The sequence below is a fragment of the Zea mays genome, chromosome 1, assembly GCF_902167145.1.
Source record: "Zea mays cultivar B73 chromosome 1, Zm-B73-REFERENCE-NAM-5.0, whole genome shotgun sequence".
In the NCBI taxonomy this organism is placed as follows: domain Eukaryota; kingdom Viridiplantae; phylum Streptophyta; class Magnoliopsida; order Poales; family Poaceae; genus Zea; species Zea mays.
Window position 1 is genome coordinate 114,227,062 of NC_050096.1, and position 71,769 is coordinate 114,298,830.

Consider the following 71,769-nt stretch of genomic DNA (forward strand, 5'->3'; position numbering starts at 1 on the left):
TCCTTAGATCGGCTTGGAACCTTGCACACATGCATACGGAAAGCATAATATTCGGTCGAGATGCACATAAATAGAGTAAAGATCCTATCATCGACCAGTATACCTTTTGATCTACGGATTTACCTCACGTGTCGAGGTCGAGATACCCATTGGTTCCCATGGGTGTCTTGATGGGCTTTGCATCCTTCATTCCAAACTTGGTAAGAATGTCTTGAATGTACTTGGTTTGGATGATGAAGGTGCCCTCTTGGAGTTGCTTGACTTGAAATCCTAGAAAATACTTCAACTCCCCCATCATAGACATCTCGAATTTCTGAATCATGATCCTACTAAACTCTTCACAAGTTGATTTGTTAGTAGACCCAAATATGATATCATCAACATAGATTTGGCATACAAACAAATATTTTGCAATAGTTTTAGTAAAGAGAGTAGGATCGGCTTTTCCGACTTTGAAGCCATTAGTGATAAGAAAATCTCTTAGGCATTCATACCATGCTCTTGGGGCTTGCTTTAGCCCATAAAGCACCTTTGAGAGTTTATACACATGGTTAGGGTACTCACTATTTTCAAAGCCGGGAGGTTGCTCAACATAGACCTCTTCTTTGATTGGTCCATTGAGGAAGGCACTTTTCACGTCCATTTGGTAAAGATTAAAGCCATGGTAAGTAGCAGAGGCAAGTAATATACGAATTGACTCAAGCCTAGCTACGGGTGCATAGGTTTCACCAAAGTCCAAACCTTCGACTTGTGAATAACCTTTGGCCACAAGTCGGGCTTTGTTCCTTGTCACCACACCATGCTCATCTTGCTTGTTGCGGAATACCCACTTAGTTCCTACAACATTTTGATTAGGACGTGGAGCTAAATTCCATACCTCATTCCTCGTGAAGTTGTTGAGCTCCTCTTGCATTGCCAACACCCAATCTGAATCTCTTAATGCATCTTCCACCCTGTATGGCTCAATAGAAGACACAAAAGAGTACTTTTCACAAAAATGAGTGACTCGAGATCTAGTTGTTACCCCCTTATGAATGTCACCGAGAAAGGAGTTCACGGGGTGATCTCTTTGAATCGCTTGATGGACTCTTAGGTGTGGCGGTCTTTGACCCTGAATTTCTTGCTCATCTTCCTTGTCTTTGTCATGGTCATCTCCCCCTTGATCATTGTCCTCCTCTTGAGGTGGCTCATCCTCTTGATCTTCATCTTCATTGTTTTGAGCCCGATCCTCATCTTGAGTTGGTGGAGATGCTTGCATGGAAGATGACAGTTGATCTTGTGCTTGTATAGGCTCTTCGGATTCCTTAGGACACACATCCCTAATGGACATGTTCCTTAGCACGACGCATGGAGCCTCTTCATCATCTAGCTCATCAATATCAACTTACTCCACTTGGGAGCCATTAGTCTCATCAAACACAATGTCACAAGAAACTTCAACTAACCCAGTGGATTTGTTAAAGACTCTATATGGCCTTGTGTTTGAGTCATAACCAAGTAAAAAGCCTTAGGAGCAAATTTAGATTTTCTACCTCTTTTAATAAGAATAAAACATTTGCTACCAAAGACTCTAAAATATGAAACATTGGGCTTTTTACAGGTGAGGAGTTCGTATGATATCTTCTTGAGGATTCGATGAAGATATAACCGGTTGATGGAGTAGCAAGTAGTGTTGATTGCTTTCGCCCAAAACCGGTCCGGTGTCTTGTACTCATCAAGCATGGTTCTTGCCATATCCAGTAGAGTTCTATTCTTCCTCTCCACTACACCATTTTGATGATGTGTGTAGGGAGAAGAGAACTCATGCTTGATGCACTCATCCTCAAGAAAGCCTTCAATTTGAGAGTTCTTGAACTCCGTCCCATTATCGCTTCTTATCTTTTTGATTCTCAATCCAAACTCATTTTGAGCCCGTCTCAAGAATCCCTTTAACGTCTCTTGGGTCTAAGATTTTTCCTGTAAAAAGAATACCCAAGTGAAGCGAGAATAATCATCCACAATTACGAGACAGTACTTACTCCCGCCGATGCTTGTGTAAGCAATCGGGCCGAATAAATCCATGTGGAGTAACTCTAGTGGCATATTTGTTGTCATGATATTTTTGTGTGGATGGTGGACACCAACTTGCTTTTCTGCTTGACATGCGCTACAAACCGTGTCTTTCTCAAAATGAACATTAGTTAGTCCCAAAATATGCTCTCCCTTAAGAACCTTGTGAAGATTCTTCAACCCAACATGGGCTAGTCGGCGATGCCAGAGCCAACCCATATTAGTCTTAGCAATTAAGCAAGTATCGAGTTCAGCTCTATTAAAATCAACTAAGTATAGCTGACCCTCTAATACTCCCTTAAATGCTACTGAATCATCACTTCTTCTAAAGACAGTAACACCTATATCCGTAAAAAGACAGTTGTAGCCCATTTTGCATAATTGAGAAACTGAAAGCAAATTGTAATCTAAAGAATCTACAAGAAAAACATTGGAAATGGAATGGTCAGGTGATATAGCAATTTTACCAAGTCCTTTGACCAAACTATGATTTCCATCCCCGAATGTGATAGCTCTTTGGGGATCTTTGTTTTTCTCGTAGGAGGAGAACATCCTTTTCTCCCCTGTCATGTGGTTTGTGCATCCGCTATCAATAATCCAACTTGAGCCCCCGGATGCATAAACCTGCAAAACAATTTAGGCCTTGTTCTTAGGTACCCAAACGGTCTTGGGTCCTTTCACATTAGAAACAAGCACCTTGGGTACCCAAACACAAGTCTTAGAGCCCTTGTGTTTGCCCCCAACATATTTGACAACTACTTTGCCTGATTTGTTAGTTAAAATATATGAAGCATCAAAAGTATTAAATGAAACATTAGGCTCATTTGATGCAGTAGGAGTTTTCTTTTTAGGCATTTTAACATGTGTAGAATGCCTAGAGCTAGATGCCTCATTCTTATACATAAAAGCATGATGGGAAACAGAATGAGACTTCCTAGCATGAATTCCCATAATCTTGTGCTCAAGATAACCAACAGGATATAAAATGTAACCCTCGTTATCCTGAGCCATGGGAGCCTTGCCCTTTACAAAATTAGACAATCTTTTAGGGGCATTAAGTTTGACATTGCTTCCCTGTTGGAAACCAATGCCATCCTTGATGCCAGGGCATCTCCCATTATAGAGCATGCTTCTAGCAAATTTAAATTTTTTATTTTCAATTTCATGCTCATTAATTTTAGCAGTTAGTTGAGCTATGTGATCATTTTGTTGTTTAATTAAAGCTAGGTGATCATGAATAGCATCAACATTAATATCTCTACATCTAGTACAAATAGAGACATGATCAACACTAGATGTAGACGGTTTGCAAACATTTAATTCAACTCTCTTAGATTTTAGTATGGCATTTTCATCTCTAAGATAGGAAATAGAATCATTGCAAGCACTTAAATCTCTAGCCTTGGAAATCAATCTAGCATTCACAGTTTTAAGGCTAGAAATTGATTCATTCAATTTATCAATCTTAGTAATCAAACAAGCATTTTTATTTCTAAGATTGGCAATTGAATCATGGCAAATATTTGATTTCTCAACCTTAGCAATTAAATTAACATTCTCAGTTCTAAGGTTGGAAATGGTGTCATGGCAAATGCTAAGCTCTCTAGTCAAGTTTTCACATTTTTCTATCTCCTGAGCATAAGCATTTTTTACCTTAACATGCTTTTTGTTTTCCTTAATAAGAAATTCCTCTTTGCTATCCAAGAGTTCATCCTTCTCATGAATAGAACCAATTAATTCATTTAATTTTTCCTTTTGTTGCATGTTAAGGTTGGCAAAAAAGGCTAAGCAAGTTATCTTCATCATCACTAGAACTACCCTCATCACTAGATGTAGTATACTTGGGGTTGGTTCTAGCTTGTACCTTCTTTTTCTTGTCGTCCTTTGCCATGAGGCACTTGTGGCCGACGTTTGGCAAGAGGAGGCCCTTGTTGACGGTGATGTTGGCGGTGTCCTCGTCGGAGGAGGAGTCGGTGGTGCTTTCGTCGGAGTCCCATTCCCGACACACATGGGCATCGCCGCCCTTCTTCTTGTAGTATCTCTTCTTCTCCTTCTTCTTCCCTCTCTTGTCATTGTCCCTGTCACTATCACTAGATATAGGGCATTTAGCAATAAAGTGACCGGGCTTACCACATTTGTAGCACACCTTCTTGGAGCGGAGTTTGTAATCCTTCCCCCTCCTTTGTTTGAGGATTTGGTGGAAGCTCTTGATGATGAGCGCCATTTCCTCGTTGTCGAGCTTGGAGGCATCGATGGGGAGCCTACATGATGTAGACTCTTCTTTCTTTTCCTCCGTCGCTTTGAATGCGACGGGTTGCACCTCGGGTGTGGAGGTTCAGCCTTGCTCGACGATTTGTTTGGAGCCTTTGATCATCAACTCAAAGATCACAAACTATCATATCACTTCCTCGAGAGACATTAGCTTATATCTAGGATCACCACGTATTAATTGAACTTGAGTAGGATTACGAAATACGAGTGATCTAAGAATAACCTTGACCATTTCATGGTCATCCCATTTGGTGCTCCCGATGTTGCGCACTTGGTTGACTAAGGTCTTGAGTCGGTTGTACATCGCTTGTGGCTCCTCTCCTTGGTTGAGGATGAATCGACCGAGCTCCCCCTCGATCGTCTCCCGCTTGGTGATCTTGGTCATCTCATCCCCTTCGTGCACGGTCTTAAGCACGTCCCAAATCTCCTTGGTGCTCTTCAACCCTTGCACTTTATTATACTCCTCTCGACATAGAGAGGCGAGGAGTATAGTAGTGGCTTGGGAGTTGAAGTGCTGGATTTGGGCAACCTTGTCCGAGTCATATCCTTCATCCCCCTCGGATGGTGCCTACACTCCAAACTCAACAATATCCCATATGCTTGCATGGAGTGAGGTTAGATGATGCCTCATTTTATCACTCTACATACAATAATCTTCACCATCAAAAACCGGTGGTTTGCCTAATGGGACGGAAAGTAAAGGAGTGTGTTTAGAAATGCGGGGATAGCGTAGGGGGATCTTACTAAACTTCTTGCGCTCATGGCGCTTAGAAGTGACGGACGGCGCGTCGGAGCCGGAGGTGGCTGGTGGAGGTGGAGGGCGACGAAGAGTCGGTCTCGTAGTAGACAAATTTCTTCATCTTTTTCTTCTTGTCGCCACTCCGATGAGACTTGACTTGGGGAGGTGATTCCTCCCTTCCTTTGGCGATGGACACCCTTGGTGGAGCCTTCCCGTGGCTTGTGGCTGTTTCCATCTCCCTCTTGGCGTGATCTCCCGACATCACTTCAAGTGGTTAGACTCTAATGAAGTACCGGGCTCTGATACCAATTGAAAGTCACCAAGAGGGGGGTGGATAGGCGGAAACTTAAATTTACAACTTTAAACACACTACAAGCCGGGGTTAGCGTTAGAATAAATTCTAAGTTCGGGAGAGAGGGGAAAATAAATCAATCAAGAAAATAAAGCAGATGACACGGTGATTTGTTTTACCGAGGTTCGGTTCCAAAGAACCTAGTCCCCGTTGAGGTGGTCACAAAGACAGGGTCTCTTTCAACCCTTTCCCTCTCTCAAACGGTCACCTAGACCGAGTGAGCTTTCTCCTTAATCAAACGGGTCACTTAGACCCCGCAAGGACCACTACAAACTTAGTGTCTCTTGCTTTGATTACAAGTCACTTGAGAATAAGAAGAAAGCACGATTGCGAAAACCAAGCAACAAGAGCGACAAATAACACATGGATCACTCTCTCTCTCTCAAGTCGCTAATCACTAATGATCACTTGTCTCAATTGTGGAACTTGGAGAGATTGGAAGCTTTGATTGTGTCTTGGAATGGATTGCTAGCTCTTGTATTGAATGTGAAAGATTGGAGTGCTTGGGTGACGTGAATGGAGGTGGTTGGGGTTGTATTTATAGCCCCCAACCACTTCCTAGCCGTTGCACCTTTTCTGCCGACCGTGGACGGTCCACGACCCTGGTCAGGACGGTCCGTCCCTGTACATCAATGGTTGAAATCGCAACGGTCAGCAGTAATAGCTATATCAACGGCTACTATGCATTAAATGTGTCGTCAGATGTCAGGTACGGCAATCACAAACGGTCCAGTCGTGCACCCCGGACGGTCCGCGGGCACGCTTATAATTCATTTTACCGAACCTGTCACCTTCGGGGTTTTCTGGTTTTCACCGACTGGACGGTCCACGCCTGAGGCCGGACGGTCCACGCTTGGTCTCGGACGGTGCTTGCTTCTCCATCGGACGGTCCGTAGTATAGACTTGCGTCTATGCAGTGTTCCTATCCGAGAGTCACCTTGGTGCCGCGGACGGTCCGCCGCAAGGGCCTGGACGGTCCGCACTTAGGTGTTTTTTCTAAAAAGCTTCTCCTGTCAGGAATAATCTACGGTATTTCGGATAGTCGATTTAGAATAGTTGTAGATGAACTTATGCACCTGTGAAATGATCAACTGGGCAAACTGGTTAGTCCACAAGGTTTGTGATGGTCGTCAAACACCAAAATTGATTATAGGAAATATTGAGACTATTTCCCTTTTAGTCTTCATCATCGTCACCAGAGTCGTCTGGGTCGTCGCCTCCGGGAGTAGGGGCTTGGACTGCTGGTGTTGGTGGTGCTGAAGCTGATGATCCAGCTGCAAAGGCTAGTGATTCTGCCAACAGGGTGGGCGTAGGCAGAAACTCCTCCGAGCTGTCCTCCAGAATGACTCCGTGCTCCACCCGAATGCGAGGGAGATCCACAGGAATTTCCTCGACTACCACTGGGTAGACAGGAACTTGTCGTGGCAGAGGGATGAAGTTGGTGTTGATCCGAGTGGTTTGAATGGTACGGACCATCTATAAGAGAAAATGTCAATTTAGTTGATGTTTAAATAGGTAAGGTTAATAAAATAATTTTGTAAGAACAAAATTAGCATGTTTTGAACAGTCTAGGCTTTCCATTTCTAACTAATCTAACGACCTAGAGTCAACATTGCTTTGATACCACTTCTGTCACACCCGGTTCTGGGGGCAAAACTGAATGCATAGCATAAGTGGGCCAGGATTCATTTCCCACACATATGTTGACGTCACAAGTGTAATATATCAAAAGACAATGCAATAAAGGCGTAAAGAGAGTAGAGTACTTTATTACATCATCTGAATCATTGTATCTTTAACAAGTATCAACATCAAAGTAGGGCGGAATTAAATATGGGCACTTTTCCACATGAAGGTGACTGGCGCATTGTTAGACTTAAAACTCATCGTCGTCGTCAGCGAAGTCTTCAGCATCACCCTCTGATCAAAATATTACCAAGGGTGAGCTCATTTATGGTCGGGGCTCAGCAAGTGGGGGAAAACTAATGCAGGTTAACAAGGTAGGCGATGGATAAGCGGTAAGCATTTTAGTTGGTCAACATTATTATATGCATTACTTGGGTACAAATAGAATATGCAGAGGGAGAATCCACTTACCTTGCTCGAAAGTGTCATGTGAGTCGTCCTCGAACGAGTTTGGTTCGTCTACCTCACAGTCAACTTCTAGCATCGATTAGTGTATCGTACATACAAAAAGAATACGTATGCCAAATAAATAAACATACACCATTGCAGGAGTAATCATTCACCATTACATATACATTCATACATCACACAATTTATACTCATAAATATGTCTTAAAGCGTAAATACTTATTAATCATTATGACTATTACCGCGAGTCATTATTGGTGAAAATATGAGTAAGTGACTATAACACTAGTTTTATCTAGTATAATACAGATAAACATTTATTAACAATCTTTATGGAAAATAATTGCTATATATTTTCTTTATTACTAATAATAGACTTTTGAGTTTTATCCCTTGTATTTCTACATATAAATTATACGAATAGCTAACAATTGTTTATTTATAATTCCTATAACATTAATATTCTAAGAATTAATGTAAATTACTAATTGGACTTTTAATAAAATATTCATGATTATTATAACATAAATAAGTGTTTTACTAATTCTAAGTAATTAAGTGCTATACTTATGAATACATTTATTCTGACTACTAAAAATCTATTTTTCATCTGATCGAAAATATGTGGCCTAGTTGTTTCTTCTACTTTCTTATTTCAATAAAATTATACTTAAAAAACTACTAACAATTATTGTTCATGTGCTAAAGTGAAAACTAATCGTAAACGTCTCTAGTATAAAAATCACCAAGTTAGTGACCAGTGACGTAATTTATTTTTGAAATATAAATTCATACACCTGTCAAAATATCGTTACGAGGCTTGTTTGCGATTACACGTATACATCGGAGTCTCATTTCAGTAATTTCTAAACTGAAAATCTCAGAATTAATTTAATTTACAAAACCAGGGACTAAAATGTAAAATGTGCTTCTTCTACCTTGAGCTAGAGCTCACGAGTGGGAATGGGGATCGACGGGGAAGGGAGTTCGGCCGGGCAGGGAGCGGATGGGGCAAGCAAGGTGCGGACGGTCCGGCCGGGGCACTGCGCGGGCGTGGACGACGGCGGACGGTCCGGGCATGGCAAGGGCGCGGCCGAGCGGAGCTCCGGCGGACGGCGTGGACACGGTCGACGGCGAGCTCGGGAGCGAGGAGAGCGAGAGGGAGAGCGTGAGTTCAAGGAGGGAGAGAAGCAGCTCGAACCGGTCCTATTTATAGAGAGAGGAGGAGAGGGAGAGAGAGAGGGAGGGAGTAACGGCGCCGGTGACTTCAAGCGCCATCAATGGCGGCTTCAAGCGCCATCAATGTCGGCTTCAATGGGGAGAGGACGTGGGGGAGTGGGGGAGGGGAGAAGATGGCAGTTTTCAGCGCGAGGAGAGAAGGGGTCGCAGGGTCGGGCGCGGCGTGGGCGCGAGCAGTCCTGGCGGCGGCGGCGAAGGAGAGGAGGTAGGTGTCACACCCGGTTTTAGAAGGCAAACCGAATGCGAACCATGTACGTGTCAGGATCAGCAATTCACGTACACAGCAGTTACATAACATGGACATCATCACACAGTGCTCGAATAGTATTAAAAAGGGGAAAATAGTCGATTACATCATATTTCTGAGACATCCACATAGTCTTTACAATAATCAAAGTGCGAAAACGAAACGTAGATAAACGCGGCCTTCACAGGCAGCCGACTGGGGGTTGCCGCTAACCCACACCTAGAACTCCTCGTAGTCTTGGAACTCCTGGAAGTCTCCTTCCACGGCTTCATCTTCTCCTGAGCAGTGGTTGCAATGCTGACAACCTGGGGATGGGGGGTTTGGTGTGTAGAGCAAGGGTGAGTACACATCAACATACTCAGCAAGTATCCTGTTTGGCTGTAGTGGACTAGCTTTATGTGGGGGTAAGTCAAGCAGTTGCTTTTAGTTGGTCAGATTATTATTACTAGTAGAGAAAGCCAAGTTTTACAATTAACCCATGTTATTAACCCAAGCGTACTCCTTTCCAAACGGAAAGAGTACCACTTACCATTACCAGAGCCAATACCAAGAACCATCAATCTTATTGCCACCTGTAAATTTGGATATCTCTGATCAAGTACCACTAATCACTGGAGCTCTCTTGGCCGCTCATAACCACGAGCACGGCTGATATATCAGTTTTCATAACACTCTGCAGAGGTTGTGCACTTTACCCACAAGTCGTGATTCCCTTTCTGCCCAGAGATCATGACTCTCCATTGATCACTACCAAGGTGACCCAGCAGGGCATCACTACTTAGCCTTTACAAAGATTCCCCGGGGCTGTAGCCGCCCGTTAGGTTTCCTAAATGCACCGCACTCCTCTCCAAGGGGCGAACCCAAACTTGGCAGAGCGAGCCACATACACCGAGCCCCATTGACGGCACGATGGCTAAGCGAACTACACCCCGGTTCCTCTAATTATTCAGCTAAGGGCATCCCATTCCACCCTCATGGTTGCACTGTTTTCCCGGGCGGTCATCCAACAAATAGGTCCTTACGGAGAGGCACTCGAGAAACCGCTTGAGCCCCCTTGAATGCCACAAGTATAACATCATAATAAAGGAGGGGAAAACAACGTATCATTGATAATTCTCATCATGTTCATTGATTAGAGTTGAGCAATAGCATAAAGCTAAACAATAATAATCCAACCCAAATAGGTAAACAAGGACATGGATAACAAAAGCTAGACAATCCTTAGGTATAATTGTGAAATGTGGGAGGTGAATTAAAGAATGTATAGGACAAAGATAGGTCAAGGGACACTTGCTTCCACCAACCGACTGCTGCTCAGGGGCTTCTCCTGCGAGTTCTTCGGGTTCCTCAACCAGATCGTTCTCTATACGAGTTCAAACATGCATTCACATCTCAAATCAGAAAGTAAACAGTACACCATACAAAGAGATGAATCCAATAGTCATACACCCGACATAAGGCTAGCGTTTACGACCATAGAAGTAATAAGAACAACGTAACCATTATTACGATTGACAGTCATTATACTCGTGCTAAGTGAAAGAATGAACTTAACTACTCCATAACATGTAGATATACTAGCCGATATTTTAATGTGGGTGTATAGATAGTTTTTATCTAAGCATAAGTAATTCCACGCTTGGTTAACATGTCGTTTTTCTGACATAAATCGAGTAGTGCTAAGCAATTTTAAGTGGCGCAGGTGGGGGGTCGTCGCGCGACGCTACGCATAAAAGAACTAACACATGTGTATCGTCACGCGAGCAACGCTACCAGCCTCTGCGCATGGGTTGCCGCGACCTGGGTCATGTTGGCTAACCAAGTCGCGCCATGCCGAGCTGCGCGCACAGACAAACAGGCCGCGCAAGCGAGCTGGCCGAGGCAGCGGGCCGCTGCTGCGCACGCGAGCGAGCCGCTGCTGCGAGCACGCCGCGGACGGGCTGCCACGCGCTGCGCAGGCCACCACGAGCAAGCCGCGCGGGCTGCCACAGGCGAGCTGCGGGCGAGCTAGGACGCCAGGGGGCGCCCCACACCGCGCAGGGGCCGCGTCGCGCGCCGAGCGCCATGGACGCGCGCTGGGCCGGGTCTGACGCGCCGCGTCGTGCCATCGCGGGTAGGCTGCGCGGGTCGCCACGGCCGCGCCAGCCGAGCTCCGGCCGCGCACCGGAGGCACGCCGGCCGAGCTCCAGGCCACGGGCCGCGGGGACGGGATGGGGGGACGGGCGAGCCGGGGCCGACCGCGAGCAGGCCACGGCGAGTGCCCGGGCTGCGGACCGCGCCGAGGCCGTCGAGCTGGGCGGGTTAGCGCGCGCAGGGGGAGGGTGCGAGGGGGAGGGTCGCGTCAAGGTCGCTGGCCGGGACGCCGAGGCCACGCCGGGACACCGGCGGACGCCCTGGCCGCGAGCCGCGCCGAGGCCGCGGACGCGAGCAGGCTGCGCCGGACGAGCCGCGGGCCGCGCGAAGGGGCGCCTGCGCCGGGACCACGGGCGGGCACACCACGCCGGGCGAGCCGCGGACCGCGCTGGGCGCGCGCACGCCGGCCATGGCAGGTGGGTGTCGCGCCGAGGTCGGGAACGGAGAGGAAAGGGACGGGGGAAAGGGGAGCGGGACGGGCTCACCTCGAGGAGCGACGGCGGCGTGGCCAGGTGCAGGGGCGGCGGTTCTCCCGTGGCTGGGCGATGGGGGAAGAGAGAGGCGTCGGGGGAGCGATTTGCGCGAGGGAAAGAGAAGAATGCGCGTTCGTGGGAGAGAGAAGATGAACAGGGGGCGACTCCCCTGAGGCTTACAGGTGGGCCCCACCGGGGGGCGGCGGTGGCTGGGCAACTGCCCAGCGCGTGCGCAGGCGGTAGGAGCGGGCGAGCCATTGGGGCGGCTGGGCCGCGCGCCAGCCGGACGGCCCAAGTCGAGGGGGGGGGGCTTTCGCGGGCCGCACGGGGGGAAAGAAAGCGGCTGGGCCGCGGGGAGGGGGAGAGGGGAGAGCTGGGCCGCAGGCGCTCGTCCGCCATGGGCCGAGGCCAGGTGGGCCACGAGCAGGCCGCCGAGCGAGCCCAGGACGCAGGAAGGGTTTTCCTTTTTCTATTTTTTCTCTGTTTTAGCTCTAATTCATCACTAGACCGCATGATTCACAAACCCCCCTCAATCAATCAGCAAAAATGCATGATCCAACATGATGCAACAACCAAATAAAATACTTCTAGGGTTTATTATTATTATACGACCTAGAGTTTTGGAAATGGGTAGGGTTTTAGCGAAAAGAAATGGGGAAAGAGAGGTAACGCCTGAATTTAGCGAGTGACAGAGAAAGAAAAAATTCAACTCAAAATTCGGGACGTTACAGTAGGGAGAAAGGGAGAGGGGCCACGGGTGGGCCCCACTGGTCAGTGTGAGAGAGGAGGGGGGATGGGGGCGCGGCGGCTTGGGCCTAATGGGCCAAATCGGTCGACTAGGGTTTCTAGGATTTTCGTTTCTTTTCTTTTGTATTTAAAAATATAAATAAATATATTTTAAAAAATTCTAAAAATCATAATAATTATACCAAAATTATTTATAACTAAAATATTTATTTTTGGACCAATATTTCTATATTATTTAATTGGATTTTCAATATAAAAGAATTCCACTAAACATCCAAAAATAAAAAATGAGAAAACAAAATTATTCTAAATGTAAACAAAAATCAAACTCTTGAAAGAAAATTCATTACCATAATTACCACTAATAAACTAAATGCATTATTTTTAGTTGATGGTTTTTATAGTGTTACACATAGCTAGAAGCCTTTGCAAAAAATAGGATAAGGGAAATGTGCCCTTGGGCCATTTATATAAATGTTTTGGTGATTAGATGTCCAACACATTGTTTTAAGTTCATATGTGCCAAGTGATTTAGAAGTGCACATCAAGAACCAAGGTATGTTTCTAGCCCTAGTTAATTGTTTTTGGGTACTAACATGTTTATCTAAGTACTAGAGACATTGCCAAGAAAAGAGGAAAAGAAGTGGAGAAGAATTGGTATGTTCAGCCAAACCAACACCAGCATGCTGACCCAGCGACGAACTCGACGCTCTCGGGAAAAGCGAAGGCGCAGTGGCAATAATTCACCGGACTGTCTGGTGTGCACCGGACTATACGATGAGCCAACGGCGCCCGCAGCCAACGATCGTCTGCACGATCAACGGGCGACACGTGGCCGAGCCAACAGTCGGATGGTCACACCGGACTGTCCAATGGGACCAAAGACCCAACGGTCGGCTTCGCCAGAAAAGGAAGGAGGTCATGCACCGGACTGTCTGGTGCACCACTCGACAGAAGGCAAGAATTGCCTTCCAATTGGATCTCCAACGGCTCCTAGCTGCCTTAGGGCTATAAAAGGGACCCCTAGGCGCATGGAGCATACCACCAAGCATTCTCTAAACAATCTAAGACACCTAGATTCCACCGCTGCGCATTTGGATCGCTATGTTAGAGATTTGAGCACCTCTCGAGTCAGGAACTCATGCGCCGTGTTTTTGTGCTCAAGTCTTGGATTGTGTGTGTGTGATTGCTGTGTATTGAGTCTTGCGTGTGTTGTTTTCCCTCTCTTACTCTTGTGTTTATCTTGTGATCAACATTGTAAGGGCGAGAGGCCCCAACTTGTGAAAATTTCTCGCAAACGGGAAAAGAACTCTAAAGAAAAAGACCGTGGTATTCAAGTTGATCATTGGATCACTTGAAAGGGGTTGAGTGCAACCCTCGTCCATTGGGACGCCACAACGTGGAAGTAGGCAAGTGTTATAATTGGCCGAACCACGGGATAAAACACCGTGTCTCTTGTGTTGCTTTTCTCTGTGATTGATTTCTTCTCAAGAGCTCGCTCCATAGCAACTTGGTTTAATCCAACTAACATTTTATCAACCAAGTTTTTGCTATTAGTGTTGAATTTTGCAGATCACCTATTCACCCCCCTCTAGGTGCTCTCAGCGACCTCTATAGAGGAATGAAACTGATATATCAGTCGTGCTTACGATTAAGAGCGGCCTTGGGAGCTCCTTTTATTAGATATACAATGGTTACGATTGATGATGATGGCTTTGTTAATGATGATTCTGGCTATGGATTCTGGTATTTCCTATATGAGGAAGTACTCCTTGGTATATTAACTTCGGATTTATGATAAAACTTGGCTTATATTAATTACTAAAACTTGACCAAGTAAGAGCAACATGTTGATAGTCTAACTCCATATAAAGCTAGTCCACTTCAATCAAACAGGGCACTTGTTGAGTATGTTGATGTGTACTCACCCTTACTTTAACGCAAAACACTAGGTTGCCCCCTCTATAATCAATGCTCAGGAGAAGATGAAGGCAATGAAGCAGAGTTCTAGGACTTTGAGGAGTTCTAGGCTTAGATTACCGTAATTTTTAGTCAGCTGCCTGTGAGAGGCCTCTATCTTTACTATGTTCTGTGTTAGCACTTTGATAACTGTTAAGTCAGTGACTATGTGGGTGTCTTCGACATCTAGTTGTAATAAGTTTAATACTCTTTATGTTGTTATTTGAGCATTGTGTGATGATGTTCATTTATGTAATCACTGTGTATGTGAGTTCTGATCCTGGTATGTACACGGTTCCTATTTGGTTTGACTTCTGAAAACCGGGTGTGACAGGCACACTCCATGATTTTATTCTTGTGGAGGTATTTATGCTTGAGCGCCTCCTTATTGATCCTCTTCTTGGACTTGTGCTCACCGGAAGTGTACTTGCGTTTCCCTTGTGTCGATCAGAGTGGTAGTCACACTTGCTAGCCTCTAGCTTGTCCTTCATCTTGGAGAAGTTGGCGGTGAAATGGTTAGGGTCTCCCTAATTGAAGTAGTCATCCTTACTCCCACCACGATGTCGGTTCATGTGGTTGTTGTGGAACCATGCAAACCGACTGGCAATAAGTGTCGGCTCCTCATTCCCAAAGCACTAAACCTACTCCTCTAAAATAAGTAACTAGGAGGACAAAGCAAATAGAGCATGTGAAGAGATAGAGGAAGAACCACCTCTAGAGAGTAGGGTTGTGGTGGGTGCACCAGGGTTCTTAATCTTCGTCTGAGTCTGGTGGTCAATCTTGTTGAACTTGAGCTTGCTAAAAGCTCAACCACAGTGAGGGTCTTATAGTTGTGTGATTCTATGATCGCCAAGACATTCACCTTCCAAACCCTCCAATCTGGAGCATGTATTAACTTGTGTGCTCTCTCATGGTTGTGATAAGGCAACTATGCCTTTTTTGCGCGCATCTTGTTGACAATCAACTAGAAGCAAGAAAATATAGAATCAATGGTCTCCCTAATGAATTGCATAAAGTTCTCGTACTCCTATCTGTAGGCCTTAATGATTATGGTTTTACATGATTGTTACTCTCATGGAATTTCTCTAGAGTAGTCCAGATCTCACGAGTCATTCCCAAGTGCCTAACTATATCAAATTCAGGCATGAGAATAAAGCATTCTAGGTCTTAATGTTCGAAGGTTGTCCACCTAAATAGGAGTGACTCAAACCTCCCGAACCTCGTAGTAGATGTCTCAAATCGACAAGCCAATGCTATGAAGATATGCTAACATGCATTTCTTTTAGTATGGGCAATTTGTTCCATCAAAGAATAGTAGTTTCCTAACAACACGTTCCATTGTCGCCTTCTTGGGTCAAGAACCAATTAAGGTGGAATGATCCTTAACTCGCTCTGATACTAATTGAAGGATCGAATAGGCGACCAGAGGGGGTGAATGGAAGCCACTAAAAATTCTTTCCAAAGTGATCATGGATTGTTTCCCAAAGTTTAGCCCCAAACCCCAATGACACCAAAAGCTCCAAAACGAGGCCAAAACAAGAACACCTTTATCAATTGTCGATTGGATGTTCTGAATAAGTTCCAAGGAAGCAAAAGGAACTTGATTTGGATAATGGATAGTATGAAAAAAATCAAACGGAAAATAGTCAGAGAAGAGTGGCAATGCCACTTGAATGGTCAGTAGTGCAAGGGCACGAGAGTGCCACTCAACTTCTCCATTCCCTTAGTTAAGACCAAGTGCCCCTCCTTTATCGCTCATAGTCTATCGACACGAACCTGCATGACCTTCGCCTTTGTCATTGACCACTGTCTCCAGACTCCATACCTACGCACCAGAAGCCATGAGACATTGCATGAACACATTCACGTCCGTTTTAGTTCACACAACTCAACCCAAGACATTACTCTTGTCGACAATCACTCAACATAACTCAAACCACAATGGCATATATTGATCTTGTGTTCGTAGACTTGACTAAAGATCAATCCAAGCAACACTACTCTCATGAGTGTGTTACATCAATATCAAAATCATATATTAGCACGCATGCACAACATTCAATATCATGTAAATCACTTGGCAAAACTAATATCAATCTAAAACAATGTTTTATTATACATTATTTCACAATAGTATATTTCAACTGTTGATCTCATAGTAGATGCTCGTTGTAATTCATCACAAATCACAAGATGAGGGATTAATTATACATTGTTTCCATCCTTTTACCGAACAACATGTTCCAATACTGCACTAAAGATTTAATAAGAGAACTTCCAAAACATGAGCTGCTAGCAAATAGATAATTACAAATTGTAAATTCTCACCAACTTTACTTAGGCACTCTCCTCCCATCCTCTAAGTATGAGAAGAAATTCAAGTAGCTAGTTTGCACTTGTACCTCGCAGCGCAATATGCGAATGCAAGCAGGTTCAGCAAGTGCAGTACAGCCATCAACCAGAAGAGCAGATCAAGACGCCCTTCGTTGAGGTCCTCAGGTATCCAGCCATGGCTCCCCCTTCCGGCTGTCACTGAATCGATCATCTTTAACATGATAGAGACAAGGTAGCTTCCAAGCGTAACCATGAGGAGGGAGCAAGCCTGGCACAAGCTCCTCATGGCGTCCGGCGACTGTTCATAAGCGAACTCGATAAAACCAACTATGCTGAAAACCTTGGCTACTCCGACAAACATGTACTGCGGAGCCTGCCACAGGATACTCATCAGGAGCCTGTTCTTGGCGGTGTCAAGGCGCACCGTCTCAACTAGTGCTGCCGAAACCATCGAAAACATGGCGAAGACCATGCCGACGCCGATGCGTTGCAGCTCGGACAGCCCTCGCTTCATGCCGGTGATCCTACTCACCACGGGCATCACAACTTTGTCATACGCTGGTGCCAGGATGATGATGCAGAGGCAGTTGAAGGTCGTCAGAGTGGCTGAAGGTATCCAGAGCTGCTCGATGATGTGGTTGTCCATGACCTGTCCTTGCTCTATGAACAACGGGAAGAAAGCTTCAGCGGTGTTGAAGACTATGCCTGTCAGAAAGACAGGAAGCATTCTTGCCAGGATCTTGAGCTCCTCCACTTGGGTCACCGTGCAAAGCTTCCACGGGTTAGTTGCATCGGTAGATTTGTCTTCAGAGGTGGTGATGGTAGCAGCTCGATCAAAGAACCTAAATGGGGTGGTGTTCGAGTCTTAGTATCTAAATTCCCAACTTAAATAATGTCGAGAATTTGAAGTCGAACTAGTGAAGATACCATATCTATGGAATGGAGCTTACTTTAGTCCATCAGTGTGCATCAGCTTCCGGCTCCCGACAATCGCCGACTCCTCCCCCGGCGGCATCTCATGCAGAAGAGAGCTGTCCGTCGGCACATCCACGTTCACCTTGCGGGCGGCTGCCACCACAACCTGGCAGATCCTAGTCAACGCGCTGCCTCCTGGTTTCTGGTACCTGTACAGCTTCATGCAGGCAAGGAATCCAGCGACTCCGACCGCGGAAACCGCAGCAGGGATGCCAAAACCCCAGCCCCAGCCATGGTCGTCCTGCACCCACACGAGGACCGTGCTCGCGAACAAGAAGCCTCCGTTGACAGCGAAGTAGTACCAGTTGTAGTAGAGCTGCTTCTGCTCCTTCTCGGCCGCGTCGGTGTCGTCGAACTGATCGGCTCCAAACGTGGGGACACAAGGCCAGATCCCACCCAAACCCAGAGCGGTCAGGAAGAGGCCCAGAGAAGACAAGGCTTCCTGAGAGTTTGAGGTCGCCGTCGCCATTACATGAATGCTTGCTGGTATGGTTGCTGAAAGTGTCAGTAGGAGCACTCCCTGCAACCACCACAAGCAGGGAACTGTAAAGTGTAAACCATGCATGCATGGCCCAACAGCTGATTACAGAAACCGCAAGAACATGGCTACACGGCTACACCTACCATGGTAACTACCATTAGGGACACCACGATTGTCCGGTGCCTTCCCAGATATGAATCTGCCAGGAAAGCTCCGAGGAGGGCAGTCAGGTAGCATGTTCCCTGCCAGGAAGCGATGTTGCTCGCTGCAGCGACATTGCTTTTCTTCTGCGCCTTGGTCAAGTAGCTCACCAGGTTTGTCCCAACTCCGTAGTAGGCCATAGCGCCACAAAATTCACCCCCTGCAAATAGTCAATTGGAAAACCCAAGAGTTTAGTAATGATCGCCATAATATTATTATTATCCAATATAATGCTGATGCACACTGCACCCGTGTGGACACTAGCGTAGTGTTTTATTGGAAATACATAACTCTAGAGTCTAGACTCGTATTTTGTATTGTTTATATTGTATATTCTTTAACCTAATATATAGATGTATGGTCATAAACCATGCTGATGATATTTTTATTTGTTTTGGACTAATAATTTTAGAAAGTCATACTTGAAGTTTGTTTCTCTAAAAATAATTGAGCGAAATTTCAGAGTGAATTTCGGTAATTTCAGGAGCGGGCCTAATACTCAAATAGAAATCTTTTCGCCATTACCAAGAATTGAGTAGCAGGCTCTCCAGTTCCCCGTATGCCGTTTGGACGCTGGGTAACCTCTGATATCGACAGATCCATTGCAAGTAAATTGTTCATAGTCCTGCAATCGATTAGAGAAATGTTCTGAAATTACCATCTATTCCAGCCATCCGTTTAGTCATCTAGGTTAACAGCCAAATTTGGCGATACTAGAAAATCTTGGCAAATCAGGTTGGGCCGACTTACTTTCAGTCTTTCACCGTTGTTTAGTCTTTATCAAGATGACAAAAAGTAAAGAGACAATTCTTTAGTTGACGCTAGTAAAATTTCTGGGGTTTTTTTACTCTCAAAATATAAATCTTTTCTATTAGTCACCCCTGTTAAATAATTATCTAAATGATTATTTATGTATGAAAGTCGTGATAAAAAAATACATATTCATACATAAATAGTATTATGATGCCACTAATTTTATTACAACTATTTATACATAAATAATTATTCAGATTATTGTTCAATAAGGTACAATCATCTTTTCATATGAAAGTTAATATTGTTAGAGTTTAGAACTAACATTAGTGTTATATTGAACCAAATTTACATTTAGTATCAAATATGATATATTTATATTTTGAGTGCCAAGAAAGGAACTAGAAACTTTACTAGTGTCAAATAAGAAATTATCTCATATATGTGTGTGAAATGGTAAACTTGGAGTTCGGATTGGCCTTATGACCATTTAAAAATCTAGACCAAGCCCCTAAGGAAACAGGCCAAGCTAGTGAAATCCAAGTTAGCAGTTGTTTCTTAACAAGAATTTATATAGCCTCAACTCCTATTAGAGAAAAACCTCTTCATCATATCTCCATATATTAAAAAATTGACCCTAACTTGCCAACCAGACTATCCACATTACACATTAATGCTTCAACTGATAGATCAATCGCATGCACAACTTAGAGTGTCTGATGCGGGTTTGGCTCAAGCCCATGCGCACGCAAAATCATGTGATGTCCCCTTTGCCAATACCCACCCTCGCCTCAAGTCTGGGCTAGCCCACATCGTAGCCGTCAACCCCTGTTTTCCGTGGACATGGTCGTCGCATGGGCGTAACTACCGCCACCATGGTCGGATGCCTAGAAAGCCTCTCCTCCCCACCGGTTGGGGGTGTGTCTCTACCGAAAGTCCTCAAACTAATGAGTCTCGGTTACCTTTGAGTTTGTTTTAGGACTGACAAAGTAACCTTCATCATATTGATCCCCGAGGAATAAAAAACAAAGAGGTAGCTTTGGCATCAATGTCTAGTAGAAGCATCTCAAAACATCTAAAGCAAGTAACAACAAAACAAATGAAGGTTCAAGCAGAGTGTGCGGTCTCTAAGAGGAAAAGACAGCAACACCCTCAATTGGTTTTATAGTTCATATGTATAGGACTTGAGGTCATAATTGTAATTTCATACAAAATTGTACATCATGCTTCCCATATAAATAGTGGTACAGTGTCGATGCACAGGGGGCTCTCTTTTTCTAAACGGTTTAAGGTACGCTCATCCTCTTGGGTCGCTCAGCATCTGAATCTATGAAGCGTCAATGCCTCTGATCTGCCTTTGCATATTTCGAAGGTAGTCTTGTGATAATGTGTAACCGAAAGAAAAAGAGTAAAAGGACGAAGCTCATGTTTTACCTTGTTAAGCATTTATATTCACCTTAACCTTAATCTCTTGATCTACTCCCTCACCGGAGGAGGAATTATGTTACTTTAATTGTGTTGCCATATTTTGGTTCTTCACATGAATCTTACAGGTGACCAACATTAGCGTCCACCACTGATAAATTCATGACCAACTATAACTTCTCATCACACCTTCGAGGAACAATATGGCAAGCAACACTAGCATCGGTACTTCTCCACAAAATCAAGGCCAACTCATATTCTGCATCATGAGGGATCTAGCTTCGAGCCAAGCAACAAGAAGCAAAAGAAGGAGGGACGAAGAAGAGTGCAATATGTTGGAGTCCAAGGGACCTACATCAAATTGAAGTGGTCTTATATCCCAATCGCATTCTCTCAAGAGGACCTTCAGCTTAAGAATTACCCGCATAATGTTGTCATGGTGATATCTTGTGCCATAAAAGGTTTGTGATCCATAATGTCTTAGTGGATACAGGCAGTGCAACATATATTACTTTCGTCAAAGCCTTCAAACAGATGCAAGAGCCTAAGACAAGTTGAAAGAAACCTTAAACCCACTCCACGGTTTTGGAGGAAAGCAACTCATAACCATATTGTCAATACTCAATACTTAATATCATAATTGTGTTGTCATGTTGTTGTTCTTTCAGAATTACAATAGCCAGACCATTTTGTAAAGATAAATTTAACAGTTATTAGAAGAAAAAAAAGGTCTCCAATAGACTCTATAAATGGATCTTCAAATTTAGTAGCTCTCTGTCTCTCAACCTTCGCTCTGTATTTTTGGATGGTGTAACACCTTAAAATCTTATTTAGGAATTAGGAAAACTCCCCGAAGAGATTTAAGTTAAAGTGTCTTTTAAAAAGGTATTCCTTTCTTTATAAAGCGTATTTCCCTAAAATAGTACTATCAAAACTTTGGTAATTCAAAAATTAGATCCAAATTTTGAAACTAGAATCTAAATTCAAAACTCGGGAAAATAAATAGTAGAAAGAAACTCTATTGATTTGTTCTCCTCATAAACTACAAATATGTTTTCATATAATTTAAGTAACTCTTAATAGAAAGTATACATTACCTTATTTTAAAATAAATAGATAGTGAATAATGAATTTCTACACCTACTTTTTGGAAGACACACAAAAAGATTATTTTTAAAAAATAAAATCCTTCGTTGGGTGTGATATATATTTAGGAACATTTATTTAAATGAATAAAATAATAAATAAATAATTAAATAAATTTGCATCATGTTGGATTTTGGTTGCTTGTGCATTAGATTTTGAGATTCAAACTTAGGATTGAATTTGATTTAGAAAACAGGAGATAGAAAAAATAAAAGAAAACAAAATTCTCTGCGTCCTGGGTCGAATTCTCTCTCTCGGCCCAAATACCCAGCTCCCGCAGCCCAACATCACCAACGCGCAAGCACTCTGCGCGGTCACGCCAACTGTGGGCCCCTCGTGTCGGTCTCAACCCGCACGTTGCCACACCCTGTCCTGGCACCGACAACTGGGTCGCAGGACCATTGGCCGGTCTCCCTGCATGGGCTCACGCTGGGAAGCCCTCTCGCTGGCAGGTGGACCCCGGCACCAGGACTTTCTTCCCTGTTGCAACGGACTCATCCGTAAAGATCGTAACCGCCAGGATCTTCCCCCAACAACCAAATCGCCCCAGGCTTCTTGCGCCGATCTACCAGATTCCCATGGGGATATACATACCCAGGGCACATCCGCCCCCGGCACCGTGTGATCAAACCGTGCCCACACCGAGCAAGCATCGACCAAAGAGAGAAGGGAGAAAGAGACATCCGCCGTCGGGTATAGGTGTGTGGGTCGCCACCTTGCTCATAAAGTATGGTCGGAGGATGTCGACATGACGTGTTGTACCTGTGCGAGGCATCTTCGAGCTTTGGGGTCAGCGAAACCTCGAGAATTCCTCGTTGGAGTTCCCACTCCCCCGCGGTGCCACTCCTCGCCGTGGCCGGCGTCACCTGAGCGACAATCCGTGGTAATATTCCCTTGAACTTGTTCGCCATGTTCTCATGTATGTGTAGCACCGTTCTCCTTGAAGGTAGCGCGCCGGGGCAAGAGATGTCCATACGCCGACGAGGCACCACCGCGGGCTTGGTCGGGCGTAAGAGAAGCTCTACTGGCCGTTGATCTCCCTGCAGACAGCCGTGATTAAACCAAGACATAACCCTTCGCTTCATTAAACCTTCGTCGTAGGATGCAAATCGTCCAATGGAGATTAGATCTTTGCATGAGTGTTATCAGTCTTTGATCTCAGATCCAGAGGCTAGGAAGGCATATCGGTTCGATTAGATTTCGATCTAATCTGGACCACACAAGTTACATCCGACGGCTGATATTCCATGATACCCCTTCGTGCCCGAATGTTTGCATAAGAGACGCCATATTACTGGGGATTCAACCCGCGGTTTCACCTAGTTTAAAGACTATCACAACAAGGTCCTTTTATTTGTGAATAACACCCTGACCTTTCCAATTTTTGAACCCCCAAGCTCGGGTATTTATAAAATTGAATATAGAAAAGGATTTTTAGTATAAAAGTAATTCCAGAAAACTAATAAATTTGTATCTTATTCATTTTAACTCCGATTTGACTCGTTTAAGTTGCGATAGCTTTGTAATAAAATTGCCTACGCAATAAGAGCCTTAATTGTATCATATCAAATACTTTTATAATTAGATATTTGTTTTATCCTATGTTTAGTACATTTATCTTACTAATCAAAGTTAATGTGTCTATAATTATAATCATACTCTAATCAAGTTATAGCTTAGATTAAAATTGAATTTGTTGTTTAATTAGAATATATTTACTCACATGGTTTATATTAATCAAGATAACATAGTTTAATATGTAATAATATAAATCTTCTGAACACTACAACTTTCTAACCGTAACTCCAAATTTAGTGGTTCTCGAACTGTGATATCCTGGCCCCTGGGATGGTGATATCCTGGCCCAAGGCTTAATAGGATTAATAGAGTATCCATACCAACAAGATGCATCTTCTTTTTCCAAAGGCTATCTCGAAAGAACCTCCAAGTTAAACGTGCTTGGCTTGGAGCAATTTGAGATGGGTGACCGACTGTAAAGTTTTCTCGGGTGCGCATGAGTGAGGACAAAGTGCACATAAAAGACTCGTGTTGGTCTGTGGAGACAATATATGATCCTAGCGAGCTGTCAGGAGTAAGTACCGCCGGTCCAGGGATTGGACGGGGTGTTACAAGTGGTATAAGAGCTGACCCTCGAGGTTTCACGGGCGTGTGTGGGATAGGGGGTTTGGGTATATGGCGCATGTCACATGTGGGCCCAGAGTGGTCACATGGCATGACATATGACGACACTAGACACACATATGTGGCTAAGAGGGGAGGTTTTAAGATTGGGGTTGACCGACGAGGACGTCGATCTTCTAAGGGGGATGGATTGTGATATCCTGGCCCAAGGCTTAATAGAATTAATAGAGTATCCATACCAACAAGGTGCATCTTCTTTTTCGGAAGCCTATATCGAAAGAACCTCCAAGTTAAGTGTGCTTGGATTGGAGCAATTTAGGATGGGTGAACGACTGGGAAGTTTTCTCGGGTGTGCATGAGTGAAGACAAAGTGCGCACAAAAGACTCGTGTTGGTCTGTGGAGACAATATATGATCCTAGCGAGCTGTCAGGAGTAAGTACCGTCGATCCAAGGATTGGACGGGGTGTTACACGAACCTACGATTTCGTAGCGACATGTAGAATATTCCTACGCAGTTTGTTCTCATGTTTGGTGTAATGTTATTTTTGTGTACTACTTGCCTATTTGTATGTATTGCTATGAGTAGCAGCGAGGTCACGAGAAACTCGTAGACCAACTTAGTGAAGTACCTAGAGTTGCACTAAAAAGGCAAGTTGTGCCCTTGATCACTCTTCTTTACCTAATAATGTTCATGTTAATCACTATGACATGCTTAGGTTAATTTGATGGGACCTAATAGGTTACCCTAGTTTTGTTTACCGCACACCTTGCAAACAATAAACTATTGGGTAGACTTGCTATTGCTCTTCCTGGTTTTGGGATTAATGTTATATCTAAATTATGATCATGTTCCATTATTGTTGTTGGTTTAATTATTGTTCATGATAAGATTATTATGTTAAATGGAACATGGAGCGACCACAGAGGAAAACAGTGCTACCACAAGGGTGGAATGGGACGCCCGTGGCTGACAACTCATTAGGAAAGCTAGTGGAGGACTACCTTACCCGAAAGAGACAAGGGCAATAGAGGAGTTGTCGGTGTAGGGAGGTTCTCGGGTCGATCATGCTGCGATGGCTTTTCGGACGAGGGATTCCTATATCGCTCTTCTCGCGAAATCGTAGTCGGTTTTCTGAAGCTAGTGGAACTTTGTAAATGCATCATAGTGGATCCCTAGCCATTCACCTCGGGAGTGTCTAATGGCCTTGCAAACTCTGGCTAGATGGGATACACGACTTGTGGGTAAAGGCACAACCTCTGCAGATTGTAAAACTGGTATATCAGTCGTGCTCACGGTCATGAGCGACTCGAACCCTCATATGAGTTACTTATGGAATTAAACTTATATGTCATATGCATTGCATTGTGAGATTTATTATTTACTGTAACCTCTTATTTAATTGGGATGGTATCTACTTATATTTAGTAAATGCTAATAAAATTTTGACCAACTTGTTAAAAGCAACGCTTAGCCTTAACCATTCTCATTGGTAAGCCTTACACTTTACATGAGCCTCACCGTAAGTAAGTTCATGTACATTATTCCCCACAACTTATTGAGCGATGAACATATGTAAGCTCACTCTTGCTGTACTCACCCCCAGGTCAAGTACAGGTACCACAAGATAAGGAGCCTGAAGGATATCGCGATGAGTTCATGAGAGGTCTAGGTCGTCGTCTCCCTGTCAACTATGGTTACGGAGGGTCGTTATCTTCATGTGATGTAATTATTTAGCTATTTTGTACAGAACCCCTATTATATAATGAAGATGTGACATTCGTTTCTATATCATAAGTCATCATATGTGTGAGACTTGATCCTATCACACATTTGATTCGCGCCCGAGTTTAACCTTAAATCTGGGTGTGACAGATAGTTTGTTTCACTCGTCATTCAGTCTTTTGGTTTACAGAGTCTCTTGAACTACCCTACTCTTTTTTAAAAATATATATTTTAGAGAGTAGCTAAATTAGTAGATGTAGCTAATCTTTAGGAGTTTCTCTAACAACATGTAGAAGATAAACATTGTTGTCGGGCCTAACCTCTGTTTCTGCACATTTGGGCTAAATCAATTTATTTGCAAACCATGTGTTCTAACTCAATATTAGGTGTGAGACTAGATTTACATTAATACTTAGGCTCCGTTTGGTTCAGGGTAACTAAAGTTTAGTCAATTTTAGTTCTTAAAGAAGTAAATATGGTGACTAAACGTTAGTTCTTTAGGATGTGTTTGGTTTGAGGTTAAAGTAGGATGAGACGGGGACGACACCGTCCCCTTTATTTTTTTGATCACGCCGCCATAAAAAATTACTCCGGTGTTTACCTCGCTCCTACGTGACTCTCATCCAAACAATATAAAAATTATGGTCATCCATTCTATCCCTCCTTGTACATCCAATCAAATAAATCCTTAGTCACCAAATGGATGACTAAAAAGGACTAAAGTAGAAATTTTATCTTATTTGCGCTCTACACTTTCTTCTTGCAGTAAACATCCACTAATTAATAGAGTAATACAGTCATTACTCACAGTAATTAATGCTCTTTAGTCTAATTTAGTCATTTTAACCAAACGATGTAATTTAATGACTCACTAAAGTTTAGTTTAGTGACTAAAAAAACCAAACATGTTATTATTCTCTTCGACGAAGAAAAAAGACCGATGACATGCTAGCATATTATGGTGCCACGCTATGCTCTTCCACTGCCATGTCCACAGCATCGTCCTCGGTTTTCCATGCTCGGCGTGCAGTCATATCTTCTCTTCGATATGTCATAATATTCTAGTCAGAATGTACAAACTTTTCGATATAGTAGAATTTATAAAATTTACACGTAGTATAATATAATTTGAAGTGAAATTAGAAGCCAACTGTTGTGTTATTTGTTCAGGGAATAGTTTCCAATAATTGATAAACTATTAAACAATAATAGTTACAATTATAATGTTTATGCTTACTGCTAGCAGTCTAGGTAGGCACATATAATATAGTTTTTTTAGACCTCTTCTTTCTATCCATATTCTAATAAATGATGATGAATATAGACATACATACAAACTGCATTTATATTTTAGAAAGGAGGGAGTATTATCTTACAGTACAATACGTGTGTAATTCAAGAACAAACAAGATGTTACTTTGCATGTCTTTTATAATGGTATTATGGCATATGTGAGCAATTTAAAAACAGACTAGATGTTTCATTGCATTATCTTTCATATAAAGTTATATGTGGGTAATTTATATGCACATTTGGGATATTATTTTTAATTATATATAGTAATGGCATGTGGATAATTCAGATGCAAGTGTTGTAGGTTTTTTAAATTATCTTTAATAATGGTAGAAGTGATGAGTAATTTCGTCTCAGAGCTATTTGTCGATAATTTTTTAGAAAAAAAAATATATCCAGTGGATGTTTGTTTAACAGTCATGATTTGGGTCTATCAAACTAAAGGTAAAATATTTATAAATCTTGTGAGAATTTTTAGTATTTATATTTATCCTAGCATTGGAGGAGAGATGATGCATATGCAAATTTATCCAACAGATCATGCCTATGCAAATTTATGCAATGGGGGATAGATGGTGGACAAATTTGCATAACAATATCTCTTCTGTATGCGTTTTTCCCTCTTGCGAATACATGGCCTGTCGTTGGAGACAGGCTAAGGTATTGATAGAACAAATCAGAACTGCCTCTAGCTAGGGTCTCAGGCTATCTGATGGCTCGTCCCTTCTCCGGTCTTTTCTCAAACAGCTGAGCTGAGCCTACATGCATGTGTATGCTCATCTAGATGAACCAAACAGCGAGAGCTGAGAAGACTTGGACCAATGCAATACCGACAGCATATGTGACTTAATCTCGATGTGTTTCACAAGGACATGAAGCGGGTCCGGTTTAAAAGTTGATATGTATGTTGTTCCTAAAGTGACTTGATATAGCTTTGCTAACATAAACACTGTACGCTCGGACTTAAAGCTTAGTCAGCATACATTCTGTTTTTTTTCTTTTTCGGCAAAAGAAGCTTTTATTACTTTCTCAACTTCTTGCAACACACTTTGACTTCAACAAGATATTTTATCTAAGAATACGATGGAAAACCAAAACATAACTTTTTTTATATAGTTCTTGTTTGAGAAATTTTATTATATTTGAATATTATAGTTCATATATGTTTTCTACATGTTTAAGCAACACAATGCTTAGGTCCCGTTTGGTTTGAGGAACTAAAGATTAGTCCCTCCATTTTAGTCTCATTTAGTCTCTAAATAGTCAAACGGTGGAACTAAAATAGGAACTAAACTGCTTTAGTCCCTAGTCCAGTTAATATGGTTTAATAATAGGTGACTAAAAGGGACTAAACCATATTAATTTTATCTTTTGCCCCTTATTTATTTCAGTTGCACGAACGTCGAACGGTGGGTGAATGTTACGGGGTATTTTAGTTTTCTTACGAGTCTTTTAATGTGTTTTGAATACTCTAGTCTCTTTAACCAGACAGGATAACGACTAAACTTTAGTTCCTTTACTAAACTTTAGTTCCTATACTAAAGAAATCATACAGGCCCTTAATTGTATTACTAGGTGAGTGCCCGTGCGTTGCAACGGAAACATATATCACGATAACTCATTTTTGTACATAAGTTATCATGATATATGAAGTAACACAAAACGCGTAGGTTCTGGTAGCTTTTTGAGCCTAACTGTTTTGAACCAGCAATTGAGCTACCGGTGAGTGAAGAGCAGCAAGACAAAGATGATGATGGCTACAAAAAAAGAGTAGAATGGATGATAATGGTGATCAGGTTATAAAGAAGCAAACAAGCGCTGTTAATAGCAGTTCCTCACCATCTAATCAAGAGAATGGTGGCCCTGTTCCTATGCAGACAACAAGTTTTTCTTTGCTTGCATCTCTTTCGTCAGTGGGGGTAACCAATTCCCCTCCCAGGACAGAAGGGCTTAGTGCAACCTTGTCTCATCTTCCACAGTCCTTGATCGGCTGTCATTCTGTGCATCTTGCTGGTATCAATCCAGAGCATCAAAATGAGAAGCCAGAGCAGCAGTGCATAGTAGCTAGTGAGGAAACTACGCCTAAAAAACAAATTGTACCAATACCTGCTATCAACCATCCCAAGGCTGTTTCAGTGCAAGGTGATGGGCTGAATTTGAAGCAGTATACAGCAGAAAGTGAAGATGCTATGATCGTCTCTGATATATGTGCTTTGGATGTGACCATCCAACCTCATATTAACAACTTTTCAGAGCAGGGAAGTGATATGATACAGGAGCAAGTCGGAACAGGCGCTGGGACGGTTATAGCCGAAGGTGTCAACAACGATGTGTTTGCAGCGGCTACTACCACTATGGAAAAACTTGAAGTCTCAAAGGCTGACCAGAGGATTGAAGGTACTGTGCAGTTGGTACAGCACTCTGCAAAGCGATGAGGAGGAAGACGACTCTGAACTTAGATGGCGCGAGGAATAGTACGATGATGGCAGACTCTACTCCAAATATATCACAACCTTCTCGGTAGTATCCATCCACGAGTGGTTGAGGTCGGCGTCCGTGTTGACAGCGGCAGCGGTATTGGGAGGATCAACACGATTGTTGCGAGATCTGAAATTTTGGCCAGGGATGGGACGTTGTGAGCGCGATGGTCGGAGCGAGGCGAGGGGGCCGGGAGCGGCGCGTGTGGATCTGGCATGGGGGCGTGGGCGGCTGTTTCACCAGTTGGCGTGGGATGGGACTGGGAGCGGCGTGCGCAGATCCGGATGGGGGCCGTGGGCGGCAGTTTCGCCGAGAGCATCGCACGCGAAGGGGATGGGGGTGAGCGGAGAAATCAGAGCATGGAGGTTGATGGGGCGGCATGGTGTACAGCTGTGTTGACGACACACAAAAACGAGAGGACGCACAAACTCGAGGCTAAACTTCTTGGACCCCGGAAAGGCCCCGCTGTTGGCTGCAGCCACGCCGGCGGAGAAGTCGAGCTTGCCGATGAGGCTGTCCATGGACTGGCTCCTGACTTGGCGAGCCATGGGCGCACGGGGCGGTGGGGAGGTGTGGGAGGGTGGGGCGGTCGTGGATGGAGCGGGGGAGGAAGGGGCAGGGGGCGGCGGCGGTTGCAGTCGCGGATTGAGCAAGTTAGGAAGGGGCGGGGGCGACGAGCTGGGTCACGAATGGAGTGAGGGGAGGGGGTGGTCGCGGCTGGAGCATCATGGAGATGCGAGGCGGGGGCATTGGCCGCGCCAGGCGCCCACACTCCGTACTTAATTAGTAGTAAGGATAAGGATAAGGATAAGGATTGTTAACTGCCATGAAAAAGTATGGCGCAAACAAAGATGCTCCAAAAAAGAAACAACTTGTGAATATACAAACATTATTTTTTTTCTCCTAATTTCTAAGTAATTTACACAAAATTTAAGAGCTATGCATTTTCAGAATGGATCTTAAAGTCTAAGTTCGAAGCTAAGATTTTAGAAGAAGGAAAAATACTATTTTCTGATGATATTTCTGGGAGAATAGAGACTACTGGCAGACTTATCGACATCTCTTTATTTCACTAGAGCTAAAGATATTAATGAAAGACCCTCCAAAGGCAGCAAGGACCACGATTCGGAAGCGAAAAGACAATGCTTGTTTAGGAGTGTTAGATTTGGGCCCACAAAATGAGGTTCTGCTAATGAAGCATCTACAATAATTTTTTTATCAGAGAAGATTCCCTAGATTCAGTTTAGCAATAATTTTTTTGTTCTTCTTCTTCTTTGGTTCATTGGGCTACTTACAAAGGACAGGCGGCTCTGAACTAAAAGGTGTTCTTAAAAGCAAAGAACATGGTTCTAATTTTGCTCAAGATTGCTGGTCTCCTTGCTAAACATCGATCAGATGCATGCAACATGCCACGCCATGACCCTTGTGTTGTTCTGGAGAGCTTCGAAACGGCGGCGCAATTGGATGTTTCGTTTTCTTTATGAAGATAGAATCACTCCAGCGTACCACATCAGTTTTCAAGACAAAAGAGTTTCACCTCTTGTGGAATAATAGTGGCCAGAAGCTTTTTTTTTTTTTGCAGTTTTCCTGATCGTTTTTTGTTCATTGCTGAACATGAACGAACCGACAAACAACAACTGATGCATGGATCTATATATCGATGACGGCAGATAGACAGACAAGACAAACAGAAGGAAAGCTGGCACGCGGTTTTTTCAAAGCATCCTCTGTGACCTCGATGCAAAGAACAAATAAACAACGGCGGCACGAGCAAAGTAAGTAACGGAGCTTGACGACAACGAGCTGATGAGAGGCATTGAAGCTAAGCATTGACCTGTGAAGGCGCGGCATGGAGAGGAAGAAGAAGGGGCAGGGTCGACTCCTCCGCCTCACTCGTGATGATGGAGTCTCCTTTCATCGTGTTTCTGACTTTGTGTTTGCCCCTGCCGCCTCCAGTCTCTCCAGCTTATATATATACTCCCTCCGGTACAGTAAAAGAAGTCATCTTGCGCGTGACCGAGCGTGCACAAAAAGAAGTCATAGCGTGCGTGGGTCTGGGATTTGGACGTTGTTGCCCCTAGTAATTGCACAAAAAAAGATACACTTAAGAGGAATCGAACTTAAGACCTCCAGTCCAGAATGCTTTGGAGGTGCTACAGTAACCAATCAAGCCTGATTGTTTTTGTGACATTAATGCACTCATATCCCTATTTAATAGGGGCAAACAGGGAAAACTCTATGATAATTAATCACTCCTTGGTATGCACAATCATGTCCTAAACGACTATCTTTACTGCAATGGAGGGAGTATATATATAGAAAGGACGGCAAGTGGCGTCTGTTGGTCCAATAAGCGAAAATCCAGAGTCGCCCTCCCAGTCAGTGCCACGCGAAGAACGAGGCTAAGTTAACGCAGATATAGATCCGTACACTTGCGGTGTTCGTCGCCGGTAGGAAGGTTTACAGGTATCGAGAGAGTGGTCAAAGCATTGTTTATATAAACAAAACAAAATTTAGCAGTGATTTCCCACTTGAATGCTTGGTGACTCAAACTAGTTGGTTAATTTCCGGCCCGTTTCGATCTACCTAGCTACAAGGACCATTAATGGGTATAAATAACCCATATCGTGCTCCTTGCGTGTACGTAGTTGACAAATATATATATGGACGACTCCGCACGGCCGTAACATATGAGGTAGCCATTCATCAATTATTATATGTATATATAAATTTGTTGACAAATATATACGGAGATTTCGGTAGGAGGCGTCCGTCTCAAATTGATACTAAATAATCATTAAACATAAAAGGGCGTATAAAATTGAGGGGGGGCCATGACCCACTTTGCCCCCTTTGGATCCGCATCTGGTCTCAATCACGAGGCTCTTCGCCAAAGGGAAGACTAAGCAGTGGTAAAGTTGGTCGGCGAAGACGAGCGAATGGACAAAGCAGACATGAAGGGAGCTGCAAGTGTGAAAGCCTGAGGTGGTTAGATGTTTTTTCTTTGTTGTAATGTCCTAATCAAAGTGTCCCTAATCCAAAACAATGTCCTTAGCATTTGAGATAAGTGCGGCGTAGCGATCATATGGGGTGAAATGAGCCACTAAAAATTCTCGACCTATGAGAACAACACCGTGACTTGATTCCCAAACCCAATCCAACCTCTAGGGATACAAAAAACATTTCACAAAAGAACATATCAACCACGGATCGATTGGCTGCTCCTACCAAGTTCCAGAGACGAATATAAGCTCAACGGGACTTAAAAGACTTGATTTCAACCCAAACTTTCACAAGAAACTTTAAAAAAGACCATAAAGGTTCAATAAACATTCTAGGTCAAAGTCCGAGAAAACACCAAGGAGCAGTGCCGCACGACAAAAATTTTCCAGAATAGCTTAAAATTTTGCAGGCAACAAGAGAAGATATTCCTGAAGTTTGAGCAACAGGGAGATAATCCTTGCCCAGCAGTGCTGGATTTGAGAGCGATAGTGTCGCGCAAACAAATCTTCATGGAATCTCTTCAAATTTTGCAAACAGTTTGCGCAAAGGGAAAGAAGTCTAATCGTCAAGTATGAATGTGAGCAGCTCAAAAATTCATGCGCAGATTTAAAATTCGAGAGTGGTGGGGTTTTGTTTGGTTCTTTCTCAAAGTGAAGTCAAAGGGAAATCAACTCGAATCATGACCAAGAACAGCACTACATGAGCATACGTAGTGATCCAAAGAGTTTATCTCCCCACAAATCAATCCCTAACAGCATACGTATTACAAGTGCTCAATTTCATAGTTGAATTTTTATACTAAAAGTTTAATTTGAAATTGTGCAAATAAATAATAGAATGAACCTCAATTAATTGTTTTGAGGAAATTATCCTTTTATGAATTATGCATTATAGAAGCCTTTATTTGTTAAAAAAATAAGTAAATAAATAAAAATATATTCTTGCACCATGCTGGAGTTTTATTTGATTGTGCATCCCATCTTGAACTTTGAACCCTAAATTAAATTTGGAATTTGAATCAAACCTGGAAAATGAATTAGGAAAGAAAACAGGAAAAGATGAAAGTGCATTCATCCCTTTTGTGAGTTTTGGTGATTTGGATAACAACACATTTAAAGGTCTAACAAGTTCGCTAAGTATTGAACAGGAAATTCAGTATGATGAACATACTTGAATAGTGTATAATGATCAGTGAACAAGGTTCAACACAAGGTCAAATAACCAGTGAGATAATGCAAATGGATATAATATGGTATCTATATTGGTTTGAATATATGGACAAGTCCTGAGAAATAACTATGCATAAATATGATCATAATAGAGGTTGAAGTGATTAAGAGGATTGGTCAAGCCAAAGTGAATAAGATATGAGGAATCGTGAATTGGCTTGACCATATTACTATTAGTCCATATATGAATATATGAGAATCAAACTAGAGCTTGATTGATCTTAGCAGTTATATCTAGATGACATTCAAGCAAGGTTCACAATATTGAAGAAATGATTCTCTCAATGGATGCTCAGTAGGATGTGACTCAAGAATGGCTTGATAGGGTGAAGATAGCAAGGAAAGGGCTTCGAGGAACTAAGCGAAGGTGAAGGCCAAGCGACGGCTTGTAGACCGAGGTACCATGGCTAAGGTGAAGAAGAGAGTACTTGCACTAAGTCGATGAACTAATCAGCTATGAAAAGTTACAACATGTTGATGCATCAGTAAGGTGACTTGAAGCCATGATTTGAACTCATATATGGTGAAATGGCACAAGTCACATGCTCGATTTGTTTGCTTCAAAAGGTGAGACAAAGATGTTTGTGATCCTTATGAAGCAACATCATGGAGAAATCACACTTGAGACACCAATGACTCAAGGAGTTTACTTAATTATATTTTATTTAACTTGAGTATAGGAATCGTCGTACTATCAAGGGGGATCCAAAAAGAAGGTTGGTGTTGGTACTAAAGCTCAAAATCCTTGATCTAAAACTTCCATTTTACCCTTGTTAATCCTTAGTGAAAGTATGTAGTACAACCTTTTTAAGTCTATCTTGGCCAAAATTGCTTTTTGGAAAAATAGGTTCAACCAGTTTTTAAACAGGTTCAACCGGTTTTTGCACTGTTCACCTTTTTGGAAAATACTAGTTCAGCCAGACACTCAACCGGACACTCAACCGGTTTTTGTCTGGTGGAAACAGGTTCAACCGGTTTTAAAACAGGTTCAACCGGTTTTTGCACTGTTCACTTTTTTCTGCCAGTCTGCTGTGTCAGCCAAAAAGCTGTGCGCAGCTTTTTGAAAAACCGGTTCAACCGGTTTTGGGACCGGTTCAACCGGTTTTTGGGCAGAAAAGTCAAAAACGGCTAGTTTTGGAGCCCCACCTATATATACTCACTCCCACCTCTCTCCTCCACAGAACAACACGACTTGGACTCCATTCCTAACCTGAGAAACACCTCCCACTCTCTCTCACACACCTCTTGCCTCTCCCATTTCAAATCTTTGGAGAGAAATCTTTGAGTGAGTTTGAGAGCTGCAGTTTTTGTGCTTCATCTCCAAATCTCTCTTGCTCTTCTTGATTCGAGCTTGTGTACTACATCGAGTTCTTTGTGGATTACTCTTGGAGCTTCTAGCTCCTAGACGACTAGGTGTCTCTTGTGAGTCTCCAAATCTTGTGGAAGACCACAAGAAAGTTTGTATTACCCGCTCGTTTGAGCAAAGATTATTGTGTGGGCTTGACCTTTGTGGTCGGCAAAGGGAGGATTAGGGTTGAAAGAGACCCGGCTCTTTGTGGGCGCCTCAACGAGGAAGTAGGGCACCTTAGTGGTGTGACCGAACCTTGGGATAAATCTTGTGTCTCTTGTGTTCTTGCTCATTGTGTGTTTGTGTTCTTCGTTCTCTCACCATTTCGTGGAAGATTTGTTTATATCCTTTTGGTGTGTGGATTTTGAGAAGTGCCCTTCTCAGATCTACTACTTTGAACCCTGTGGATCATTTAGAACATCTCATTTCCAAAGTTAACTGGGTGAATTTCGAGATCAATTCAGTTTTACCCAGTTTGCTTCTAGTTTTTTGTTGAAAAAGTTTTAACTTGCCTATTCACCCCCCTCTAGGCAAGTTTCAAAAGAATAAAAAGAAAACGAAAACAACCAACATATAGGCCAACACCACAGTACCACACTCTCGGCACACTAATTCAGACCGCTCGGTCGAGGGGCGCGCTCCCGGCTCCTACTCATGCATGGTGAAGCCCACGCTACCATATGAGACCCATAGGGATGCGTACGCTTGGTTCAGTGGGGCCTAAGCCTCAGCCGCCCACCCACAGTGTCGACGTCGTTTCTCTAGTGTGTGGGACCTATCCCATTCTACACCGTTCTTCTCTCGAATGATATCTGGAAGGGAAATGGTCTCAACATTTCCTATAATCAATTTTGGTGTTTGACGTCCATCACAAACCATATGGACTAACTAGTTTGCCTAGTGAATGTTTTCATCAGGTGCATAAAGTTCACATAAACATACAAAGAAAATAACTTGAGGGAATTCTACAAGGTTTGGAGCATACAAGATCTGGTGCAGCCTATGGTGCACCGGACACTATCCGGTACCTTGGCTAAGCACCTCGCGGACTGGCCGCTCTCAGGTTTTCTCGGCGCTCGTCCGCTATAATTCATTGGACTGTCCGGTGCACCACTGGACTGTCCGGTGAGACAACGGAGCAACGATCAACTTTGCCCAACGGTCGACTGTGCTGACTGTAGAAGTCGGTCTGCAACGTTAGGATACATTAGACTGTCCGGTGCCGCAAGAGGACAGAAGACTTCAACGGTCAATAGCCCCAAACTCCAACGGTCGGCTGACGTGGCACTCACCGGACAATGAACAGTGCAGTGTCCGGTGCACCACCGGACTGTCCAGTGTGCCCATCGACAGCAAAGTCAGCCAACGGCTAGGAAGTGATTGGAGGCTATAAATACCCCCAACCACCATCATTCAAGCCATCCAAGCATTGCAACTTCTCCATTCAATACTAGAGCAAAAGAATAGACTCCAAAGACGCAATCAAATCATCAAATCTTGTTCAAGCTCCAAAATCAAATCAAGTGCTTAATGACTTGAGGGAGAGGGTAATTTGTGTTTCTTTTGTTGCTCTTGTTGCTTTTTTATTCTCATTACTATGATGGGGTTACAAACCGTGAAAAAGGCCTATGCTTTCTTTTGCCTGGAACCGTAGCGGGTTTTCTCATGCTAGTGGAACTGTTGAAAGGCCTCGTAGAGACACCCAGCCTCGCCTCCTCGGAAGAGGTGTATGGGATTCATGACCCTGTGGTAGATGGGTATCATGATTTGTATGTAAAGATGTGCAACCTCTGTAGAGTGTAAAACTGGTATATCAGTTTTTCTCACGGTCAAGAGCGGCTCGGACCCTGACATGAGTAACATATAGAATTAAACTTAACCTGGCATGCATTACATATTGTGGGTATTTTATCTATGATCTCTTATTTAATTGGGATGATGTTTACTTATACTTATTAATTGCTAAAAAAATTTGACTGACAAAATTAAAAGCTATGACCAGCCTCAGCCTTGTTTTTTGCAAGCCTTACACTGCACTTATTCCCCACACTTGCTACTTCTCGAGTTGGTTCATTCACAGTTATTTGATCTTCTATGTCGATTTCACCTAGTCTTAGTCCAACTACACTTCTTGAGTCTCCTGCTTTTCTTTATAATAAAATGGTATGTGATATTTCCTTAATTGGTTTCTTGTGCTCTCAAGATTTATCTTACACGGTTATCCAATGTTGAAATAACTCATAATTAAAGCAAGCACTCAATAATTTCGTATTGCAATGTTCAGACATGAATTTGGTACGGTATGGAAGAATTGGTTGGTGCTTACTCTATAGAACATGGTTTTCTGTAGTATACTTATGCATGCGACTACAACACTGGTTGTTGTCTACTATGCAAAATATTGTATACTAGAAATATAGTTCTCTGGTTGGTGTCTTAGAAGCTTGGCTTCCATTTTGATTCTATAGTTGCTAATTTTGGACCAACACTTACAAATTCATCTTTGTGACTGCCCTTTAATATTTGCAATACAGACTTAGCTGAATTGGTTATGATATATTGCATTCATAGTGTGGTGATTGCTGCTGCTTATTACAGGCGCTACCAGAATTCCTCTCTTTGTCGAGTGTCAAATGATTTGTGAAAGGGAAATGTGCCCTTGGGCCATTTCTAAGTATTTTGGTGATTGAGTGCAAACACAAGGGCTTAAATGTGAAAATATGCTCATGGATGAACAAAGTGCAAATCACAAGTAAAGGTATGTTTCTAAGCCTTAGTACATTAGTTTTGTGTACTAACATCTTGTCTAAGTGTTAGAAACAGGAGAAAGAAGAAAAGAAAAGAAGTGGAGAGTGGCTGTGTACAGCCAAAGGCTGCTTCGGGCTGGGGCACCGGACTGTCCGGTGTGCACCGGACAGTGTCCGGTGCGCCAGACCAGCGCGGAGCAAACCAGCCGCTCTCGGGTTTTTCTCCGGCGACTTCGGCTAAAATTCACCGGACTGTCTGGTGTGCACCGGACTGTCCGGTGAGCCAACGGTCGGCCGGGCCAACGGTCGGCCGCGCGTTCGGCGCGCGACACGTGGCCGAGCCAACGGTCGGAAGGAAGCACCGGACTGTCCGGTGTGCACCGGACTGTCCGGTGTGCACCGGACTGTCCGGTGCGCCAGATCTGCAACGGTCGGCAACGGTCGGCTGTGCTGTTTATGGAAATAAATCGGGCACCGGACAGTGTCCGGTGTGCACCGGACTGTCCGGTGCGCCCGACGACAGAAGGCAAGGATAGCCTTCCAGATGTGTTCTCAACGGCTCCTAGCTGCCTTGGGGCTATAAAAGGGACCCCTAGGCGCATGGAGGAGTACACCAAGCATTCCTTGAGCACTCTTGATCACTCACACATCAATCTTGCACACTTGTTCGATATTCTAGTGATTTGAGCTCCGTTCTAGTGTGCTAGTCTTTTGAGCTCAAGTCTGGGTCTTGTGTGTGCGTATTCGCTGTGATCTTTGTGTTGTGTGTGAGTTGCTAATCCCTTCCTTACTCCGTGATTCTCTGTGAACATCTTTTGTAAGGGCGAGAGGCTCCAAGTTGTGGAGATTCCTTGCAAACGGGATTGAGAAAAGAAAAGCAAGAACACCATGGTATTCAAGTTGATCATTGGATCACTTGAGAGGAGTTGAGTGCAACTCTCGTCCGTTGGGACGCCACAACGTGGAGTAGGCAAGTTTTTGTACTTGGCCGAACCACGGGATAACCACCGTGTCATCTCTGTGATTGATTTCTTGTGGTTATTGTGTTTTGACTCCTCTCTAGCCACTTGGCCATACTTGTGCTAACCCTTAACAAGTTTTTGTGGCTTAAGTTTTGAAGTTTTACAGGATCACCTATTCACCCCCCCCTCTAGGTGCTCTCAATTGGTATCAGAGCCGTTCTCTTCAAAAAGGGACTAATCGCCCGAAGAGATGGATCCTAAGGGAAAGGGGATGGTGGTCGACAATGAGAAGGAGTCTATCTTCAACGAGCCGAAGAATGACAAGTCCACCGACTTGGGCTCAAGCCACAAGCACAAAGATGGGAAGAAGAAGAAGACAAGGCGCATCAAGGAGATCGTCTACTACGACAGCGACGAATCCTCTTCTTCCCAAAAGGACGACGACCACGACAAACAAAAGACGGTCAACTCAAACTTTTCTTTTGATTATTCACGCATTCCACATAGCTCAAATGCTCACTTGCTCCCCATTCCACTTGGCAAGCCTCCTCACTTTGATGGAGAGGACTACGGATTTTGGAGTCACAAAATGCGTACTCACCTATTTTCTCTCCATCCAAGCATTTGGGAGATTGTGGAAAGTGGAATGAAATTTGATAGCTCGGATAGCCCTTCATTCATTAATGAGAAAATCCATAAGAATGCACAAGCTACCACTGTTCTTCTAGCTTCATTATGCAGGGATGAATATAACAAAGTGAGCGGCTTGGATAACGCCAAGCAGATCTGGGACACCCTCAAGATTTCTCATGAGGGGAATGACGTTACCTTGCTCACCAAAATGGAGTTGGTGGAAGGCGAGCTTGGACGATTCGCGATGATAAGGGGCGAGGAGCCAACTCAGACATACAACCGGCTCAAGACCCTTATCAACAAAATAAGGAGCTACGGAAGCACGCGATGGACGGACCACGACGTCGTCCGACTAATGCTCAGGTCCTTTACCGTTCTTGATCCTCATTTGGTGAATAATATTCGTGAGAATCCCAGGTACACCAAAATGTCGCCCGAAGAAGTCCTAGGAAAATTCGTCAGCGGGCGAATGATGATCAAGGAGGCAAGGTATGTGGACGACGCCTTGAATGGACCGATCAACGAGCCGCAACCTTTTGCTCTCAAAGCCACAAGGAGCAAGGAGGCGCTACCCAGCAAGGTGGCGCAAATTGAGGCAGCCGGTCTTAATGATGAAGAAATGGCCCTCATCATCAAGAGATTCAAGACGGTGCTAAAGGGTCGCAATGGACAGCCGAGCAAGACTAAGACCAAGGGGAAGCGATCATGCTTCAAATGCGGTAAGCTTGGTCATTTTATTGCTAACTGTCCTGATAATGAAAGTGACCAGGAAAAGGGGAACAAAAGGGAGAAGAAGAAGCACTACAAGAAAGCCAAGGGCGAGGCGCATCTAGGCAAGGAGTGGGATTCGGATTGCTCCTCCTCCGACTCCGACAATGAGGGACTCGCCGCCACCGCCTTCAACAAATCGACCCTCTTCCCCAACGAGCGTCACACGTGTCTCATGGCTAAGGAGAAGAAAGTAAGTACTCGAAACTCTACTTATGCTTCTTCTAGTGATGATGATTCTAGTGACGATGATGAAATAGACTATTCTAGTTTATTTAAAGGTCTAGATAGAATTACAATTGGCAAAATTAATGAATTAATTGATGCATTGAATGAGAAGGATAAACTCTTAGAGAAACAAGAGGATTTATTGTATGAAGAGCATGATAAATTTTTAGAAGCTCAAAAATCTCATGCTCTAGAAGTTAAAAGAAATGAGATGCTTACTTGTGAATTATCTTCATGCCATGAAACAATTTCTAAATTAAAGAGCATTAACGATGAGTTGAATGTTAAGATAGAAATAGCTAGTAAATCAACAACTTGTGTAGAAAATGTTGCTATTTGCAATAGATGTAAAGAATTTGATATTGATGCTTGTAGTGAACACATAGCCTCTATTGCAAAGTTAAATAATGAAGTGGCTAGTCTTAATGCCCAACTTAAGACTAGCAAAAGTGAATTTGATAAGTTAAAATTTGCAAGGGATGCCTACACAATAGGAAGACATCCCTCAATTAAGGATGGGCTTGGCTTCAAGAGGGAAGCCAAGAACTTAACAAGCCATAAGGATCCCATTCCCGCCAAGGAGAAAGGGAAGGCCCCTATGGCTACTAGTGCTAAAAGGAACCATGCATTTTTGTATCATGATAGAAGACAAACTAGAAATGTAAGTCATGATGCTTTTGATTCATATGTTTATGATTCTCATGCCATGTTTGCTCCTAGTTCTTCTTATGTGTATGATAGAAATGTTACTAGGAGAAATGTTGTTCCTAAAAGAAATGTTGCAAATGTTCATAGAAAAGTAGTGAATGAACCTTCTACAATATATCATGCTTTGAATGCTTCCTTTGCAATTTGTAGAAAGGATAGAAAGGTAATTGCTAGGAAGTTAGGGGCAAGATGCAAGGGAGACAAAACTTGCATTTGGGTCCCTAAGAATATTTGTGCTAACCTTGTAGGACCCAACATGAGTTGGGTACCTAAGTCCCAAGCCTAAATTTTCCTTGCAGGTTTATGCATCCGGGGGTTCAAGCTGGATTATTGATAGCGGATGCACAAACCATATGACGGGGGAGAAGAAGATGTTCACCTCCTACGTCAAGAATAAGGATTCCCAAGATTCAATTATATTCGGTGATGGGAATCAAGGCAAGGTAAAAGGGTTAGGTAAAATTGCGATTTCTAATGAGCATTCTATCTCTAATGTATTTTTAGTAGAGAGTCTTGGATATAATTTGCTATCTGTTAGTCAATTATGTCATATGGGGTATAACTGTCTATTTACAAATGTAGATGTGTCTGTCTTTAGAAGAAGTGATGGTTCACTAGCTTTTAAGGGTGTATTAGACGGCAAACTTTATTTAGTAGATTTTGCAAAAGAAGAGGCCGGTCTAGATGCATGCTTAATAGCTAAGACTAGCATGGGCTGGCTGTGGCATCGCCGCTTAGCACATGTGGGGATGAAGAACCTTCACAAGCTTCTAAAGGGAGAACACATGATAGGTTTGACTAACGTGCATTTCGAAAAAGATAGACCTTGTGCAGCTTGTCAAGCAGGTAAACAAGTGGGAGGAGCGCATCACAGCAAGAATGTGATGACCACTTCAAGACCCCTGGAGCTGCTGCATATGGACCTCTTCGGACCCGTCGCCTATCTGAGCATAGGAGGGAGTAAGTATGGTCTAGTTATTGTTGATGACTTTTCCCGCTTCACTTGGGTGTTCTTTTTGCAGGATAAGTCTGAAACCCAAGGGACCCTCAAGCGCTTCCTCAGGAGAGCTCAAAATGAGTTTGAGCTCAAAGTGAAGAAGATAAGGAGCGACAACGGATCCGAGTTCAAGAACCTTCAAGTGGAGGAGTTCCTTGAAGAGGAAGGGATCAAGCACGAGTTCTCCGCTCCCTACACACCACAGCAAAATGGTGTGGTAGAGAGGAAGAACAGGACGCTCATCGATATGGCGAGGACGATGCTAGGAGAGTTCAAGACCCCCGAGTGCTTTTGGACGGAAGCCGTTAACACTGCTTGCCACGCCATCAACAGGGTCTACCTTCATCGCCTCCTCAAGAAGACGTCGTATGAGCTACTAACCGGTAACAAACCCAATGTATCGTACTTTCGTGTATTTGGGAGTAAATGCTACATTCTAGTAAAGAAGGGTAGAAATTCTAAGTTTGCTCCCAAAGCTGTAGAAGGGTTTTTGTTAGGTTATGACTCAAATACAAAGGCGTATAGAGTCTTCAACAAATCATCGGGTTTGGTTGAAGTCTCTAGCGACGTTGTATTTGATGAGACTAATGGCTCTCCAAGAGAGCAAGTGGTTGATTGTGATGATGTAGATGAAGAAGATGTTCCGACGGCCGCTATACGGACCATGGCGATTGGAGAAGTACGGCCACAGGAACAAGATGAACGAGATCAACCTTCTTCCTCAACTATGGTGCATCCCCCAACCGAAGATGACGAACAGGTACCTCAAGTGGAGGCGCTTGATCAAGGGGGAGCACAAGATGATCAAGTGATGGAGGAAGAAGCGCAACCGGCACCTCCAACCCAAGTTCGAGCGATGATTCAAAGGGATCATCCCGTCGATCAAATTCTGGGTGACATTAGCAAGGGAGTAACTACTCGATCTCGATTAGTTAATTTTTGTGAGCATTACTCCTTTGTCTCTTCTATTGAGCCTTTCAGGGTAGAGGAGGCCTTGCTAGATCCGGACTGGGTATTGGCCATGCAGGAGGAGCTCAACAACTTCAAGCGCAATGAAGTTTGGACACTAGTGCCTCGTCCGAAGCAAAATGTTGTGGGAACCAAGTGGGTGTTCCGCAACAAACAAGACGAGCACGGGGTGGTGACGAGAAACAAGGCTCGACTTGTGGCAAAAGGTTATGCCCAAGTCGCAGGTTTGGATTTCGAGGAGACTTTTGCTCCTGTGGCTAGGCTAGAGTCAATTCGAATCTTGCTAGCATATGCCGCTCACCATTCTTTCAGGTTGTACCAAATGGATGTGAAGAGCGCTTTCCTCAACGGGCCAATCAAGGAGGAAGTGTACGTGGAGCAACCCCCTGGCTTCGAGGATGAACGGTACCCCGACCATGTGTGTAAGCTCTCTAAGGCGCTCTATGGACTTAAGCAAGCCCCAAGAGCATGGTATGAATGCCTTAGAGACTTTTTACTTGCTAATGCTTTCAAGGTTGGGAAGGCCGATCCAACTCTTTTTACTAAGACATGTGATGGTGATTTGTTTGTGTGCCAAATTTATGTCGATGACATAATATTTGGTTCTACTAACCAAAAGTCTTGTGAAGAGTTTAGCAGGGTGATGACGCAGAAATTCGAGATGTCAATGATGGGCGAGTTGAACTACTTCCTTGGGTTCCAAGTGAAGCAACTCAAGGACGGCACCTTCATCTCCCAAACGAAGTACACACAAGATCTGCTAAAGCGGTTTGGGATGAAGGACGCCAAGCCCGCAAAGACTCCGATGGGGACCGACGGACACACCGACCTCAACAAAGGAGGTAAGTCCGTTGATCAAAAAGCATACCGGTCAATGATAGGTTCTTTGCTTTACTTATGTGCTAGTAGACCGGATATCATGCTTAGCGTATGCATGTGTGCTAGATTTCAATCCGATCCTAAGGAGTGTCACTTAGTGGCGGTGAAGCGAATTCTTAGATATTTAGTTGCTACGCCTTGCTTCGGGCTCTGGTATCCAAAGGGGTCTACCTTTGACTTAGTTGGATACTCAGACTCCGACTATGCTGGATGTAAGGTCGATAGGAAGAGTACATCGGGGACGTGCCAATTCTTAGGAAGGTCCCTGGTGTCATGGAACTCTAAGAAACAAACATCCGTTGCCCTATCCACCGCTGAGGCCGAGTACGTTGCCGCAGGACAGTGTTGCGCGCAACTACTTTGGATGAGGCAAACCCTCCGGGACTTTGGCTACAATCTGAGCAAAGTCCCACTCCTATGTGACAATGAGAGTGCTATCCGCATGGCGGAGAATCCTGTTGAGCACAGCCGCACAAAGCACATAGACATCCGGCATCACTTTTTGAGAGACCACCAGCAAAAGGGAGATATCGAAGTGTTTCATGTTAGCACCGAGAACCAGCTAGCCGATATCTTCACTAAGCCTCTAGATGAGAAGACCTTTTGCAGGTTGCGTAGTGAGCTAAATGTCATAGATTCGCGGAACCTGGATTGAATTGTAGCATACATGTACTTATGCTTTTGATCATGTTCCTTTTTGCATTTTGTTGCTTATTATGGTGCTCAAGTTGTACAAACACTCCCTGGACCTCACAAGTCCGTTGCAAAGTGATGCACATGTGTAGGGGGAGATGTGTTACAACTTGACCCTTTGAGACTAACCATGTGCTTGAGTTTGATGATTTAGTCTCGAAGGAGGATTGAAAGGGAAAAGGTGGACTTGGACCATGAAAGACTTCCACTGCACTCCGATGAGAGGGTAACTAATTCCAAGTTCATCTCATGAAATCTTATTGCCATTTGCTCTTAATTAAAGACTTTGGTGAGGCAATGGGGTTAAAAAGGCCAAGATTGATCCCGTTTTGGTGCTTGATGCCAAAGGGGGAGAAAATAAAGGCCAAAGTGATAAATGGATCAGCTACCACTTGAGAGATTTTGAAAATAGTAGAATAGAGTTTTTGTTTTGTCAAAAGCTTTTATTGTCTCTTATTGTCTCTATTGTCAAAAGTTGGCTTCTTGTGGGGAGAAGTGTTGATTATGGGAAATAGGGGGAGTTTTTGAAATCTTTGATCAATCTCTTTTGGAATGACTCTCGTTATGCTTCAACATGTGTGTTTGACTTAGAGATAGAGATTTGAGTTTGATTTGCAAAAACAAACCAAGTGGTGGCAAAAGATGATCCATATATGCCAAAATTGAATAAAACTCAAAGTCAGTTTTTATTTGAAGTGATTTTGCACTTGTTCTAGTTGCTTTATGTTGTGTTGGCATAAATCACCAAAAAGGGGGAGATTGAAAGGGAAATGTGCCCTTGGGCCATTTCTAAGTATTTTGGTGATTGAGTGCAAACACAAGGGCTTAAATGTGAAAATATGCTCATGGATGAACAAAGTGCAAATCACAAGTAAAGGTATGTTTCTAAGCCTTAGTACATTAGTTTTGTGTACTAACATCTTGTCTAAGTGTTAGAAACAGGAGAAAGAAGAAAAGAAAAGAAGTGGAGAGTGGCTGTGTACAGCCAAAGGCTGCTTCGGGCTGGGGCACCGGACTGTCCGGTGTGCACCGGACAGTGTCCGGTGCGCCAGACCAGCGCGGAGCAAACCAGCCGCTCTCGGGTTTTTCTCCGGCGACTTCGGCTAAAATTCACCGGACTGTCCGGTGTGCACCGGACTGTCCGGTGAGCCAACGGTCGGCCGGGCCAACGGTCGGCCGCGCGATCGGCGCGCGACACGTGGCCGAGCCAACGGTCGGAAGGAAGCACCGGACTGTCCGGTGTGCACCGGACTGTCCGGTGCGCCAGATCTGCAACGGTCGGCAACGGTCGGCTGTGCTGTTTATGGAAATAAATCGGGCACCGGACAGTGTCCGGTGTGCACCGGACTGTCCGGTGCGCCCGACGACAGAAGGCAAGGATAGCCTTCCAGATGTGTTCTCAACGGCTCCTAGCTGCCTTGGGGCTATAAAAGGGACCCCTAGGCGCATGGAGGAGTACACCAAGCATTCCTTGAGCACTCTTGATCACTCACACATCAATCTTGCACACTTGTTCGATATTCTAGTGATTTGAGCTCCGTTCTAGTGTGCTAGTCTTTTGAGCTCAAGTCTGGGTCTTGTGTGTGCGTATTCGCTGTGATCTTTGTGTTGTGTGTGAGTTGTTAATCCCTTCCTTACTCCGTGATTCTCTGTGAACATCTTTTGTAAGGGCGAGAGGCTCCAAGTTGTGGAGATTCCTCGCAAACGGGATTGAGAAAAGAAAAGCAAGAACACCGTGGTATTCAAGTTGATCATTGGATCACTTGAGAGGAGTTGAGTGCAACTCTCGTCCGTTGGGACGCCACAACGTGGAGTAGGCAAGTTTTTGTACTTGGCCGAACCACGGGATAACCACCGTGTCATCTCTGTGATTGATTTCTTGTGGTTATTGTGTTTTGACTCCTCTCTAGCCACTTGGCCATACTTGTGCTAACCCTTAACAAGTTTTTGTGGCTTAAGTTTTGAAGTTTTACAGGATCACCTATTCACCCCCCCTCTAGGTGCTCTCAATTTGTCGAGTGTTTTTTTGGGCACTCGACAAATAAGCTCTTTGACGAGTGCCAAGCAAAAAACCCTCGGTAAAAAACTCTCGGCAAAGAAACTCTTTGCCAAATGTTTTATTTTTGATATTCGGCAAAGAGTTTCTTTGCCGAGTGTTTTTTTTGACACTCGGCAAAGAGCTTCTTTGCCGAGTGTTTTATTTTAGACACTAAGCAAAGAGTTTATTTGTCGAGTGTTTTTTTCAAAGGCAAAGATAATTTAAAAATCAAATTCTAAAGCAGTAAATCAATTCAAATGAAAAAAATTCAACTACAAATTTGTATAACTCATCAAGATGTACAATTTTTATTTTGATCATTTCTTCATATGGCAAAATAAAATTTAATTTGTTCATTAAATATATATATCTCTCTCGTAGTTTATGAAACTATAAGAGAGATGTACAGGATTTATGAATAATGTTAGAACCATCATGTAAGATAAACAAATGACCAAACAACCAAAATAAACTTTGTAGATCTTGAGAAGTTATAGAATTTTGTAGCTGGCAACGTTTTCATTTGAAGTCATCTTGTCACCGAAAACTATGTCTGAATTTAAAAATTTAAATTTTGAATTTTGAAAACGACCTCGGATGGAAAAAACCACCAACATAAAAGTTGTAGGTCTTGAAAAGTTATGAAACTTTGTAGTTGATAATGTTTTGGTTTGAAATCATCTTGTCATGCAAAACTATGTTTAAATTTTAAAATTTGAATTTTTCAAGCTACATCGGATGAAAAAAAAACACCAAAATAAAAGTTGTAGGTCTTGAAATATAATGAAACTTTGCAATTGACAATTTTTCATCTGAAATCATCTTATCATATAAAAAATTGTTTGAAGTTTTCAAATTTGAAATACAAATTTTGTAAACGGCATCGGATGTAGAAATTATCAAAATAAAACTTGTAGATCTTGAAAAGTTATGCAACTTTATAGTTGGTCACATTTTCAAATAAATTCATTTAGTGCCTCAAATAATTAAATTACTCTCGATTTATTATATTACATGATGAATGAAAACGTAATATAGACACAATTGATGTGGTAGTGTAGTGGTAGAGGAGGGTATCCGCGAGAGAGAGGTTGCGAGTTTGAATCTCACCATTCATAAAACAATTGATTCAAAATAATCGTAAAAATGATAGGGCGATGAGTATGATAATGGTTGGAGAGTCGTTCCCATAATTTAAAAAATGTTTTGTTGTTTTTTGAGTTTTTTTTGTGATTCTTAATTTGCCAAGTGTTTTTTTTGCCGAGTGCCCGAAAAAAGTACTCGTCAAATAACCTTTTGCCGATAAAATGTTTCCCGAGTATTTTTTGTCGAGTGTATAATACCCTTTGCCGAGTGTTTGGGACACTCGGCAAAGAAGGCGAGTTCAGAATGTTGTCTCGAATATGATTGTTGCTGCTCATTACAGGTACCTTGTCTCGAATATGAACTTATGTGCTAACAATACTACATGTTGTGCAAGTGTTTTGTGAAGTCTTCTGACTAGCTTTGTATATAGAATATTTTTGCTCCTGTATACGTAGACTTGCAATGTGTTCTCTTTTATCAACACGGGTTCAAAGATGATGCAAATGGGTCGTTTAAATCAATAACTTTGGCTTGTTTGCCATTGAGTTCATTTCAGCGTACTTTAGGTTAATATTATTTTATAAAAAAACACTTGTATTTTAAGTATCATTTGGTGTCATGGGCACCATTTGCTACTAGGTAAAGCGTCAAGTGTTGCTTCAAGTTATTTGAAGACAACTAACAAGCATGTATGAAAATTCGTGTAGAAACAGAGTCTTGGCTCGCAAAGAGACAGTCTTATTTAAGACCTTAGAGATTCCACGAATTGCACATGTCTTTTAGCATTGGATTCCCCGAATGTTGCAACTAGTCCTGTAAGTCTGGGCCGTGCCTATTGGGCCAGCACGAGCCCGACACGTTTTTAAAAGCACGAAGCCCGGCCCAGCACGGGAGAAGAATAATCGGGCCAGCACGGCACGTTCATCGTGCTGGGCCGTGCTTTTGCTTTCGGCCCGACGGCCCACATGACCCGGCACGGGAGCTTGGGTCGTGCCCGGGTCGGCCCGGCACGAAATACAGCCCGACGGCGCGGCGGCGTTAGGGTTACGTGATTTACTTCCTCTCCCTCCTCTCCCGAGTCCCGACCTCTCGTTTCTCCCTCGTCCGCGGTCCGCCGCCTCTCCAAATCCAGCCTCCAGTCCGCCGCCCTCTCTCACAGCTGATCCATTCGGTCTTCTCTAACTCCAGTACCCACCATACCACCACCGAGGAGAGGAGAGTACGGCCCCAGCACTCCAGCTGTCCAGCCCCAGGCGGCCACGAGCGGACGAGCCCACTCCCTGTGTGGAACTGAGCATCTTGGCTGTGTTGAAGGGAGCGCGCGGCGTGGTCGTAGGCCACGGCGGCCTCCTCGGCTGTGTCGTGCCGCTCCTTGGTGGCCGGCTCCCGGATCTCCGCCGCGTACCGGCCCCACGACCAGCGCCGCACGCCCAGGTACCGCGTCGTGTTAGCGTCCGCCTGGGGCTGCGCCACGAGCGAACGAGCCCACAACCGCAGAACGCTCGGATCCAGCGCGACGGCGACAGAGAGGCCGAGATGCGCGCTTATCAGGAACTGAGGCGTGCCGTGCTTGGGCCAGCACGGCCCGACGGAAGCCCGTCGTGCTTTAGGGCCGTGCTGGGCCTTACTTCTATTCGTCAGGCCCGGTAAGGCACGGCCCGACTCTATTTCGTGCTGGCTAGGCCCGACTAACTGAGGCCCGAAGCACGACGGGCTCGTGCCGGGCCGGCACGGCACGGCCCAACTTGCAGCACTAGTTGCAACCGATGTGGATTTCTAGGATGTCGATGTATGTATTTGTAGTGCCGTGTGGGTGTGACCACGAGCAAAAGGCTCAATAACAACGCAAAGGTATTCGTGTGTTTGTCACAAAACAATGGACCGACGCAGGGACACATTATTATTGTGGAGACGCCAAATGGAGAATGCGGGCATCCTGTTGTGTCTCGTTAACAAGTTCGATTGACATCTCTCTTTGTTGACATTTTGCCATATACTTGGCACAGATCGTGTGAAGACTCAAGAAGAGTATGTGCTGTTGTTGCTGCTGCCTCTGTACCTGACGGAGCAATGCAGGAAGTGCAGCAGGTTGACCACGCCGAGAACAGCCATGAACCAGAAGAAATAGTCGAGGTGGCCCTTGTCCAGGTCGTCGGGGATCCATCCTGCCTCCCCGTTGCGCGTGGTGACGGCGGCGACGGCGGCGAGCACGGCAGAGTTGAAGTAGTTGCCTGCCGCGACGGCGAGCTGCGCAAGGGCCGTGCCGAGGCTCTTCATGCCGTCGGGCGACTGGTCGTAGAAGAACTCGAGGATGCCGATGGTCGCGAACACCTCCCCGGCGCCGAGCACCGCGAACGCCGGCGCCTGCCACATGATGGACATCGGCGGCCGCCCGTCCGCCGCTGCGCGGGCGAGCGACAGCCGCCTGGCCTCGAGCAGCGCCGCGTACACCATGCCGGCCACGGACAGCGCGAGGCCGACGCCCAGCCGCTGCAGCTGCGACAGGCCCCGCTCCTTGCCCGTGGCGCGCCGGGCCAGCGGCACCAGCGCTTTGTCGTAGATGGGTATGCAGACCATGACGCTGATGACGTCGAAGGTGGAGAGGGACGCCGGCGGCACGGTGAACGGCCCCACGCGGTTGTCCATGGTCTCGCCTTGCTCGATGAAGGTGGACGACATCTGCGCGGTGGCCGCGAAGAAGAGCACCATCGACACCCACACGGGGAACATCCGCAGCACCGTCTTCAGCTCCTCGACCTGGGAGACCGTGCAGAGCCGCCATGGGCTTGCCGTCGCTCCTTTCTCGCCGGAGGATGGCGCTACAATGGCAGCCTTGTCAAGGAACCTGGATCAAAGAATCTCAAGATGTGTACGTATTTGGAGGGGGTATCCTGACGTATTTGGAATTGGATTGGATGATGTACGAATACCTGAATTGACTCGTATGCTGCATCGTGGAATCATTTCCTTCCGTCGTTCCGGGAGGCGCCTGATGCAGCAGGGCCGAGCTGTCGTCAGGCTCAGGCAGCACCAAACGGTAGTTCCTGACAGCAGCAACCACCACCTGCGAGGCTCTTGTCAGAGGGCTCCCTCCCACTCTCTGGTACCTGTAAACCTTCCTACCGGCGACGAACAGCACGAGTCCCGACAGCATGAGCAGGGTCGGGATCGCGAACCCGACTCCCCACCCAACGTTGTCCTGCACCCAGACGACCACCGTCGCGGACAGCAGGGAGCCGATGTTGATGGAGAAGTAGTACCAGTTGAAGAAGGAGCCCTTGGCCCGCCGCTCCACGGGGTCAGACGCGTCGAACTGGTCGGCACCGAGCGCGCAGACGCACGGCTTGATTCCGCCGGTGCCGAGAGCGGCGAGGTAGAGGCCCAGGTACGCGAAGAGGCGGTGGGCGCTACGGCTGTAGGACGCGCCCATGAGCAGCGGGAGAAGAGCTGAAGCAGTCAGGACCGTCATCCCCGTGACGTACACGGAGAGGAAGGCCAGTATCGTCCAGTATCGCCCCCAGAATGTGTCGGCCAAGAACGCGCCGACGAGCGGCGTGAAGAACGAGGTCCCGATCCAGGTGGACACAGTCGTCGCGGCGTCCACGTTGCTCTCGTGCAGAACGCCCGTGAGGTACGTCACCAGGTTCTTCGAGATCGCGAAGAAGGCCACACATTCAGCAAACTCGGCACCTAAGATGAAGAAGCATGCTTTCCACTTCCCAGTTCTCTGCTTCCGAGCAGGCTGATTGCGAAGATCAACCGTCCCGTCGCTAGTGAATTCGGAAGTACTTTCATCCTGAACGGAAAGAGGTCTGTTATGCAAAAATTATATTCTACATCCTGGCTTCGCGTAGGATTGATAGCTATAGCTAGAGGAACAGGAACAACAACAAGTATCTTGACAGGAACTATGTCGCACTTGCTATGTGGCAAAGGAGATGGATCACCTGGAGTAGTGGCAGGCGATGGATGATCAGCGGTCTCTCATCGCCGTCTTGGGCATCCATGGGATCGATCAGGGTAGAATCAGGGATGCCGCCGTCCAACTAGAGCAGATCGATACCCCACCGCTGGTGGCCAAACAATGGCATAAGAACAAACGAAAAGAAGGATCATAATTAAATCAGTGCACAAAGAGGATGGATATAATCTCTCTTTTTGTAGATGAGTATTGGCAGGGAGAGATAGAGTCGGAGAGGGAGAGACCTGATCCTGATGGAAGAGGGGATGGACGGAGAGCTAACGAGGGGGTCACTGTGTTTAACAGCCGCGTGCACGAGGACGAGCGGTAGCCGGATACCCTACGCCCCTACCTGTTGAAGCGGAGCTTTCAGTCCCATCGCAGCACTGACTCAACTGATAACTTATACTAACTCTACACTAAAATAAAATTCGTATAACTTGTACTACCTCTGTACTAAAATAAAAATTGTTCTTTATTAGATTTATACAATACTCAGTGTATCTCTAAAAACCTTTCTAAAATATATTCCCTAAATCAAGAGCCATTTTAGTAAAGATGGCTTTTTATATCTTTGTATCCTTCAACAGTTTTTCTATATATTGCGTGTAGTCTAGAGAGCTATCCTCGTTCTTCATATTTGGCTAGCGAGATATCCGAAATAGAGGGTGTTTATGTTTGCATATCCAATTAAAAAGGCTGTTGGATGCTATTTTTCCGTTAAAATCTCTAGTTGAATATGAATATATAAATTAAGAGCTATATACATGTCTATATTTATCATCATCATCATCTAGTTCAATATAAATATAAAAATTAAGAGCTAAAACAAATACTATTTTGAAGTATTATAAACGCTTACAGCTATTTAGTACAATTTTGTATGACTATAAAGACAAACAATTTGTTGGTACATATGCTGACCTTTTGTTATCAAATTGGCGCGGAAAATAGAGGTACCTGTCCAAGCTAGGGAGGTTACTTTTTTGATTTAAATGAGGGCTAACACTTATAAAACCAAAATAGTACCATTGCATAAACTCCATAAATCTCCAGTTGTGTCGTAAACGCATATGTCTTTTCATATAAATTCTGGAAAATACATAAAAGTTTTATATAAGATAACTCCATGAATCAATTTGTTATTCAAGGATTGAGTACTAACATCACATTTTGATGAAACCAAGAGCAACAATCAAGTTTTTTTCTTCTTTCTTTTGGCCATTTTTTAGATACTAGAACAGATTAGAATAAATCGCCCAACGTAAACGTGCTCAGGAGAAAATAAATGGGAGAGAAGTAGCGTCCAAAAGCATCAAACGAGATGACCCCGCACTTGATCTACAGAGATTCGCCAACGAAGATTGCAGTGTCAGTTATCACTACAACTGCACAGATAGGACGTCGCACCAGTCACCGGAAATATGATTGATTGATTAGTGTACCAAGACGGCAAAAGAGTTGTCTATGACCACCTCCTCCTTTCCTTTTGTCCGGCGGTATCAGTGCGGTCTCCTCCGCGTGTTGTCGTCTCTACCATCTTGTCCTCTAACCTACGAGTTACAAGTTCTTCTAAACCCATCCAAGATAAAAAAAAATGAGAAAAAATAAAAAGGAGAGAGGAAAAGAAAAGGAAGAGATAAAAACTGAACGCTCAAACGATGGACTGTCGTATATCACTTCTCTTTATTTACGTGACAGCACATAAGTAGGACTGTGGGGGTGGTAATAGGCTCTAATTTCTACTCTAAACGGTCAATACCGGAATTCGACTCTTTGACAAGTGCTAAATAATTTACCGAATGTTTTTTCGGACACTTGGCAAAGAAGTTTTTTGCCGAGTACCAAACAAAAAACACTCGGTAAAAAAACACTCGGCAAAAGTTTTATTTGCCGAGTGTTTTATTTTTGACACCCGGCAAAAAAAAATTTTGCCCAGTGTTTTTTGACACTTGCCGAGTGTTTTATTTTTAAAGTAGTAAATTAATTCAAATGAAAAAGTTTTCACTACAAATTTATATAACTCATCAAGATGTACAATTTATATTTTGGTCATTTCTTCATATGACAAAATAAAAGTAAATTTGTTCATATGTATAAGATTTGTGAATAATGTTAGAACCAACATGTTGGATGAACAAATGACCAAACAACCAAAATAATCTTTGTAGACCTTGAGAAGTTATATAATTGTAGTTGGCAACGTTTTGATTTGAAGTAATCTTGTCAACGAAAACTACGTCCGAATTTTAAAAATCTAAAATTCCAATTTTCAAAACGACCTCAAATGGAAAACCCACCAAAATAAAGTTGTAGGTCTTACAAAGTTATGAAACTTTGTAGTTGACAACATTTTGGTTTGAAATCATCTTTTCATGTAAAACTTTGTTTGAATTTTAATATTCGAAATTTTCAAACGACTTTGGATGGAAAAACCATCAAAATAAAAGTTGTAGGTCCTAAAATGTTATGAAACTTTATAATTGACATTTTTTATTTGAAATCATCTTGTCGTAGAAAAATATGTTTGAAGTTTTTAAATTTGAAATTCAAATTATGCAAACGACCTCGGATGAAGAAACTATCAATTTGAAAGTTATAGATCTTGAAAAGTTATGCAACTTTACAGTTGACAACATTTTCATTTAAATTCATTTAGTGCCTCAAATAATCAATTTACTCTCGGTTTGTTATAATACATAGGGAAGAAAAACATAATATAAACATAAGTGATATAGTGGTGTAGTAGTAGAGGAGGTTGTATGAAAGACAGAGGTGAGAGTTTGAATCTCACCGGTCACAAATCACGTAAATTCAATTCAAAAAATGGTAAATGGTCATGGTTGGTGGTTGTTCCCCTAATTAAAAAAGTTTTGTTGTTTTATGGATTTTTTGTGATTCTTAATTTACAGAGTGCTTTTCTTTGCCGAATGTTTCTTGACACTTGGCAAAGTCGCCCAAAAAAAGTACTCAGCAAAGAACCATTTGTCGAGTGCTGTTTGCCAAGTGTAACACTCGGCAAAAGCTTTGCCGAGCGTAAAAAGGCATTTGCCTCGTGTTTGGGATACTCGGCAAAGAATGCTAGTCCGATAGTGCATATTAGTATTGACTCTATTTCTAGTTATTTTTAATTTATATTAATTTTGTGGAGTTATATAAAAAATATCGATAGTTTATACTGGCTTGTTTGTTTAATACAAATAGGCCAATTGTTTTCAAGTACCAACGTATTGGAATCTCACATGTGTGGCAGGATCAAGTTTCACACATATGGCAACTTAGTGTACAGAAAATAATGTCACATCTTTATTACATAATCGGAGATCTGTACAAAAATAACTAAATAAATTACACCATATGGCGACAACGATCCTCCAACATCATAGTTGACTAAGAGACGATGACCTATATCTCTCTGAACTCATCTTCATGATCCTCTTCCGGTGGTACCTATTCTTGACCTGGTGTGATTATAGCAAGAGTGAGCTCTCATACGGTCATCGCTCAGCAAGTGTGGAAAAAAGTGTAGTGTAGGGCTTACCAAGGATAATGATAAAGGCTGAGCATTGCTTTAAATTAAGTTGGTCAAATTTTTATTAGCAATTACTAAGTATAAGTAAATATCGTCCCAATTAAATTAGAGGTCATAACGAGGCATTCCCACAATGTAGTGCAATACATGACACGTTAAATTTAATTCCATACTTAACTCATGCGAGGGTCCGAGCCACTCATGACCGTGAGCACGACGGATATACCTATTTTACACTCTAAAGAGGTTGCACATCTTTACCCACAAGTTTCCCGTCCAGCTAGGGTTTGCAAGGCTATTAGACACTTCCAAGATGAATGGCTAGGGATTCCACTATGAGGTCTTTACAAAGTTCCACTAGAATGAGAGAACCCGCTATGGTTTCAGGCAGGAGGTGGCGATATAGGAATCCATCGTCTAAAAAACCATCGCATCATGATCATCCGAGAACCTCTCTATATCGACAACTACTCACACCCGCTTGCCCCTTTCGGGAAAGGATTAACTCACACTAGCTTTCCTAATTAATTAGTCAAGGGCATCTGATTCCACCCTTGTGGTAGCACTATTGTCTTGGGTGGTCGCTCCATGTTCCAATTAACAGAATGATCTTATCATGTATAACAATAAACACAACAATAGTAATAAGACATCATCATAATTCAGATAAAATATAATCCTAAAACTAGGTAGAGCAATAGCAAGACTACCTAATAATTCATTTGTATGCAAGGTGTAAGGTAAACAAACTAGGTAATCTATTAGGTCCCAACAGTTTAACCTAATAGTGCCATGGTGATTAATAGAATCATAAATATCATTAGGTCAAAACTTGCCTTTTACTTGCAAATCCAACGGCTCAGCTGCTTCCCCAAAGTTAGGCTTCAGATTCCTTGTGACCTCACTTCTACTCGTAGCAATACATACAAATAAGCAAATAATGGATACAATAACATTACAACAAAACATTGAGTTAAACTGCATAGGAATACTCTACGCGTCGAGACAAAACCGTGGGTTCAAGAACCACTAATCAGAGTAAAAATGAAAAAGTTATGAATTTTCTAAGATTCTAGTCATTATTATATTAATTTTACATTTAAAAATGATTTTTCGGATGTGTTTCCCAATTTCTCTATTTATTTTATTTGTTTTTCTCCTGATAAGGATGGTGGTTCTATATTTAAAACATTCATGGTTCTATCTAGAAGAAAAAGGACTAATATGTAATAAAAGCTGAACTAGGGTGGATGGCGGGTTTATTTAGGGATTCTTTAGGGGCTCCTAAGCAAAATATTGTGTGCTAAGGGGTATCTTCATGTGTGAACCGTCCGATCTGATCCCGACGTCCAGGATTAGATCCATATTTTTAAGTGACCTGATGTACCCGACCATTGTTGGATCGCCGCTCCCCGACCGAGAATCGGCCACGCCCCAATCTTTACCGAAGATTCACTATCACAAATCGATGCCTCTGGTTTAAAGGAGTGAAACAATTTTCAATACTCTAATTGTAACCATTGATCTCCTGATCTACGATACTCGTCTTATCTCCTTCATCTCTCTCACTCTCCTCCCTGAGCCGGCACACCGACACGGCAGAGGCCATGACTGGTGCGCCCACCTCAGTTGGGGCATTGATAACATGTTTTCTTTAGTTGGGGCTCGGTCTAGCAAGATTAATTACGTGTATGGTGATGTAGCTGGGACAGTGAAATGCGTGGACGGAAAGTAGAAGCTTTTGATAAAACTCTATCCACTCAGGGGATTATTGCGCATGGATTGGCGTTCGAAGCACGACTTCAATGTTTAAGAAGGATGATTGTAATCATGTTGAAAGTATTGGACAACTGAACATCAAATTCTCGCTAGAAGATGTGAAAAGACCTTTTATCAATGCCTCAAGTGTGGGAAAAGGTTATTTACATAGATCTGGAGTGTAGGAGGAAAGGAATTGGCTAGAGCTACGACTAAGGAGAACTCGGAGAAGGTTTGAACTATAAATTGTTTTGCTTCGTGTTCTTTAATAGATTATTTAAACAATCTATGACCTACAGTTAGAAAAATCTACCAATGAGGCTAAAGGAATCATAAATGCCCAAAGGAGGAAGGAATTCGAAGGTACTAATTATGAACCTTAGCTGAAGCTCTTTGTCGGGGACCATAATTAGGGGTACCCTCAAGACGCCTAATTCTCAGCTGGTAACCCCCATCAGCATAAAGCTGCAAAGGCCTGATGGGTACGATTAAGTCAGGGATCAGTCCACACGAGTGACTCGATCATGCTTCACCCGAGCCTAGCCTCGGCCAAGGGCAGCCGACCTCGAGAGACTTCCGTCTCGCCCGAGGCCCCCTTTTTATGGCGGACACATCACCGGCTCGCCCGAGGCCTTGGCTTCGCTCAGAAGCAACCTTGACTAAATCGCCACACCGACTGACCAAATTGCAGGGGCATTTAACGCAAAGGTGGCCTGACACCTTTATCCTGACACGCGCCCCCGGCAGAGCCGAAGTGACCGCCGTCACTCCACTGCTCCACTAACCAGTCTGACAGAGGGACAGCGCCGCCTGCGCCACTCCGACTGCAGCACCACTCGACAGAGTGAGTCTGACCGGCAGTCAGGTCTTGACAAAGGCGCCACGGCGAACTCCGCTCCGCCCGACCCCAGGGCTCGGACTCGGGCTAAGACCTGGAAGACGGCGAACTCCGCTCCGCCCGACCCCAGGGCTCGGACTCGGGCTAAGACCCGGAAGACGGCGAACTCCGCTCCGCCCGACCCCAGGGCTCGGACTCGGGCTAAGACCCGGAAGACGGCGAACTCCGCTCCGCCCGACCCCAGGGCTCGGACTCGGGCTAAGACCCGGAAGACGGCGAACTCCGCTCCGCCCGACCCCAGGGCTCGGACTCGGGCTAAGACCCAGAAGACGACGAAACTCCGCCTCGCCCGACCCCAGGGCTCGGACTTCGCCCTGGCCTCGGCCAAACGACTTCCGCCTCGCCCGACCCCATGGCTCGGGCTCGGCCACGGCAACAGAAGACGGACTCGACCTCGGCTTCGGAGGAACCCCCACGTCGCCCTGCCTAGGGCACAGACCGCCACGTCAACAGGAAGCGCCATCATCATCCTACCCCGAATCGACTCGGGTCACGGAGAACAAGACGGGCGTCCCATCCGGCCAGCTCCGCCGGAGGGGCAATGATGGCGCTCCACAAGCTCTATGACGACGGCGGCCCCCAGCTCTCTTACGGAAGCAGAACGACGTCAGCAGGGACTCGACCGCTCCAACAGCTGTCCCTCCGCCAGGCTCCGCCGCACCTCCGACAGCCACGACATCACACCAGCAGGGTGCCCAGATCTCTCCGGCTGCCACATTGGCATGTACCTAGGGCGCTAGCTCTCCCTCCGCTAGACACGTAGCGCTCTACTACACCCCCCATTGTACACCTGGATCCTCTCCTTACGACTATAAAAGGAAGGACCAGGGCCTTCTCAGAGAAGGTTGGCCGCGCGGGACCGAGGACGGGACAGGCGCTCTCTTGGGGCCGCTCGCTTCCCTCACCCGTGTGGACGCTTGTAACCCCCCTACTGCAAGCGCACCCGACCTGGGCGCGGGACGAACACGAAGGCCGCGGGACTTCCACCTCTCTCACGCTCGACTCCGGCCACCTCGCCTCTCCCCCCTTCGCGCTCGCCCACGCGCTCGACCCATCTGGGCTGGGGCACGCAGCACACTCACTCGTCGGCTTAGGGACCCCCCTGTCTCGAAACGCCGACAGTTGGCGCGCCAGGTAGGGGCCTGCTGCGTGCTGACGAACAGCTCCCCGTCAAGCTCCAGATGGGCAGTCTCCAGCAACCTCTCCGCCCCGGGACGGTGCTTCGTTTCGGGACTCTTGAGTTCATGTCCTTCGACGGCAGCTACGACATGATACTCCTTCCACCGCCGCGCGACTACGACAATGGCGGCCGACAACCCGCCAGCCGGCGGCGGAATCGACGACGTCTTCCCCGCGTGGTGGAAGGGCAACATTCGGGCTCGCTCCGTTCTCTCCCCCGCCAACGGAGGAGGAGACGGGGCCGTCAAGGCCAGGTGGGAGGCCGCGCTTCGTCGGCCGTCGAGCAAATCGGCGCCCCCGACACCCCGACGGAAGGCACGCCGGACGTCGACCTCGCGTTCAAGACGGAGGCAAGCGCCGTCCCCCCCGCGGCACGCTGACCCCGAGCAAGAAGACGGCGCCGACGCGCTCGCGGAAAGCCTGCAGGACGTCGCCCTTGGACCAGAGATGATGGTGCAACCAGTCCCCGATGTGACTACGTCGCTCCTCGTCGACCAAAAGGTAACGACTAACTCCCATCTTGCGTCATTTCGACTCGGCCTCAACCCGCCAAACGACCTCGTTTTGGCGGGCGCTCTCATTGAGGCGAGTGCAACCCCACTGAGGTTCCGTATGCGGTCGCCTTGGGACCGACTGACGGACGTCTCGACCTACGGGCCCTCTGGGTCCGAGGAAGATGACGATCCCAGCATCGGTTGGGATTTCTCCGAACTTGGCAACCCCAGCGCCGTGCGGGACTTCATGACCGCATGTGACTACTGCCTATCCGACTGTTCCGATGGAAGCCGCAGCCTTGGCGACGAGAGCTGCGGCCCAAGCCGCGAATGTTTCCACATCGAGCTAGGGGATCCCTCCGAAGGCAACCATCTTGGCATGCCGGAGGACGGTGATCTCCCTAGGCCGGTGCCTCGCGCCGACATCCCACGGGAGCTAGCTGTGGTCCCCGCTCCGGCGGGGGGTTACGACCCACAACTCGAGCAAGTCCGCGAGGCGCAGGCCAGGCTCAACGAGGGAACAGGAGCGCTTGAGCCGATCCGTCGGGACGTCGGACAGGCGTGGGTGGGCCAACCCCTGGCCGGAGAAATACGTCACCTGCCCCGAGGTCTCCAGCACCGCGTCGCCGACGATGTCAGGATCAGGCCGCCGCCCGCATCCAGCGGGGTTGGTCAGAACCTGGCAGCCGCAGCAATGCTCATCCGCGCGATGCCGGAGCCGTCAACCACCGAGGGTCGGCGAATCCAGGGAGAACTCAAAAATCTCCTGGAAGGCGCTGCGGCCCGGCGGGCCGAGAGCACTGCCTCCCGAAGGCAAGGTTGTCCCTCAGAACCTCATGCCGCGACTTCCCGATTCATGCGGGAAGCCTCGGTCTACACCGGGCGCACGCGCAACACCGCGCCTGCGGCCCCGGGCCACCTCGGCAACGAGCACCATCGACGCGACCGTCGGGCTCACCTCGACAAAAGGGTGCGCCGAGGCTACCACCCCAGGCGTGGGGGGCGCTACGACAGCGGGGAGGATCGGAGTCCCTCGCCCGAACCACCCGGTCCGCAGGCCTTCAGTCGGGCCATCCGACGGGCGCCATTCCCGACCCGGTTCCGACCCCCGACTACTATCACAAAGTACTCGGGAGAAACGAGACCGGAACTGTGGCTCACGGACTACCGCCTTGCCTGCCAACTGGGTGGAACGGACGACGACAACCTCATCATCCGTAACCTCCCCCTGTTCCTCTCCGACACTGCTCGCGCCTGGTTGGAGCACCTGCCTCCGGGGCAGATCTCCAACTGGGACGACTTGGTCCAAGCCTTCGCTGGCAATTTCCAGGGCACATACGTGCGCCCCGGGAATTCCTGGGACCTTCGAAGCTGCCGGCAACAGCCGGGAGAGTCGCTCCGGGACTATATCCGGCGATTCTCGAAGCAGCGCACCGAGCTGCCCAACATCACCGACTCGGATGTCATCGGCGCGTTCCTCGCCGGCACCACTTGCCGCGACCTGGTGAGCAAGCTGGGTCGCAAAACCCCCACCAGGGCGAGCGAGCTGATGGACATCGCCACCAAGTTCGCCTCTGGCCAGGAGGCGGTCGAGGCTATCTTCCGAAAAGACAAGCAGCCCCAGGGCCGCCCATCGGAAGAGGCTCCCGAGGCGTCTGCTCCGCGCGGCGCCAAGAAGAAAGGCAAGAAGAAGTCGCAATCGAAACGCGACGCCGCTGACGCGGACCTTGTCGCCGCCGCCGAGTATAAGAACCCTCGGAAGCCCCCCGGAGGTGCGAACCTCTTCGACAAGATGCTCAAGGAGCCGTGCCCCTACCATCAGGGGCCCGTCAAGCACACCCTCGAGGAGTGCGTTATGCTTCGGCGTCACTTCCACAGGGCCGGGCCACCCGCCGACGGTGGCAGGGCCCGCGACGACGACAAGAACGAAGATCACCTAGCAGGAGAATTCCCCGAGGTCCGCGACTGCTTCATGATCTATGGAGGGCGTGCGGCGAATACCTCGGCTCGGCACCACAAGCAAGAGCGCCGGGAGGTCTGCTCGGTAAAGGTGGCGGCGCCAGTCTACCTAGACTGGTCCGACAAGCCCATCACTTTCGACCAGGCCGACCACCCCGATCATGTGCCGAGCCTGGGGAAATACCCGCTCGTCGTCGACCCCGTTGTCGGCGATGTCAGGCTCACCAAGGTCCTGATGGATGGGGGCAGCTGCCTCAACATCATCTACGCCGAGACCCTCAAGCTCCTGCGCGTCGATCTGTCCCCCGTCCGAGCAGGCGCTGCGCCCTTCCACGGGATCATCCCTGGGAAGCGCGTCCAGCCCCTCGGGCGACTCGACCTCCCCGTCTGCTTCGGGACACCCTCCAACTTCCGAAGGGAGACCCTGACGTTCGAGGTGGTCGGGTTCCGAGGAACCTACCACGCCGTGCTAGGGAGGCCATGCTACGCGAAGTTCTTGGCCGTCCCCAACTACACCTACCTGAAGCTCAAGATGCCGGGCCCCAACGGGGTCATCACCGTCGGCCACACGTACAAACACGCGTTCGAATGCGACGTGGAGTGCGTGGAGTACGCCGAGGCCCTCGCCGAGTCCGAGGCCCTCATCGCCGACCTGGAGAACCTCTCCAAGGAGGTGCCAGACGTGAAGCGCCACGCCGGCAACTTCGAGCCAGCGGAGACGGTCAAGGCCGTCCCTCTTGACCCCAGTGGCGACACCACCAAGCAGGTCCGGATCGGTTCCGGGCTCGACCCCAAATAGGAAGCAGTGCTCGTCGACTTTCTCCGCGCAAACGCCGACGTCTTTGCGTGGAGTCCCTCGGACATGCCCGGCATACCGAGGGATGTCGCCGAGCACTCGCTGGATATTCGGGCCGGAGCCCGACCCGTCAGGCAGCCTCTGCGCCGATTCGACGAGGAGAAGCGCAGAGCGATTGACGAAGAGATCCACAAGCTAATGGCAGCAGGGTTCATCAAAGAGGTATTCCATCCCGAATGGCTTGCCAACCCTGTGCTTGTGAGGAAGAAAGGGGGGAAATGGCGGATGTGTGTAGACTACACTGGTCTCAACAAAGCGTGCCCGAAGGTTCCCTACCCTCTGCCTCGCATCGACCAAATCGTGGATTCCACCGCTGGGTGCGAAACCCTGTCCTTCCTCGATGCCTACTCAGGGTATCACCAGATCCGGATGAAAGAGTCCGACCAGCTCGCGACTTCTTTCATCACGCCGTTCGGCATGTACTGCTATGTCACCATGCCGTTCGGATTGAGGAATGCGGGCGCGACGTACCAGCGGTGCATGAACCATGTGTTCGGCGAACACATCGGTCGCACAGTCGAGGCCTACGTCGATGACATCGTAGTCAAGACAAGGAAGGCTTCCGACCTCCTCTCCGACCTTGAAGTGACATTCCGGTGTCTCAAGGCGAAAGGAGTCAAGCTTAATCCTGAGAAGTGTGTCTTCGGGGTCCCCCGAGGCATGCTCCTAGGGTTCATCGTCTCCAAGCGAGGCATCGAAGCCAACCCGGAGAAGATCGCGGCCATCACCAGCATGGGACCCATCAAGGACTTAAAAGGGGTACAGAGGGTCATGGGATGCCTCGCGGCCTTGAGCCGCTTCATCTCACGCCTCGGCGAAAGAGGACTGCCTCTGTACCGCCTCTTAAGGAAGGCCGAGTGTTTCGCTTGGACCCCTGAGGCCGAGGAAGCCCTCGGCAACCTGAAGGCGCTCCTTACAAAGGCGCCTGTCTTGGTGCCCCCGGCGGACGGAGAAGCCCTCTTGGTCTACGTCGCCGCGACCACTCAGGTGGTTAGCGCCGCGATTTTGGTCGAAAGGCAAGAGGAAGGGCATGCATTGCCCGTTCAGAGGCCGGTCTACTTCATCAGCGAAGTGCTGTCCGAGACTAAGATCCGCTACCCACAAGTTCAAAAGCTGCTGTATGCTGTGATCCTGACGAGGCGGAAGCTGCGACACTACTTCGAGTCTCATCCGGTAACTGTGGTGTCATCCTTCCCCCTGGGGGAGATCATCCAGTGCCGAGAGGCCTCGGGCAGGATTGCAAAGTGGGCGGTGGAAATCATGGGCGAAACGATCTCGTTCGCCCCTCGGAAGGCCATCAAGTCCCAGGTGTTGGCGGATTTCGTGGCCGAATGGGTCGACACCCAGCTGCCAACGACTCCGATCCAACCGGAGCTCTGGACCATGGTTTTCGACGGGTCGCTGATGAAGACGGGGGCCGGCGCGGGCCTGCTCTTCATCTCACCCCTCGGAAAGCACTTGCGCTACGTGCTGCGCCTCCATTTCCCGGCGTCCAACAATGTGGCCGAGTACGAAGCTCTGGTCAACAGATTGCGGATCGCCATCGAGCTAGGGGTCAGACGCCTCGACGCCCGCGGTGATTTGCAGCTCGTCATCGACCAAGTCATGAAGAAGTCCCACTGCCGCGACCCGAAGATGGAGGCCTACTGCGACGAGGTTCGGCGCCTGGAAGACAAGTTCTTCGGGCTCGAGCTCAACCACATCGCTCGGCGCTCAAACGAAACCGCAGACGAGCTGGCTAAGATAGCCTCGGGGCGAACGACAGTCCCCCCGGACGTCTTCTCCCGGGATCTGCATCGACCCTCCGTCAAGCTCGACGACGCGCCCGAGCCCGAGGTACCCTCGGCTCAGCCCGAGGTATCCTCGGCACAGCCCGAGGTACCCTCGGCCCCCGAGGGCGGGGCACTGAACATCGAGGAAGGGCAGAGCGGGGCCACGCCAGATCAAGATTGGCAGGCCCCGTACCTGCAATATCTCCGCCGAGGAGAGCTACCCCTCGACCAAGCCGAGGCTCGGCGGGTAGCGCGACGCGCCAAGTCATTCGTCTTACTGGGCGACGAAGAGGAGCTCTACCATCGCAGCCCCTCGGGCATCCTCCAGCGATGCATCTCCATCGCCGAAGGTCGGGAACTGCTGCAAGAAATACACTCGGGGGCTTGCGGCCACCACGCAGCGCCCCGAGCCCTTGTCGGAAATGCTTTCCGGCAAGGCTTCTACTGGCCAACGGCGGTGGCTGACGCCACTAGAATTGTCCGCACCTGCGAAGGGTGCCAATTCTACGCGAAGCGGACACACGTGCCCGCTCAGGCTCTGCAGACAATACCCATCACCTGGCCCTTCGCTGTATGGGGTCTGGACCTCGTCGGTCCCTTGCAGAAGGCGCCCGGGGGCTACACGCACCTGCTGGTCGCCATCGACAAATTCTCCAAGTGGATCGAGGTCCGACCTCTGAACAGCATCAGGTCCGAGCAGGCGGTGGCATTCTTCACCAACATCATCCATCGCTTCGGGGTCCCGAACTCCATCATCACCGACAACGGCACCCAGTTCACCGGCAAAAAATTCTTGGATTTTTGCGAGGATCACCATATCCGGGTGGACTGGGCCGCCGTGGCTCATCCCATGTCGAATGGGCAAGTAGAGCGTGCCAACGGCATGATTCTACAAGGGCTCAAGCCTCGAATCTACAACGACCTCAACAAGTTCGACAAGCGATGGATGAAGGAACTCCCCTCGGTGATCTGGAGCCTAAGGACGACGCCGAGTCGTGCCACGGGCTTCACGCTGTTTTTCCTGGTCTACGGGGCTGAAGCTATCTTGCCCACTGACCTGGAATACGGCTCCCCGAGGGCGAGGGCCTACACCGAACAAAGCAACCAAGCTAGCCGAGAGGAATCGCTGGACCAGCTGGAGGAAGCTCGGGACAGGGCCTTACTACACTCGGCGCGGTACCAACGGTCCCTGCGACGCTACCACGCCCGAGGGGTCCGGTCCCGAGAACTCCAGGTGGGCGATCTGGTGCTCCGGCTGCGGCAAGACGCCCGAGGGAGGCACAAGCTCACGCCCCCCTGGGAAGGGCCATTCGTCATCGCCAAAGTTCTGAAGCCCGGAACATACAAGTTGGCCAACAATCGAGGCGAAATCTACGGCAACGCTTGGAACATCAAACAGCTACGTCGCTTCTACCCTTAAGATGTTTTCAAGTTGTTCATATACCTCGCACCTACGCAAAGTTTAGTCGTCAAGGAAGGGTCGGCCTAGCCTCGGCAAAGCCCGACCCTCCCTCGGGGGCTAAAAGGGGGGAGACCCCCTCTGCGTCGAATTTTTCCTCGAAAAAGGATCTCTTTTTAGCAGGATTTCTTTCGTGCTTCTTGACTACTTCGAAAAGCGGATCCTGGAAACGACGGAGTACACGTAAGCAGCCAAGGCTGACCGAGCCGAGGGACTCCTACGCCTCCGGGATACGGATACCTCACTCATCACCTTCTGCGATAAGTAACTTGCGCTCGGATAAAGCGACCCCGTGGACCGAACAAGTCTTCATGTTCGGAAGTTCTCCTGCCGAAGCAGTCCTTCAAGCTTTCTCGACTGAGTCGAGGACAGGGCCTCATGGACGGGTGAAAGTACGCGTAAGCGGCAAGGCCGACCGAGCCGAGGGATTCCCACGCCTCTGGGATACGGATACCTCACTCGTCCCTTCCGCGAAAAACAACTCTCGCTCACACAAACATCCCTGTTACCGACAGAGTCCAGACGCTCGAAACAAGAGGAAAAAGGGCGCAGCTTCGCAAGCGCGGCGAGGGTGTGTTTTTTCTGGCCTCGGCGGCCGCAGAAAGCACACGCTACAAGATGATCTGATCCTGCAGGCTCGGGTCTTCACGCTGAAGGGAGCCATAGCACCCTCGGCATCGACGACGTCTTCAGCAAAGTCCGACCCAGCCTCGGGCGGCGACGCGATCCAGGGACTCCTCCGGGACCCCGGCCCGAGCAGGCGGCTCAACCGGTTACCCCCGGGGCCTCGGTCAACCGGCTTCCAAGGGCGCCAGCCCGACCCGAAGCCTCAACTGATCAACTTTGGCGTCGGCTCCGCTGACGGACAACACGACTAAGCTCCGGCCAACCAGGTTCCCATTCTCGAGCCAACTCCGCCTCTGTTCATACTGATATCGCTACCCCTGGCCTCGGTCCACCGAAGGGCGGCTGAGGGGTCTCTTTAACTAAGCTAGAGGAGCCCCAGACAACAAGGCCAAACGGGCCGAGGGATTCCTACGCCTCCGGGATACGGATACCTCACCCATCGCCTTAACACGGGGCGACTCATGCTTGGTAAAGCGGTTCAGATAACCAACAGGCGAGACTTAGTGCTCGAAAATGAGGAAAAAACACGGCTCCGTGCCGAAATTACATACATGTTCAGGCCCCGACAGCCACGATGAACAGAAAACACTGGCATTCGAGATGCCATTACCAACGGAACTCCGGTTCCCCCCTCCGCAGGCACGAACAACCCCACTCCGAGGGGGAAGGCCTGCGGAGCAACGGAAGGCCGACGAATGGTGCGCCGTCACCTGCTCCAGCAGCGGCGACGACGACGCCTTCTGCTCCGAGGGACCAAGCAGCGGCAACGCCGACCTCAGGCTCGATGCCGCTGCCAGGAGGCCCCCGCCCATGCCAAAACTTGTGAGGCAAGGACGGGCAGAAGGCCGTAGAGTTGGAGGTCAGCCCGTGGCCGGCCCCGGCTATCCCGCCGGCAGCAGAACCTCTTCAAGCTGCCGTGGCGGATGCCGGCACCGCGAGCGGCTCCGAAGCCACTCGCGCCTGAAAGCCAGGCACGCTGCAGCTGCCAGCGCCACGGACGGCGGCCGCCTTTCCTTCCGATCACTGAGTGAAGGAGCGGGCCGCCGCCCCCGCGGGGGCCGACCTCAACTCGGCGCACTCCCCTCCCCAGCCCTGGTGATGAAAATCCTTGAGGCTGAGGGAGGGGAAGAGGCCGTAGCCCGGCTCGCTTTCCCCCACCATCAAGCCGGAGGTCGCCATCTCAGGTGACCGCCGGCGGAGGGGAGCAGCCGGGCAGCACGATGAAAATCCTTGAAGCCGAACGATGGCTGAGAGGTACCAACTCCCATGGAGTTGCGTTCCTCCAACGAGGAGGCGGAAAGGCGGCGGATACCCCCCATCCGGGGGCTTGGAAGATGGGAAGACACGACGCTTAAGGGAGGAAGAAGACATGGTTGCCTTCCGAAAGGAGTCTCCCTCCTTTTAAAGACAACTCTCCCTACGTGCGCCCCCAGGCGCCACAGGCTGAGTCTTCTCCAACACGCTCCAAGGCCCTCCCCTGCGACTCGGGGGCTGGGTCCCGCATGTCATGCAAGCCGGCTCAGGGCAGAAGAAGCCAAACCGCCGCGCGTGGTGCGCACGACCATCCAGCGGTTACAAGCGACCCCCCATTTTCGCCCAGACCAACGGGCAGAAGGGGCGGGCAGCCATGCAGGCGGCATGCAACCGCGCCAGGTGGACGCGCTTCTCCAACTTCTGACACGTCAGCTTGGGAACCCAGGCCCACGCGTCGAGCAACCGGCGCGCCAGTTGCTGCATGCAAGCAACCGCACCGCTACTTGTGCCACCATCGCGCCTCTTCGGTTGCGGAGCCAATACCGCGACTCGAGGCAACCCAACAGCGCCAGCCTGGCGCGTCGGTCAAAGCGACCGAAAGTGGGCCGACAGTAATAGCGGTGGCAGGCGGGCGGGCGCAGCGGTCACGTCGTCAGCCAGGCTCACGTCCCATCCCGGGACAGCAAGAGAGCCTCCTCTCACGGCGTGGAAACGGTGCACCCGTGACCCGTTCCTCGAACGGATCGCACACGCGCAACGGCCGCCCCGCCAACCACTCGCCCCGTCGCATTTACTCCGCGGCGGGACAGGCGGCGTCTCTGACGGGAGGAGCGCGCGACGCTTCACCTTCGCCATAATAACCGCGTCAGAAAAGGTACGCCACGTCGTCCGATTTCGTATCCTTTTCCGTTTTCCTCTTTCTCTATCTCTTGCAACAGGGACCGGGAAAGGGGGATGCCCCGAAAGGGATCCTTCTCCGCGAAGGAACCGGGCTCCGAGCCCCCCACTACTGATCAGGGGTTCGAAGGCTGGCCCTCCGAAGGGTTCAACAGCCGCCTCAGATCGCATGGGCCCGACACCCACTACTGGTCAGGGGTTCGAAGGCCAGCCCCCCGAAGGGTTCCATGGCCGCCTCAGGCTACTCGGGCTCCGCGCCCATTACTGATCAGGGGTTCGAAGGCTGGCCCCCGAAGGGTTCACGGTCGCCTCAGACACCGAGCGAGGGATGACCAGGGGTACGTTCGATACATAACCGAGGCTCGGGCTGCAATCCCGAGGTACCCTAGGACATTTCCGAGACCAGCGGGAACGATCTTGTAACGGAATCCCATCGGAGGGAGGCATCGAGCCCTCAGACCCCGTCGCCAGGGGACCGGGTCCGGCAAATCACCCGCAGGTACTTTTGGGCGTGCCTCTGGGCCCCTAGCCGACCCCCAACGAACGGGGCACGGACGTCCACTCGGATTACCCGCTTGCAGCTCACCGGAGACACCATGTTCGGTGCCCATCGAGGGTAACATGGCGCACTCCCCCCTCCTCCTTGCGGAAAGGCGACGTAGGGGCGTATGTAAAAAGTCGAGTCTGTCCCTGATCGTCCTCTCGCCCTGTGCGGAGGCTCGGGGGCTGCTCTCGCAAAAACCGGCTCCGGCCAAATCGTTGACAGCGTCAACATACCAGCCCGAGAGCTTGGGCCCCGACCGTGCACCCGGGCTACGGCCAGTTCGCATGAGGGAACGACCAGGCCAGCCGAAGCGTTACGCGAGGTATTAAGACCTCGAAGGAGTGTAACCACTCCTCCGAGGCCTCGGGGGCTACACCCGGCGGGTGCGCTCGCGCGCACCCGCCGGAACGAAAGGCAACCGAGAAAGGCTGGTCCCCTTGCAAAAAAGTGCGACAAAAGCCTCCAAGCGAGTGCTAACACTCCCTTCGAGGCTCGGGGGCTACTGTCGGGGACCATAATTAGGGGTACCCTCAAGACGCCTAATTCTCAGCTGGTAACCCCCATCAGCATAAAGCTGCAAAGGCCTGATGGGTACGATTAAGTCAGGGATCAGTCCACACGAGTGACTCGATCATGCTTCACCCGAGCCTAGCCTCGGCCAAGGGCAGCCGACCTCGAGAGACTTCCGTCTCGCCCGAGGCCCCCTTTTTATGGCGGACACATCACCGGCTCGCCCGAGGCCTTGGCTTCGCTCAGAAGCAACCTTGACTAAATCGCCACACCGACTGACCAAATTGCAGGGGCATTTAACGCAAAGGTGGCCTGACACCTTTATCCTGACACGCGCCCCCGGCAGAGCCGAAGTGACCGCCGTCACTCCACCGCTCCACTAACCAGTCTGACAGAGGGACAGCGCCGCCTGCGCCACTCCGACTGCAGCACCACTCGACAGAGTGAGTCTGACCGGCAGTCAGGTCTTGACAAAGGCGCCACGGCGAACTCCGCTCCGCCCGACCCCAGGGCTCGGACTCGGGCTAAGACCCGGAAGACGGCGAACTCCGCTCCGCCCGACCCCAGGGCTCGGACTCGGGCTAAGACCCGGAAGACGGCGAACTCCGCTCCGCCCGACCCCAGGGCTCGGACTCGGGCTAAGACCCGGAAGACGGCGAACTCCGCTCCGCCCGACCCCAGGGCTCGGACTCGGGCTAAGACCCGGAAGACGGCGAACTCCGCTCCGCCCGACCCCAGGGCTCGGACTCGGGCTAAGACCCAGAAGACGACGAAACTCCGCCTCGCCCGACCCCAGGGCTCGGACTTCGCCCTGGCCTCGGCCGAACGACTTCCGCCTCGCCCAACCCCATGGCTCGGGCTCGGCCACGGCAACAGAAGACGGACTCGACCTCGGCTTCGGAGGAACCCCCACGTCGCCCTGCCTAGGGCACAGACCGCCACGTCAACAGGAAGCGCCATCATCATCCTACCCCGAATCGACTCGGGTCACGGAGAACAAGACCGGCGTCCCATCCGGCCAGCTCCGCTGGAGGGGCAATGATGGCGCTCCACAAGCTCTATGACGACGGCGGCCCCCAGCTCTCTTACGGAAGCAGAATGACGTCAGCAGGGACTCGACCGCTCCAACAGCTGTCCCTCCGCCAGGCTCCGCCGCACCTCCGACAGCCACGACATCACACCAGCAGGGTGCCCAGATCTCTCCGGCTGCCACATTGGCATGTACCTAGGGCGCTAGCTCTCCCTCCGCTAGACACGTAGCGCTCTACTACACCCCCCATTGTACACCTGGATCCTCTCCTTACGACTATAAAAGGAAGGACCAGGGCCTTCTCAGAGAAGGTTGGCCGCGCGGGACCGAGGACGGGACATGCGCTCTCTTGGGGCCGCTCGCTTCCCTCACCCGCGTGGACGCTTGTAACCCCCCTACTGCAAGCGCACCCGACCTGGGCGCGGGACGAACACGAAGGCCGCGGGACTTCCACCTCTCTCACGCTCGACTCCGGCCACCTCGCCTCTCCCCCCTTCGCGCTCGCCCACGCGCTCGACCCATCTGGGCTGGGGCACGCAGCACACTCACTCGTCGGCTTAGGGACCCCCCTGTCTCGAAACGCCGACACTCTTGTTTTAATTATATGTGTACGTTTGGTAAGACTCCAGAAAAGATGCTCTTCTGCAGTAAATTGAAGAGTATGTTACTGTCGAAGATGATGTCGAAGAGCTAAAAGAAAATTTAGCTATTATTAGGCAAGTGAACAAGACGTTGGATGATATCGTTTTCAAATTTGTTACGAAGTTGCTAATAAGGTCATGAAAGAAGACCAATGAACATTTTTTGTAAAGAACCTTGTACAATTTTCTAAGGAATGTGTGAGGTAAAAAACTTTGTATGTCTTTGTATTATAATCTTGTGTTGTGCTTTGTGATGTGTGAAACCAAAAAAGTATTTTTTTAGCTAAAGGCGAAAAGCACTTTCCCTTGTTTTCACGCATAACAAAGGTGTTAAACAACTTTAAAACTGCAGGCACCTTGTTCTTGCGATTGAGACAAAGGTTAAGCGAATTGACAAAATCCTAGAAAGTAACAAGGGTGTGTTTCATTCTCATCTATGTATAATACAAAGGGTTTATAAAAATAAAATATGAAGGGTGCTTTGCTGAAGGTAATAGTGATTAACCATGCGTTATTTAATATGAATGGTCGCAAACGTTATGCTTATTTTAGTTACACAAGTGTGCCTTACTGCGAAGGACTTTAGAAGCTCTTTTTGACTCTGCCTTCTACTTGAAGGACTTTGGAGTCTTGTCACCATTACTAGGTGACTTCTTTTTGACTCTACCATCCACTTGAAGGACATCGGAGTCTTACAACCATTACTAGGAGACTTCTTTTTGACTCTACCTTTCACTCGAAGGACTTCAGAGTCTTGTCACCATTACTGGGTGACTTTTTTTGACTTTGCCTTCCACTTGAAGGACTTTGGATTATTGACACCATTGCTGGGTGACTTCGTTTTGACTATACCTT

General features: G+C 47.3%; 2 protein-coding genes and 1 long non-coding RNA gene across 4 annotated transcripts; 1 reads left to right on the top strand and 2 right to left on the bottom strand.

Moving 5' to 3' along the window:
* Positions 1-16,462: 16,462 nt before the first annotated feature.
* On the bottom strand, positions 16,463-31,199 carry LOC103637858 (protein NRT1/ PTR FAMILY 8.1). The gene is made up of 5 exons (XM_008660886.3): positions 31,090-31,199; positions 18,820-18,919; positions 18,237-18,454; positions 17,588-18,132; positions 16,463-17,479 (listed from the first exon to the last, which is right to left on the bottom strand). The coding sequence occupies exons 1-5, from the start codon at positions 31,171-31,173 to the stop codon at positions 16,681-16,683; spliced, it is 1,746 nt and encodes a 581-aa protein (XP_008659108.1). The 5' UTR covers positions 31,174-31,199; the 3' UTR covers positions 16,463-16,680.
* LOC103637849 (uncharacterized) lies at positions 22,043-25,553 on the top strand. Its single transcript, XR_558403.2, has 2 exons — positions 22,043-22,501; positions 25,366-25,553. It is a non-coding gene; the product is annotated as an uncharacterized lncRNA (long non-coding RNA).
* An 18,184-nt stretch (positions 31,200-49,383) lies between the features above and the next one.
* On the bottom strand, positions 49,384-51,881 carry LOC778429 (low affinity nitrate transporter). 2 transcript variants are annotated; one of them, XM_008651190.4, is made up of 4 exons: positions 51,750-51,881; positions 51,491-51,613; positions 50,474-51,339; positions 49,384-50,388 (listed from the first exon to the last, which is right to left on the bottom strand). In XM_008651190.4, exons 2-4 carry the CDS (start codon positions 51,548-51,550, stop codon positions 49,563-49,565), a joined length of 1,752 nt encoding a protein of 583 aa, XP_008649412.1. In that variant the 5' UTR covers positions 51,551-51,613; positions 51,750-51,881; the 3' UTR covers positions 49,384-49,562. The 2 variants fall into 2 exon arrangements, with proteins under 2 accessions (XP_008649412.1, NP_001105925.2); NM_001112455.2 differs by lacking the exon at positions 51,750-51,881 and having other exon boundaries at positions 49,431-50,388; positions 51,491-51,743.
* Positions 51,882-71,769: the final 19,888 nt, after the last annotated feature.

Bases quoted from the DNA above. Each gene is read 5' to 3' on its own strand.
- LOC103637858 (XM_008660886.3), bottom strand. From the start codon at position 31,173: ATGAAAGGAGACTCCATCATCACGAGTGAGGCGGAGGAGTCGACCCTG. The intron at 18,133-18,236 runs GTAGGTGTAGCC...TGGTGGTTGCAG, and splicing joins CCCTAATGGTAGTTACCATG to GGAGTGCTCCTACTGACACT. The intron at 17,480-17,587 runs GTAAGCTCCATT...CACCCCATTTAG, and splicing joins ATGCACACTGATGGACTAAA to GTTCTTTGATCGAGCTGCTA.
- LOC778429 (XM_008651190.4), bottom strand. From the start codon at position 51,550: ATGGATGCCCAAGACGGCGATGAGAGACCGCTGATCATCCATCGCCTG. The intron at 51,340-51,490 runs GTGATCCATCTC...CTTTCCGTTCAG, and splicing joins ATCGCCTGCCACTACTCCAG to GATGAAAGTACTTCCGAATT. The intron at 50,389-50,473 runs GTATTCGTACAT...TCTTTGATCCAG, and splicing joins CAGCATACGAGTCAATTCAG to GTTCCTTGACAAGGCTGCCA.